The following is a 72,089-nucleotide window of genomic DNA, read 5'->3' on the forward strand; positions in this document are numbered from 1 at the left end:
TTCTGAGCGATCAGAAAGCTAGCAAAAATGACAAGCTGCCATGTGGGGAATCATAGGTGGCTCGTTTCACCTAGTTTAATCTTGTTCTTGATACCACGTCTTGTTTTGAGGCGTTTTGACTGATTTCATGTCAATGCTAATATGGCTAAAATTCACTAGCTAGCTAACCAACAACTGTAACAATGTATTTAAGAGACAACAAGTGCTCATTGTGCAAATTTACTTGTTTTCAATAAACATTTGGAGACTAAATATAGTTGACATGTCAACAATCAAATTTTGCCCTATAGTTGCGCACACGTTGGTTTTGTTGCTAAACAACCAACTCGCCTATATGTATAGTATGTTTCGTATGGCTCTGAGGCCAGGCTGAGCGCACCTGATTTTAATCTAGGTTTGAAAATAAATTGACCAGTTGGGAGTTCTCACAGAGAGGTTTGGGAAACACTGCTGTATAAATATCTCCCTGTCAATATGCAATATGTATATTGTCTGGTATCTCAGTGTGTGTAAGTGACCCAAAACTGTAAGGAATCATGGAGGCTTACAGACATATCTTACACCGTGATGATATCAATACTATTCCAGTAAATATACTATATCGGGTTTCCTACGTTTTTTTTTTAAAGAGTCAATTGGAGCAAACTTGTTTTAAAGTGTCTATCTTTGTTGTTAACACAACCTTCCAATAGTTCATAGGTCCAGGGCATGCTGCCTGTTGCGGGAGTAGGATTCATGAAAAAGACTGAAGATATCCCCTATAGAGCAGACATGTTTTTACCACAGTTATCTGGGTGTCACTGGCCTCGTATCAAATCTGTCAGCTATTAAACAATATACAGTACTTACGATGTATCTTGATACCCAAGACTATTCAACCACGACCATAGGCAATTTACATTTTACTTGATTGGTTGTCGCATTTAAATATTTAATATAAAATCCATAAATGTAGCTCATATTCGCTGAAGCGATGTGAGTTTTAACACTACTGTTGCCTTCAGCTTGTTGTTGATATAATATTATTCTGGTATATCTACATTACATCACTCTTACTGTTTACCTTGGATCCTGTTTGTTTCAGATGTCCAGTCCCCTCCCTGAACTTCTCTGAAAACCCCACAACAGAGAGCCAGCGCAACAATAGTTCTGGCAACTACAGAAAACATAGCCCCTTATAAATACACCATTCAAGTCAGGCTTGATAGCCCATTAATCCCCTAAAGCCTTGATATTTCACCTTATGGATATAGTTGTAGTTTTGCACAAAATCACTTATGCTTACTTGTTATGAGGGCCTTTCAACTTTTAAGAGTGGTCTAAGAGTCTCTCCAGTACTCTGTGTTTGGTGTGTGACCGTAGAATATTACAGTGTGAATACTTTCTCACCTGCTTTCTCCGGTGTCTCACCTGTTCCTCCTCACGACCTTGTTCACCTGGAAACTCCGTCCATCACTATGAAGTCTATACTCGTTTGACTGTTCCATAGATATTACAGCTCCATCTAGTGACAGGGCAAGTAGAGCCCTCCACACACCGAACATAGAGTTGGTTAGAGGGCGCACTTTCCACAAAACCTATGCTATCACAGAAGCAATAATGTCAAAGATAGGAGGTGGGCCCTCTTTCCAACTCTATGACAACGACACACACAACGTGGACATACCAAGGGTTATGACCTCTGATGGCGACACCCCCAGAAAAATGCTGCTTTTTAATTGGTATTTTTATTTGGTTCAGGACGCCTTAGGCGGAGCCCCTGCTCAGAAAAAAGAGAGGAACATCTTTATTGTTGATATATTAAGTCTGAACTACTGTAAGTGCTTGTGCTTTTAATAAGCAATTAGAGTTTTTTTTATACAGCATTTATATACAGCGTCTATACATACAAACATTCACACTAACATGGGCACTGAAGGCATGACAGTCCGCCTGCAGCCTCCAATTCTCTTCAGACTTAAAAAAAAGAACAAAAGAAAGGCAAAGTAAAAAAGAAGAGAAAGAAAACAGGCATTAGCATGGCATCCCAGAAACCACCACCGTGCTTCAAGTCAAAAGAAGAAAAGCATGCGTATAGATCTTTGGGCATGGCTTCTGTTTCGGAACGTATATATTGTTTATTCTACATCTTTAAGAGCTATTTTCATCTTGGTTGTATGAGCTGATGTTACATGACAGATGGGGGAATGGAATGTGAAGAAGAAGAAATAAATGCTTTATGGAAAATCTTAAATCTTTAAACTGTTGGAACATTTAGTAAAAACAACAAAATTGAAATCAACAGTGAAGCAAGCAGGAGACATGGCAATCGACTACAATGTGAAAGAAAGAAAATCGGAATTCTTTCAAATAGTACGACATATTGTAAAGGTACACTTTGAACGCTAGCTACTACACAGGTAATATACTCTAGTGCATTCTAGTATCCTAGCTGGTGTTAATGGTATTAAGACACGAGTTAACCCTTTGCTGCCCGCTCCGCAGGTCAGCTTACCTACTGTAATTGTCACAGATTTATGCACGTAAAGGCTTGTTGCACACAAAAGGTCTACACCGGTCAAATTCAGATTTTTCGGCCAATCTCAACCAGCTGACATGTGTGAGGTATTAAAGGGTTAATCGTGTACATATTTTCAAAGTGGTCATATATATTTTTTGTTGTTGTTGAAAATATTTTGTTGTCTTTCATAATGTTTCTTTCACACACAAAATAACATTTCAGTCATGCAATCTGAGGGCACACACTTCAAAACCAATGCACAGTCTTCTGTTAAAGGACAATTCCGCCACTTTTCAACCTCATATTCATTATCTCCAGCACCATATCAGTGTCTACATGTGTGAAAACGACACGTTGTTTTGTCTATGCTCTGTGGTTAAAAAGAGAAGAAGAAAGGTCCTAATAAAAGGCTTCTCTGTGACATCACAGGGTAGGCTTAAAAGTTAAAAACAAACAGTGCTTTTCAAAACCCGCAACGAGTTTCTAGCCAGAGGGATGATGGTATTTTCTTGATGATGTCATCTTTTTAACTTCATATTTGTTTTCTCCAAAACATAGAAATGTGACGTTTTCACATATGTAGACGATGGTATTGTAATGGATATAATGAAAATGAGGTTGAAAAGTGGGTGACATCCCCTTTAAGTTGAGCTTTTTGACAGGTAACTACCATTAGGTAGTGTTACAGTATTTAATGAGTTGACGGATTATTGTGTATGGAAGACCTGTTACAGGATAATGCCAGTGATTACTGTTGTAGAATATGAAATGTACAAATGGCACATGGTCTATTATAAATCAACTGTTTGCATACAGAGCTGGTTTGAGTTATTACTAAGCCATCTATGGAAGGTTTGGTACTGAGTTTTGTAACTGTTCTGTCTTTGCTCATGAGAACATTAAGTACTGTAACTGTTAAAACTGTATTGGATGTTCGCTATGGTTTTAAAATGGGGATAAAGTTGCCGATCAGTGTTGTGGGGTGGATGGGGGGCTGCGGTTCACACACACACACACACACACACACACACACACACACACACACACACACACACACACACACACACACACACACACACACACACACACACACACACACACACACACACACACACACACACACACACACACACACACACACACACACACACACACACACACTCTCTCTCTCTCTGGGGTGGACTACTTTTTCTCTACTTCTTCCTGTAGTTGCCCAGCTGGATGGCGGAGCGGTCGAACACACAGCGGAAGGTGATGGGCTGCACCTCCCAGTAAGGGACGGGGTTGGAGAACAGGCTGATGCCAGAGTACATGGCCTTCTTGGTATTGTAGCCTGGTGGGCAGAAGTCCTGGGTGCCCACCACCCCTATCTTGTTGCTGTGGAGGTAGATCACCTGGGAACATATCAACCACAATGAGTGGTTAGAGGGAGGGATGTCTGGAAATGAACATTGCGTATATAGAAAGGTCCTTTCTGTGTTAATCAACTTATTTATATTTTATTTCATCATCATCATCATGAGATTGATCTGTAATGGTTACACCCTCCTGACAAAACCCTGTGTGAGGTGGAACATTCATGGACATGAAGCCTTTACCCATTCTCCCAGGTGTGACGGGACACCTGTGTGTCCGGTGGAACCCACCTGGATGTACTTGTGGTCAGGCAGGCCTGCAGGCACGGTGGTGAGGGCATTGTTGTCCAGGTGAAGCTCTCTGAGGTGAGGAACCATGGCCAGAGAACCGTTCTCCACCTGGCTGATCTCATTGTAGCTTAGACCCAGCCTAGGAGACAAACCAGCCAATGGGGAGAGACACAGAATGTGTCAGAGCCAATGGGACAGAGACACGATGTGTAAAAGAGCCAATGAGACAGAGGTACAGAAGAAGAGCGATATAAGAGGGCATGAAGCCCTGAGCTGTCGCTACAAGTCCCAACATACAGAATGTATAAAAAGAAATGAGAGAAAGAGGAAAGAAAACATCCAATGGGAAAGACACAAACTCGTTTTCTGCCAATGAAAACCATGGGCAGAATGTAGACTAGCAAATGAGAAAGAGGTTCTACTTTTGCCAAGGGACCAACTTCGTTGACAAAATGAAATACTCGCTAGCGAACTTGTTGCCGATCCAGAAAATGTAAAATAATATTTTTAGTGAATCCTGCAGCTCTTCCAAAATAAACTGCATGAGAGTATATTTCTGTTGATTAGTCTCCCTACTTTGGCATGAGTCTTTTCCTACCCTCGAAGCAGTGATCTTATAAACCCAGCTGTTGATTTTCAGAAACATTGCTTTCATATGCATTTTGTTAAAACTCTCAAACACATAATGCCTTGATAAATCAACGCCCCCAATGTCTCAATGAGAGTCAGAGAGAGAGAGACAGAGAGAGAGTGACAGAATGAGAGAGCTCTGACAGGCACAGCCACAGGGAGTGAGAGAGAACCAGGAGTTGGGTTCTCTGAGTGAGTCTGTCTGGTTGGAGAGACAGAGAGAGACAGAGAGACACACAGAGAGACACAGAGAGAGACACACAGAGAGACACAGAGAGAGACAGAGAGAGACAGAGAGACACACAGAGAGACACCGAGAGAGACAGAGAGAGACAGAGGCACACAGAGAGACACAGAGAGAGACACAGAGAGAGAGCGAGAGAGCGAGACAGTACTAGCAGCAGAGTACCAGTGAATGGGACGATGTGGTACAAAAAACACTAGTGGCATTAATGCCAAGAAGTACCGCATCAATTCAAATACTCCTTATATAACTGAATTGGTGACTAACCCAGGATTGTTGCTGAGGTTTGAAATACATACTAGGGTGTGTGTGTGTGTGCGGGGCACTGTTGTCTAGAGATGGACCCAATATCCCACTACAGGACTACTTATGAAGTGTTGACCCACTCATCAAATACAGTGAAGAAGAATACTGTAAGCATGCTTTGTCCTCGTCAAGAGCATTTATGAAACGTTTTTGAAAAAAACGTTTTTGAAACATTGAGTAGAAGTGTTGAAACATCTTTACTTAGCCAGGTTCTTGAGGCCCTTCAGGTTGTCCGCCTGCACCTTGGTGATCTTGTTGCTGTCCAGGTGGAGCTCGGAGAGGGAGGAGGGCAGACCTGGCAACCCACAGGAGAGAGACAATGACGAGAGGACAAACAACCGGGGAAACCACAGCAGTTGTGGTGAGGGGAAGGTAAGTGGTTAATGTCTACGTACAGTATGCCAGTAGGACTCTGAATCCATACTAATTCTAATGCATCTGAAATGGCACCCTAATCCCTAGTGCACTACTTTTGACTAGGTAATAGTGCACTATAGGGAATAGGATGCCAACTCAGACGCAGCCTCTAACATCCAGAGGCCTCTCCTTCATCCCTTCTATTCGTATTAAAGCATTAGATTAGAGGATCTCTCTCTGAGTACTATTCGATCTGAACTGGTGGCCAGATTCCCACAATAGGCCAGATAACATTCATGTTACACGCCTTTGAATGAATATGCTGTTTTAGTTTTCCTCTCTTGGTTCCACACTGTAACCATTGTTCAGTGGAGCCTATCAATCCAAATGTGCATTCCTGCAGTGCAAGATGATTGATGATTTTGGCTGTGGTCGATTGAGTAAGAGATCCTCACTGTTAACTTGAATTCCTTTGTTTTAGCTGGAGCTATTGAGCTGTGAACTATTCAAACCAGGCCTGGTTGAAAATATAGATTCAGGCCCTGCACTGTAAAACAAAAAGATGTTGATTCAACGTACAATTGAAAGGCATTAAGTTGCAATTGTGAGTAGGCTCAACAAAATGTTCACACACCAACTATTGTTGTGAGTTTGCTCAACAAACATTTTCACAATCCCATTGCAGCTGGTTGCCTTTTGTTGTTGTAGTGTGGTCAAAATCCCTACAGCCATCCTTTATTGAAATGACATGTTATTTTCCATATTCTTTAGTTGGATCCTCATAGTGAAATGATCTGACATGACTGGATAGGTGAAAGTGATGGCGGTCCCGTGTGGCTCAGTTGGTAGAGCATGGCGCTTGCAACGCCAGGGTTGTGGGTTCATTCCCCACGGGGGGACCAGGATGAATATGTATGAACTTTCCAATTTGTAAGTCGCTCTGGATAAGAGCGTCTGCTAAATGACTTAAATGTAAATGTTAAATGTAATGGCTCTCTGCTCATACCTAGCCTTGTGTTAGATTTCCTATGATCCTTCAAGGGACTGGAAGGAAGGATGATTTGTGATGGGGTGACCAGAGAGGGCAGTACCTTTGGGGATCTCTGTCAGGTTGGTGTCTGCAATGCGGATGTATGAGACCTTCTTCAGGGCCCCGAACGCCCCAGCCTCAACCCCTGCACTCTTCAGGGGGTTGGAGCCGAGCTCTGGAAAGAGAAGGGAGAGAGAGACAGACAGAGAGACAGAGAGAATTAAGGGAGATAGAGTATTAAGAGACAGAGGGAGCAGAAATAAAGAGAGAGAGCAAGAGAGAGATAGACAGAGAAGAAGATAAATAGAGAGGTAGACAATCAGGGGAGGAGACAGAAAAGAAAACAGAGAGAAAAAAGGTCCATTAACCACATCCCAGTCCTGGTGTGTTACGGGAATCTCAACCTACTCATGTATAAACATGGTTTGCGGCCGGCGTGGGATATTGTCCATAAGCCCTGTCTGCCTCGTCCTTTAGCCTCGCTGGATTGGCCGATTTGTCACACTGGGGATATAATCTGAGGATCAGTGTGTTTTAGGGCCTACCGCTCCAGTCCTTCAGCTATGCTATAATGAGATACTTTACATTCTGAGAGGGAATGTAACACACACCAGAATAGAGACATTATAAATAAATGTATAAATGTGCACACACACACACACACACACACACACACACACACACACACACACACACACACACACACACACACACACACACACACACACACACACACACACACACACACACACTATCACTCTGTCTGCTGCTGGCACCCTCAAATTCCACTCTCCACTCTGTAAGCAATGAACCAACCCTTCCTCTCTGTAGGCGATTGCTAGCACTCTCTAAACACTGACACGTTGTAATTCATGGTTACACAACACTTTGCATCATCAGTCTCTGACTGTAATGTTTTAGTGTACTTTTTAGCTGAAAACTTGTTAACTTGCTCCTGTCCTATTGCTACTACACAGTCAATTAAGGAAAGATGTTCAAGTAACTGTGTGTACTGTATATGTGTGTTAAGGATTAGACTAGTTCTATCGTATGGAATTTGAGTACCGAACAAGGGATGGGTTGAGTTCATTATGCACCCAACAGAAGAAAACAGACTTGTCATTAAGGCAATCCAGGCAGACTAAAGCAAGGGCACAACATATCTGAAAGATTTCTAATAGTATTTGAAGCCAGGTCTGGTCCATACCCATGACGATGACCTGGGCCATGCCCTCGAAGGAGGCCTTCTTGATCTTAGTGATCTTGTTCTCGTGGATGCGAAGCTCCTGCAGGCTCTTGGGCATGTTGGCGGGCATTTCCTTGAGGTGGTTCTTGGAGAGGTAGAGGCGCTGCAGCTTGCCCAGGGGAATGAAGGCCTTGGGGTGGATTGTGGTGATCTGGTTGTTCACCAGGATCAGGGTCTGGGGAGATTGGAGAGAGTACAATCCCTGTTATATTTAAGCTAATGCTAATGTGTATGTTTTGCTAATGATAATTTATATGTTTATGCTAATTATAATTAGTATGTTGGTGGTAATGCTAATTACTATGTAGATATTTATGCTAATGTACAATTGGGCAACTGCTTTATCTATTTGAGATTGCTTTTGAGATAGCTTTTTCTATTTGAGATAGCTAGCTACATTATTGCAATATATCACTATTATCATGAGCAATGATGTGTTACTCTGAAATGTGTTCTGTCACTGGCTACTTTAATGTGGCTACAACTTCCCGTGGGTGTATGTGATCATTGTTTATGTGTGTAAAATGAAGTAATTGAAGGCAGACTTTTCATTATATCATAGTGAGGTTGCAAAAATTGCTTCACAAACAGACGACTATTTTAGACTATTTTGTACTAGTTGACGAGCATCTTAAACGCTTGACATCAACAAAATACGATGTTTTAGACCTATTGCAGATTGTTTGATTACATTTCACAAGTATGGACTGACTCATTTGAACGTATCCAAGGTAACTGAAATGTGAGATTGTTTTTTAACGTCTGTACAGTAATCCCAACACACCCTTGGACCTAGTCTTAAAGAGCACAGGCGCCAGGGTTGTTGTGATTGGAGGCAATTTCTGAGAAATTTCACAAGAGAAATTGCTGTGTCTGTAGTGGACCGTTCCATACTCAAGGCTGCAGACGGGGGTGGAAGAATGGAGAATGCAGAGAATGCAGCAAATTCCCCCCGGAGAGAACAACTAATGTACGGGGGTAGAAACAGTGTGGGCCATTTGACAGAGGTAGGCTATTTATTACAGGTCAGAAAGCTATACACGTGTAGAGAGGTCACACGATGGCCCAGAGGAGAATAGTTTCCATGGCACCTGGGGAACATTGGTACCTGGATTCCTGTGGTTAAAACAAATGAGTGAACGTGGTTTACAGTGCTGTTTCCTTTGGTAGACTATTTTTAGGATCTTTGATCCGAGTTAAACATGTTAGTTAAACATGTTAGTAGTTTGGAATATGATCAGGAAATCAGCTCTCCAAAAAAAGTACACACACACACACACACACACACACACACACACACACACACACACACACACACACACACACACACACACACACACACACACACACACACACACACACACACACACACACACACACACACACACACACACACACACACACACACACACACACACACACACACCTAAGATCCCTCTTGTCTCAAGAAAGTCCAGAGATAAATCAGATTTCCATTGCTTCGCTCTAGCTGATACTTTTGCATGTATAATACGCCTGTTAGGATGTCATCCAACAAAACACGGCTTCAAGTTCAGCTTCAGTGTTTTCCCTTTAGCTCTCTCCTACCCAAGACATTCAGGTTTCTACACTCACTCTGATGTATACTTTGAAGGGATGTCAATATTGCACTCCCTAGAAGAATTGATACAACATGGCGAATTGTGAATCAATGTTTTTTGGAAAATGCAAAAAATAAGGGGCCAATCAGTATTTGGTGAAAGCTGCAACAGAATGGACATCTTGACTATTTAGTGGACATATTGAGGGTTTAGTGGACATATTAAGTGTTTAGTGGACATATTGAGTGTTTAGTGGACATATTGAGTATTTAGTGGACATCTTGAGTATTTAGTGGATATACAGCATTAAGTGTTTAGTGAACATATTGAGTGTTTAGTGGACATATTAAGTGTTTAGTGGACATATTGAGTGTTTAGTGGATATATTAAGTGTTTAGTGGACATATTAAGTGTTTAGTGGACATATTGAGTGTTTAGTGGACATATTCAGTATTTAGTGGACATATTGAGTATTTAGTGGATATACAGCATTAAGTGTTTAGTGAACATATTGAGTGTTTAGTGGACATATTAAGTGTTTAGTGGACATATTGAGTGTTTAGTGGACATATTGAGTGTTTAGTGGACATACAGTATTAAGTGTTTAGTGGACATATTGAGTATTTAGTGGATATACAGTATTAAGTGTTTAGTGAACATATTAAGTGTTTAGTGGACATATTAAGTGTTTAGTGGACATATTAAGTGTTTAGTGGACATATTGAGTATTTAGTGGATATACAGTATTAAGTGTTTAGTGAACATATTAAGTGTTTAGTGGACATATTAAGTGTTTAGTGGACATATTAAGTGTTTAGTGGACATATTGAGTGTTTAGTGGACATATTGAGTGGTTAGTGGACAAATTGAGTGTTTAGTGGACATATTGAGTCTTTAGTGGATATACAGCATTAAGTGTTTTTTTTATTTTTTATTTATTTTATTTTACCGTTATTTTACCAGGTAAGTTGACTGAGAACACGTTCTCATTTGCAGCAACGACCTGGGGAATAGTTACAGGGGAGAGGAGGGGGATGAATGAGCCAATTGTAAACTGGGGATTATTAGGTGACCGTGATGGTTGAGGGCCAGATTGGGAATTTAGTGAACATATTGAGTGTTTAGTGGACATATTAAGTGTTTAGTGGACATATTGAGTGTTTAGTGGACATATTGAGTATTTAGTGGATATACAGTATTAAGTGTTTAGTGGACATACAGTATTAAGTGTTTAGTGGACATATTGAGTGTTTAGTGGACATACAGTATTAAGTGTTTAGTGGACTGTCACGTTTCTGACCTGTTTTCTCTTGTTTTGTATTTATTTAGTATGGTCAGGGCGTGAGTTGGGTGGGTTGTCTATGTGTTGTTTTCTATGTTGGGGTTTTGTGTGTTCGGCCTGGTATGATTCTCAATCAGAGGCAGCTGTCAATCGTTGTCCCTGATTGAGAATCATACTTAGGCAGCCGGGGTTTCACGTGTGTGTTTGGGGGTGTTTGTATTTCGTGTCAGTGTTCGTGCCACACGGGACTGTCTTTCGGTTTGATTCTCTTTTGTTATTTTGTTTCGTGTAGTGTTCAGTTTATTGTTAATAAATCATGGACACTTTCCACTCTGCGTTTTGGTCCGATCCCTACACCTCCTCTTCTGACGAAGAGGAGGAAATCTGCCGTAACACATATTGAGTGTTTAGTGGACATATTGAGTGTTAATCTCTTACTTGGAGTCCCTTCAGAGTCTTGAAGTCATTCTCCTTGATCTCAGTGATCTTGTTGTTCTGCAGGTCCAGCAGGGTGCTGTCTGCAGGGATCTCATCTGGAACACTCTTCAGCCCTGCAGAAGAAGAGGAAGGAGAATAGAGATACTCACAGACCGAGACAAAACAGGAAGGAGAGGAGAGATACTTCTAGGCCAGCCCGTTGAAGCTAGTTTCATAGCTCCATGTGATTTTAATTAATTAATTTACCAATTTTTTTATTTAATTGTATTTTACATTCAATTTTAGAGTTAATGATGTTGAATGAAATTAGGTTTGGCCCAACCCTGCCATAAGCATTTGTGTGCATGATGACGCATGACAAGGAGTGTGTGTGTATGTGAGAGTGTGCACGCTTGGCTGTGTGTATGGTATGTTTGTCCAGGTGACAGGAGACTTCCTGAGCTGTGCTGCAGCTGTGCCTGCTAGCTGATGGGAAATGAAGTTTGCAGTAGAGCGTGGTCGAGGGATTATGGCGCATTCACGTGCTAGTCGGAACAAGGAAAGTAGTACATTTCAGACTTGCTAACTGGTTGTAGTTATACACGTGCTAGTCGGAACAAGGAAAGTAGGACATTTCAGACTTGCTAACTGGTTGTAGTTATACACGTGCTAGTCGGAACAAGGAAAGTAGGACATGTCAGACTTGCTAACTGGTTGTAGTTATACACGTGCCGTGTTCAACCAGTTAGCAAGTCGGAAATGTCCAAATGTTTAGCATGTCAGCAGTGAATAACCCCAAAGAACCAAAGTATGATGTGTTTCATGGTAATAATCCAGACATGAGTGATACCAGATACACCATGAGTTAGCATTGAAACAATCTATGGCACACAGTGTGGAAATGGGACTCAAAATTAATTTCCGTCAATTTCCAGTGTCCACATACCTGGACACTGACCTCATTGCATGCAGTTTGGGTTGGAGAGTACATTGCATTATTTGGCACTGAGACAGTAAATGTCACCTGTCTATATGACTGGTAAACCAGAACCATATGTTCTGAGGGAGAACACTGAGGGAATTATGAGATGGGGTGAGATATACACTATGTAGATGTATTGGGTACATTTTGTATTTTTGTGTAATATGATTCTGTTCTATTCTGTTCTATTCTAACTTTTCTATTATATTCTGTTCTGTTATATTCTATTCTATTCCATTCTATTCTATTCTATTCTATTGTGTCCTATTCTATTCTACTCTATTATTTTCTATTCTATTGTGTTCTATTCCATTCCATTCTATTGTATTATATTCTGTTGTGTTCTATTCCATTCCATTATATTCTATTATTGCATATTCTACTCTGCATGCAATGAGGCATATTCTATTCTATTCTATGGGTATTGTTTTAAATAGAGGGCGAACACAGAGAGCTACCACAAGTCATCTAAACAACACTGAGGGTCAAGGTTCACATGGCTGGTTTCCATTCTAGAGGAAGGCGGTTGTCTCTAGAATAAACTGTTTAGTCATTCAGGGCTTAAATGCTGTGTCTTTTAAACTCCACATATGCAGACACACTTTGGCTTAAAAGCTTTGAGCACGCCCCACTTACACAAACCTTCTCTTCAGCTCAGTTGGCTTTTCTATCAGTTTCTCCTACCCTGCCCAAGCCCCACAATCCTCCACACAGCTGTCTGTGGTAGGCTCTCAATGTGTGGCATATCACCATTGTGCTCCCTCTCTCCATCTCCCACTCCCACTTAATATCTTACATTCTCTCACTCCTCATGTCCTCTCATATCCCTTCAGCCTACCATCACGTCTCTTGCTCATCTACTCGCTCCCCTTTTCCATCTATTGCCTTCTCTCTCTCCTCTCTCTCTCTCCAATCTGAGTTGGAAACATGTGCCATGCGGAAATGTGTTGAAACTCAGAGATAAAACAGATCCAATCTTAGCTGAACAGTAGAGCACAAGAACATGTTTGTCCAATCTTTTTGAACAGGGCAAATCTTGGCTCGAGGTTTAACTTATCTATAAGTCAATGTGTAGGGGAATCCATAATGAATACCCTGTTAGTTAAAACTCCATTGGTCTGAAAGCAGGAAACCAAATAGAGATAGCAGGAAGGAATGCTGTACTGATTTGCATAAGGGTCATTCCACAAAAATAGGGCATTTTAAAAGCCTGTTATATTAAATGAAAATTCAATAAATCAGATTTTTTATATGGATAAAGACTTGCTGAAGTGCAAACATTCTGCATTTTGACATGTCCCTCTGTGCACATAACATGTCAACCCTGTTACCCATAGATAGACATGCTAGAAATGTTACAACAATTGATTTTGTTTTATGATTGTCACTCCTTGTTGCACACGACACACTTCCATTCCCCCTGTCACAAGGAGATTTATGGCTGATTTAAGATGAAATCACACTTTTTAAAAAAAGTTACACTTCTCAAAAGGCACTGAATTGGTGGAACGACCCATATAGTCCTTAACCACTAAGCATTGATCCTGATCTCCTCAGTGTTTGGACGTTAGCCACTGCTGGAGGTACATGCAGGCAGGCACACACACGTACACATGCACACGAACACACAGAGGAATTCATATTAAAAGCAGCCTCCTGTGTGTCCTCCCATTTCTAGGTGATAATAAACATTCCTGAGACGTATTAAAACAAAGCAGAGCAGGAGGGAGGAGATACCAATCTCCTTGAAGAGGGAGATCTGTCAGTCATGTTTTTATTAAACACTATAAGACCGCTAATGAACTCCTATACTGGCACATTAGCAACAACTGTATAATACTACCTGCTGATTGGTTGGTAATATGCTAACCCAACAACGCCACATCCAATGTGGTGCTAGTAATGATCAAAACTGACATACATGTCTAGGTTAGCTTATTTCATGTGTACAGGCAAAGTACGATAAGGATTTGACACAATTGTGAGAAAAATGTGAATAAGGAAACGTTTGAAGCTTGCAAACCATGCAAACCATGCAAACCATGCCAATCAAGATCTTGATTCCGGTCCATTTAGTAGTAAGGTGCAGTAGCCTAACTGCAATGAATGCATTTCCATTCTCTAACTAATCTGTATTCTAGAGAGGCTGAGCGATGCCACGAGACCAGTAATGCATAAGGGAGCTCGTCACAGTTTGGTTGAACCTGTGCAGGCAGACTCATCCCATTAGACGTCCCACTGAGCCCCAGGCATTGGCTTTTTCATCAGTAGTTTCCTCAAAGATATCCAGGAGAGAGGAGGGGAGAGGAGAGAGGGTGGAGGTACAGCTTCACAAGCATAAAGAACTGATCTGGCGAGGCACCCATGGTGCATCTGGAGCATCCATTGTTTAGATCACAGACGGCCCTAAAAAAACATGCTTCGAAGTGCAAGTCTGTGTGTGAACCTAGAGGGCTGTGTCCACGGCACGCCACGACACGACAGAGCCGATCCTCTGCTAAACCACTTTGAAAAAACCTGCCACCGTCAGCACTTTGACTGGTCCTCTATCTGCTTGGCAATGTCTATTGGGCCAGCAAGGCCTTCTCTCTCTCTCTCTCTCTCTCTCTCTCTCTCTCTCTCTCTCTCACTCTCTCTCACTCTCTCTCTCTCTCTCTCTCTCACGCTCTCTCTCTCTCTCACGCTCTCTCTCTCTCTCTCTCTCGCGCTCTCTCTCTCGCGCTCTCTCTCTCGCGCTCTCTCTCTTGCTCTCTCTCTCTCTCTCTAATTGATGTTTTGTTTAGGTGGATCCTTTGAATGAGTTCTCAGTGCACTTCTAATGACTAATTGCAAAGGGCTTTACACTGTTTGTTGACAGCTGTATATGAAAGGCTTTGAGGGCTGAGGTGCACAATGCAAAGTGTGTGAGTGAAGGCCTTACATGGGTTCAGTCAGTGTCTAGGTATCTAGACCACACAGTGTTGTAGTTGACCCTGCTGTAGGGTAAAGTCTCCGGGAAGAAGTTGTCGGGGATCTAAGGACCATTCGATATAGTTGGTTAAATAGCTAATAGCTTTTTGCAGTTACTTTTTTGTCTCATCACATACACTGCTGCTACTGTTTATTATCTGTCAATTACATCGTACCCCTGCACATCCACTTGGTACTGGTACCTCGTGTATGTAGCCAAGTTATCCTTACTCATTGTGCATTTATTATTAATTTTATTCATACATTTGATTATTTTTCTATTATTTCTTTATTTTCTATCCCTCTGCATTGTTGGGAAGAGCCAGTAAGTAAGCATTTCACTGTTAGTCTACACCTGTTGTTTACCAAGCATGTGATTAATAACATTTGATTTGATTTGATATGCTCGTGGTTATTTTACTAGTGTATACTGCAGAGTAAAACATGTACTTGACATCGATAAGATTTATTGTTCTGGATATTGATTGATGGCTTAGGGAACTTGAATGGGCAGTATAGTGTGGTACATTACAGTGTGGTTTACCACTCAAGTTGAGTTAGTCTCATTGACGTACTGGGCAATGCCCACCAAGATGCTTTTGCACATTGGCACGTTTGTTGAACTCTCTCACCATTCGTGCCGTTCCGCTGATGCCCCCCCCAAATCACGTCAGAGCCATCTTTTTGTCTGCTTGTTACAGTAGCAAAGGCAACAGGGCCAGATACTGTTCATATGCACTCAAGCGGACCTAACCTATCAATTATTTGTCTATGAGGTGACAATTAGCGTACGTTACGTTAACTTGTGTCAATGACGTCTGACGGGGTCCATATTTGGATAGTACAGGAAGAGGGCTGTAACTAGCTGTAGTGCTAGCTGTGAGCGATGTCTTTAATGTTGCGGATGCGTAATGTGAGATGTTATTTAGTTAACAGTTCTGAGATCAGTGGTTATAAATGTGTAAAAGGAGGTGTGTCTTCTACTGTGTGCGTGTGTGCGTGTGTGTGCGTGTGTGTGTGTGTGTGTGTGTGTGTGTGTGTGTGTGTGTGTGTGTGTGTGTGTGTGTGTGTGTGCGTGCGTCTTCATTCTATGTGTGTGTGTGTGTGTGTGTGTGTGTGTATGTGTGTCTTCATTCTATGTGTGTGTGTGTGTGTGTGTCTTCATACTATGTGTGTGTGTGTGTCCTCATACTATGTGTGTGTGTGTATATGTGTGCGTCTGACTGCCTGTGTTCAATAATCGAAAGGTGGAAAGGTAGGAGCAGTCAAAAGACACCCTCTCCCTTTCATTCCTCCTCCTCCTCCTCCTCCTCCTCCTCCTCCTCCTCCTCCTCCTCCTCTCATTCTCTGTAAGGCCTGAGGGCTGTGTTTTGTCAGAGCATGTCTGATCTTTCTCTCTGAGAGGAGGGGTGGGGGTTGACACTTCCTTTCGTTGCAGCAGCCTTGTCAACCCCCCTCCCTCCCTCTCATCCCTCTCTCCTTCCCTCCCTCACCACTTTCTCAAAAAATCTGGACATACTTCTGACAAGTCTCAGGCAGGAAGCAGATTAGAGTAGAGACACCATGTAACATATCTGTCTCATTACTCATCTCTCTCTCTCTCTCTCTCTCTCTCTCTCTCTCTCTCTCTCTCTCTCTCTCTCTCTCTCTCTCTCTCTCTCTCTCTCTCTCTCTCTCTCTCTCTCTCTCTCTCTCTCTCTCTCTCTCTCTCTCTCTCTCTCTCTCTCTTTTCCACTAGCAGCGTGAGGTGAACCACATGGCGTTCTGTCAGTCAGAGCTGACGTGGTTGGTACGGTAAACAGTTTGGAGAGAGTGTGTCTACGTGTAGGAGATGGGGACAGGGATGAGAGGTCAGTTACTGAGAGTCAGGTGGCAGGAACATCTGGTTGAGATGTTTAGACTCAGGGTTTTTGTCCTCTGGAAGAATTGGAAAAGAAAGACTGAATAGCAGACAACAGACTTCTGCTATGAGCCACCTGTGTGTAATGGATGTATTTATAGTGCCTCTGGTCACACTCACTGTCCCAACCTTTAATAACAAAGGGAAAAACATTACAGACTACAAAGGGAAGCACAACTGAAAGCTGCCCAGTGACACGAGCCTACTGGACGAGCTAAACTACTTCTATGCTCGCTTCGAGGCAAATAACACTGAAACAGGCATGAGAGCACCAGCTGTACCGGAAGACTGTGTGATCATGCTCTCTGCAGCTGATGTGAGTAAGACCTTTAGACAGGTCAACATTCACAAGGCCGCAGGGCCAGACGGATTACCAGGACGTGTACTGCGAGCATGCGCTGACCAACTAGCAATTGTCTTCACTAACATTTTCAACCCCTCCCTGTCCGAGTCTGTAACACCAACATGTTTTAAGCAGACCACAATAGTGCCTGTGCCCAAGAACACTAAAGTAACCTGCCTAAATGATTACCGTAGCACTCACGTCTGTAGCCATGAAGTGCTTTGAAAGGCTGGTCAGGGCTCACATCAACACTATCATCCCAGAAACCCTAGACCCACTCGAATTTGCGTACCGCCTCAACAGATCCACAGATGATGCAGTCTCTATTGCGCTCCACACTGCCCTTTCCAACCGGGACAAAAGGAACACCTGTGTGAGAATGCTATTCATTGACTACAGCTCAGCGTTCAACACCATAGTGCCCTCAAAGCTCATCAATAAGCTAAGGACCCTGGGACTAAACACCTCCCTCTGCAACTGGATCCTGGACTTCCTGACGGGCCACCCCCAGGTGGTAAGGGTAGGTAACAACACATCCGCCACGCTGATCTTCAACACAGGGTCCCCTCAGGGGTGCGTGCTCAGCCCCCTCCTGTACTCCCTGTTCACTCATGACTGCACGGCCAGGCACGACTCCAACACTATCATTAAATTTGCCAATGATACAACAGTATCACCTTATCACCGACAACAACGAGACAGCCTATAGGGAGGAGGTCAGAGACCTGGCCGTGTGGTGCCAGGACAACAACCTCTTCCTCAACGTGATCAAGACAAAGGAGATGATTGTGGACTACAGGAAAAAGAGTACCGAGCACACACCCATTCTCATTGATGGGGCTGCAGTGGAGCAGGTTGAGAGGTTCCTTGGTGTCCACATCACCAACAAACTAACATGGTCCAAGCACACCATGACAGTCGTGAAGCGGGCACGACAAAACCTATTCCCCTCAGGAGACTGAAAAGATTTGGCATGGGTCCTCAGACCCTCAAAAGGTTCTACAGCTGCACCATCGAGAGCATCCTGACTGGTTGCATCACTGCCTGGTATGGCAACTGCTCGGCCTCCAACCGCAAGGCACTACAGAGGGTAGTGCGAACGGCCCAGTACATCACTGGGGCCAAGCTTCCTGCCATCCAGGACCTCTATACCAGGCGGTGTCAGAGGAAGGCCCTACAAATTGTCAAAGACTGCAGCCACCCTAGTCATAGACTGTTCGCTCTGCTACCACACGGCAAGTGGCACTGGAGTACCAAGTCTAGGTCCAAGAGGCTTCTAAACAGCTTCTACCCCCAAGCCATAAGACTCCTGAACATCTAGTCAAATGGCTACCCAGACTATTCACATTGCCCCCCCCCCCACCCTCCCGTCTCCATACCACTGCCACTCTCTGTTGTCATCTATGCATAGTCACTTGAATTAACTCTACCTACATGTACATTCTACCTCAACTAACCGGTGCCCCCGCACATTGACTCTGTACCGGCACCCCCCTGTGTATATTGTTATTTTTTACTGCTCCTCTTTAATTGCTTGTTACTTTTATCTCTTTTTCTTATCCATATTTCTTTCAACTGCACTGTCGGTTAGGGGCTCGTAAGTAAGCATTTCACTGTAAGGTCTACACCTGTTGTATTTGGCACATGTGACTCATACAATTTGATTTGATTTGATTTGAATCTTCCATTAAAAGTAAGAAAATCTATTAAAAAAATCTATTAAGTGAATTAGTTTGTTCAAACTCGGGAGCATTTCCATAGCAATGTCCCGGATAAAATGTCTGGTCAGATCGTCTCAGTGCTCTGCAGATGATGTTTTCATTTAAGAAAGTCGGCTTGGCTGATACATAAGTAAGTGAGAGGAACCAGAGGTTGAGATAGTACGCTCTGTTCTTGTTGAGATACTGGCACTGTAACATGACCTCTTGACAAGTGGCAGACTAGAGAAATAGGAGCTGAATGCCAACATAGTCCTTTATTGTAGCAATTTCAATAAAAGACAAATGAATGTGATACCAAGCATATGACTGCCCTCGCCTCTCGCCCTCATGCCTTCAGCACATCCAATCATTAATTGCAACGTTTATGCAATTTCCAGCCATGCAATCCTTTTTTTGGGGGGTGTACTGTAACTTTCTCTCCTTGTGAGGGGAAGGTCTGTTCAGTCATTATGTGTCTGATTGTCCCTGAGTTGAGCGTGAGTTTTCCATGACGTTGTCCATTCACAGCAGCACAGTGTAGCTACATCTGTCAGCAATACTAGTAATGACTCAGTTCAGTCAGGGCATTGGGAAAAAGAAGGGCTTCTGTCATCCACAGCACCTGTTGACACATAGGGACCCAGTAAATCAAACTCTCCTAGATAGGGTAGTTCAAGGCAACTGGGAACATTATATCCCTGTCGGATGAAGGTCTTTGACGACTGTAACATCAACCTGTTTTTAATCTAAACCTTAATGAAACCTAGCATTTTTTTATGAAGAGTCTTGTATTCATAAAACCTAATTTCCTAACTCAGAAAGAAAGGAAGCTGTTTTGATCGTACACCACCAGGGTTGGGGAGTAACGGATTAATCCCTTACACGTTGCATGTAAGGGATTACAAAAAACGTTAACTGTAATCCGTTATGTTACCAGAAAAAATATTGTAATCAGATTACAGATACTTTTGAAAAACTAGATGATTACTTTGAGGATTACTTTTTATTTCAGAAAGGATGTTTGAAAAAGTAAATATTTAACACTTCTCTCTTTTCTCAATGTCATTTAAATCAGCATTGAAAAAAGGAGCAAGTTTAAATTTGTTCCACCTGAGTGAGTCTGACCACAAGTCAGAGACCACTATGATGACACACCAAATGTGTTTGATGGATCGAGGGAAAAGAGCAGGAATAGGCTTTTGTAGGCTACAGTCCAAGCTATGTCTTCCAATGGTGCGACTGCTGTTGGCATCCAAAGATTATACAACTTGAATAAACGTTTGAAGGTAAGGATGACAGCAGTGGTGTAGTCTACGGCGATACGGATATCACTTATTATTGATATCTACATAGCGCATTGATGTGAATCACACTGGTGCTCTCTCATTTAGCTATTTGCACCTCACGGATTGTGGTTGTTGTGGATGGCTGTTCACAAATCTAAATGTGTATTTGAACCCAATAATGTTTGAATTCAAGACGTTTAAGCTGTCTATCAATCATTGTTTTTGAAACCAGTGGACAGCCAGTGAAAAATGTGTCCTTGCAACAGCTGCATAGTGCGAATCCACCCTTATGGAATAAATGTGGGGCTTTTATTGCTCAATCTAATTCATGCTGAAAAAAATTAATAAATCCATAGGCCTAATGGACACATGCTCAAACTTGCACACTTTTGATATACTTAAAGGGGCAGTCTGTTGCTCCATCCATTTTTGGACTTGTAAATTATATATACAGTATGTCCATTGATTCTTGAAGAATATAACTTAGAAATGCCTCATGAGCTTAGTTCAACTGTCGTACCCCATCAGAACTCAAAATATAAGCGTGTTTTACTCCAATGTTTGTAAACATTATAAATGTAAACAAACACTGTATAGCCTCATAACATGATTACGTTTTTTGTTGTTGTTGTATTAATCTGAGAATGGTTATATCACTCCAGGCCCATCCCTCAGCTTTTAACCAAAACAGAGGCGGGGCAGCCGTTTTGTTATTGTTTCATCTGTGGATTTGCCCTTTAAACAGCTGCATATTATTAAGATATCAAAGTGTCATCAACAAAAAGGTAAATAATAGGCCTATAACAAAAAATGCAGCATATGGCATTCATTTTTCACATATAAATAGCACTTTTCAGTAGTGCTCAAAACATGCCATTCCATGAGCGCAGCATACATTTTTTAAACTCGAATCAACGAGCCAAATTAGACCTCCATGACAACAAAATCATAAACAACAGAGTAGGGCTCGCTAATAAGTCCTTAGTTTTAGGGTCATGCTCAGGTAAAACAATTTGGCTAATCTATACTTCCAAGTCCTATTCTTAACGATCAAGGGGTATAACATTTATTGGAATGACTGGAATTCTGATAGACTTTGGTTTTTAATGTAAAGATATAATTTAATCATATTATTATATGTAGTAGAAAGCGATGGGTTACAAGAAGCCTACATAATCAACCCATAAAGTAAAATTGTATATCCATATATGGCCTGTTATGTAAACTTTAACACTGATTTATCCTGCAATAGATGTCGTTCAATTGGTAACATACATTTTTGTCTTCTTCTAATGCCTCTTAAGGGGAAAGTAATCTAAAAGTAACAGAATGTAATCAGATTACGTTACTGAGTTTGGGTAATTCAAAAGTTACATTACTGATTACAATTTTGGACAGGTAATTAGTAACTGTAACGTATTACATTTAGAAAGTAACCTACCCAACCCTGACCACCACAATGCCTGTAGAGTAATTGCCAAACGTATTTTTTAAATAAATGTATTGTAACTACGTCTGGTGAATGTCTAGACTACTAGCCTCTGCACTACTTCCTGCACATACACATTTGATAACTGTAGCACGCACCGCCAGCTGGACGCCTGCAGAAATAAGGCCTTGTGCTAACTTTTCCTTTTTCATCCAGTTTTCTAACTGTAAAAGGGGGTGACTTTGGATGGAAAGGAAACCAATCGAGCCTCCTCCGCTCCCCTCCGCTCCCCTCCCCTCCACTCCCCTCTCAGGCCTGTTTGTGTGCCAGCAGGTCTGGGGAACAGATGCAGTCTCCAGGCCAGAGGGGCCGGTCCCGGAGATGAGGATCCAACTCTGGGGCTCCTGGGAGACGTTCAACGCTAACAGTACTCAGTGAGGTAATGGAACCAGCCCTTTCCTGATCATTAGTCTCTCCATCTGTCTGTCAGAGTTGTTCTGTCTGTCTGTCTGGCTGCGTGGGTCAGTCTGTGTCTCTTCCTCCACTGGAACTCACGGTTTCCTTGATTTCCCTCCTTTCTCTGTCCCTCTCCCTTCTTCTCTTTCACAGTATCTTTCTGTCTGTTTCTTTCTTTCTTCTCTCTCTCCTCTCTGTGTATACATCCCAGTCCATCTGTATCTCTCACTCTGTCTTTGTCTGTCTCCAGTATTCCTTCCCTGCTCCTCCCTTTTAAAACAAGAGTAAAGCCCAAAAACGAACCAAACTCATAGAGAAGAGAAGAATTGCAAAGTTATACAAGCTATATAAGCTACAGCCAAACAACTGGGTCAGTGACTTCCCTTGGCTGAGCAGTAGTCCTAGAGATGAGTCAGGCCAAAGCATAAGGGCGAATGAAGCAAATAAACAGGATAATCTCGCAAACAATTAAGAGGATCAAGTAAATCATTTTAATTGTGTGGAAACAGAGCGCCAGGCTAATTCTTGGCAGAGTTCGTTTGCCTCCGGTGGGGATGGAGAAAGGAGCGATCTGACGGAGAGAAAAACAATCTTTAGAACATTGGGCTTGTTAAACCGGGGTGAGTTCGAGACTTTCCCAAGCCCCGCTAACCTTTTATATCCCTGCGTCTGCGAAAACAATTAGGAACATTAGAAAAAGGCCAAAGCCCCAGCAAAACTATGTCATCGTCGCGGAGGAGCGTGAAATTCGCAGCATCTGAGAGCGTTTAAAGTGGTCAGACTGGGGCGATATTCTTTTAGGCCAATTAACGAGCTGTTGATGGGTAGATCAAACACCAGACACTCTTTGAACATTTCTCTGAGGTCCCCAGATGGAGGGAACACCTCTTTGGGAACCAGGAAGATGTATCTTGTAAACTAAGGGACTGCCTCAGTTAAACGAGAGAGGGAGAGAAGAGCTGATGCAACAGGTTGTCTGTATTACACTGACAAATTGACCTCAGCTCATGAAAACACATTGAATGACAGAAGTACATACTGTTATGATATTAAATAGAATTTACTGGGAGAGTGTCTCACCTAAGTCGGAGCACTGCACCACACGCAGGTGGCACTGGCAACGGAAGGGGCACTTGGGTCCTTCGGGCACGGTGAGGATGTCCACCCTGGGGTCGATGGGCACCTCTGGCGAGCCAGAGCCCGCCTCATCCTCCATCATGAAGTCCAGGAAGCCCGACTGGCGGAAGGGCAGTGACCAGCACGCTGTGACCAGGAGCAGGGAGAGACAGGCTGACCTCATGGTGCCTTTGTCCGGGAGCCTACGGGGGAGGGAAAAGGTCATGGCTTAGAGGTTAGAACTTTTTGTTGTGAGGTGTGTGTAGGGGTAACAGGGTGAGAGGGCAAATGAGAGAGGGTAAAGGTCTGAGGTGGGAGGCTATAGGCTAGAAGGCCAAGCACCTGGAGTTGCTTAGGTTTGTAACAGGTCAGCAGGGGGAGAATGGCCTATTTACCTAAGAAAGTTTAAAGAGGAGATGTCAAGGCAAAGCCAAGAACATTGGGAAATGTATCAATCTGTAAAATGGGGGACCACCAAGGCTGTACCAAGTGTATGTGCACTTTCACAGGGCAGAAACAGTAAGTATGCATACATATTAACAATATATGGTAACGATTTGTGAAAAACGTCTTTTCAAACCAATGACTGATTACTGTATAATTGTACAGGAAAGTAATTTGTACTTATACTGTTTTCCTTGTTTATCTCTCTCCATTTCAAGGCCCTCTAAGACTATAGAAAACCAGCCATATACTGTGAGAAGTCTTCCAGTCTTCTTCTCTGACCGACAAGTCATGACCGCAATGGTCATCCATTCCAGTTCATTTTTGACCCACTCAAGCCTTCTGGCCAGTCCAGTCACACAAAACCCACTCTGTCCAGTCAAACTGACCCAGTAGTCCAAGCCCAGACAAACACGATTACTGTACTGTACTTTCAGTTCTCTCCAACTGGTTCAGGGTCAGTGTTATTATTCGGCTCATGATGTTTGTGGTTTCACACCGCCCCTTCAATTACTTTGGGACCAAAGAGAGAGGCGGGTCTGCTGGACCTTTGCATGACAGACAGATTGCTGGGTAGGTGACTGTGTGTGTGTGTGTGTGTGTGTGTGTGTGTGTGTGTGTGTGTGTGTGTGTGTGTGTGTGTGTGTGTGTGTGTGTGTGTGTGTGTGTGTGTGTGTGTGTGTGTGTGTGTGTGTGTGTGTGTGTGTGTGTGTGTGTGTGTGTGTGTGTGTGTGTGTGTGCGTGTGCGTCCGGTTCTTAGGGTGGCGTCAGGTCAATGGGAACAGGATCAGGCCTTACGGCGGCTCTCTCTGAACATGCAGGGTAATTATAGGTCTAACCCACAGCCATCACACAGACAGACAGAGCTACATTACAGCACTCAATGGGAACAGAGTTCCCTGAGCATACTGTATCACCATTGGGATCAATTTCATGAAAAAAATATATGAAGAAATTGATGGGTTGATGGATTGAAATGGAATGGGTTCCAACTGTGTGGCATATGCCTCTGCTCATCGTAATATGGGTGGACGAAGAAAACAAGGATTTTATTGGATTTTACTTGTTATGCTGTGACTTTGACTTCTATTTTCCATGGAGGACTGAGCCTTAGCCTATGGAAACATGTTATTAAGTAGCCTTGCACGAGCCTTGGCTTATTCGAGCTGGAACAACTCATAGGGCAGGAGCCTATCTGCTGTTTCTGTAGCGTGAGGAAGCTTGATGTAGAGGTACAACCCTGGACAGGATGCTAGTCTATCACAGGACCTTACCTCCATTCTATCTCCTAAATGCTGAGTGTCAAGCGAGACAAATCAGGTCCCGTTTTTAGTCTTTGTTATGACTCAGCCAGGGATTGAACTCACAACCTTCCAATCTGAGTTGGAAACATGTGCCATGCGGAAATGTGTTGAAACTCAGAGATAAAACAGATCCAATCTTAGCTGAACAGTAGAGCACAAGAACATGTTGGTCCAATCTTTTTGAACAGGGCAAATCTTGGCTCGAGGTTTAACTTATCTATAAGTCAATGTGTAGGGGAATCCATAATGAATACCCTGTTAGTTAAAACTCCATTGGTCTGAAAGCAGGAAACCAAATAGAGATAGCAGGAAGGAATGCTGTACTGATTTGCATAAGGGTCATTCCACAAAAATAGGGCATTTTAAAAGCCTGTTATATTAAATGAAAATTCAATAAATCAGATTTTTTATATGGATAAAGACTTGCTGAAGTGCAAACATTCTGCATTTTGACATGTCCCTCTGTGCACATAACATGTCAACCCTGTTACCCATAGATAGACATGCTAGAAATGTTACAACAATTGATTTTGTTTTATGATTGTCACTCCTTGTTGCACACGACACACTTCCATTCCCCCTGTCACAAGGAGATTTATGGCTGATTTAAGATGAAATCACACTTTTTAAAAAAAGTTACACTTCTCAAAAGGCACTGAATTGGTGGAACGACCCATATAGTCCTTAACCACTAAGCATTGATCCTGATCTCCTCAGTGTTTGGACGTTAGCCACTGCTGGAGGTACATGCAGGCAGGCACACACACGTACACATGCACACGAACACACAGAGGAATTCATATTAAAAGCAGCCTCCTGTGTGTCCTCCCATTTCTAGGTGATAATAAACATTCCTGAGACGTATTAAAACAAAGCAGAGCAGGAGGGAGGAGATACCAATCTCCTTGAAGAGGGAGATCTGTCAGTCATGTTTTTATTAAACACTATAAGACCGCTAATGAACTCCTATACTGGCACATTAGCAACAACTGTATAATACTACCTGCTGATTGGTTGGTAATATGCTAACCCAACAACGCCACATCCAATGTGGTGCTAGTAATGATCAAAACTGACATACATGTCTAGGTTAGCTTATTTCATGTGTACAGGCAAAGTACGATAAGGATTTGACACAATTGTGAGAAAAATGTGAATAAGGAAACGTTTGAAGCTTGCAAACCATGCAAACCATGCAAACCATGCCAATCAAGATCTTGATTCCGGTCCATTTAGTAGTAAGGTGCAGTAGCCTAACTGCAATGAATGCATTTCCATTCTCTAACTAATCTGTATTCTAGAGAGGCTGAGCGATGCCACGAGACCAGTAATGCATAAGGGAGCTCGTCACAGTTTGGTTGAACCTGTGCAGGCAGACTCATCCCATTAGACGTCCCACTGAGCCCCAGGCATTGGCTTTTTCATCAGTAGTTTCCTCAAAGATATCCAGGAGAGAGGAGGGGAGAGGAGAGAGGGTGGAGGTACAGCTTCACAAGCATAAAGAACTGATCTGGCGAGGCACCCATGGTGCATCTGGAGCATCCATTGTTTAGATCACAGACGGCCCTAAAAAAACATGCTTCGAAGTGCAAGTCTGTGTGTGAACCTAGAGGGCTGTGTCCACGGCACGCCACGACACGACAGAGCCGATCCTCTGCTAAACCACTTTGAAAAAACCTGCCACCGTCAGCACTTTGACTGGTCCTCTATCTGCTTGGCAATGTCTATTGGGCCAGCAAGGCCTTCTCTCTCTCTCTCTCTCTCTCTCTCTCTCTCTCTCTCTCTCTCTCTCACTCTCTCTCACTCTCTCTCTCTCTCTCTCTCTCTCTCACGCTCTCTCTCTCTCTCACGCTCTCTCTCTCTCTCTCTCTCGCGCTCTCTCTCTCGCGCTCTCTCTCTCGCGCTCTCTCTCTTGCTCTCTCTCTCTCTCTCTAATTGATGTTTTGTTTAGGTGGATCCTTTGAATGAGTTCTCAGTGCACTTCTAATGACTAATTGCAAAGGGCTTTACACTGTTTGTTGACAGCTGTATATGAAAGGCTTTGAGGGCTGAGGTGCACAATGCAAAGTGTGTGAGTGAAGGCCTTACATGGGTTCAGTCAGTGTCTAGGTATCTAGACCACACAGTGTTGTAGTTGACCCTGCTGTAGGGTAAAGTCTCCGGGAAGAAGTTGTCGGGGATCTAAGGACCATTCGATATAGTTGGTTAAATAGCTAATAGCTTTTTGCAGTTACTTTTTTGTCTCATCACATACACTGCTGCTACTGTTTATTATCTGTCAATTACATCGTACCCCTGCACATCCACTTGGTACTGGTACCTCGTGTATGTAGCCAAGTTATCCTTACTCATTGTGCATTTATTATTAATTTTATTCATACATTTGATTATTTTTCTATTATTTCTTTATTTTCTATCCCTCTGCATTGTTGGGAAGAGCCAGTAAGTAAGCATTTCACTGTTAGTCTACACCTGTTGTTTACCAAGCATGTGATTAATAACATTTGATTTGATTTGATATGCTCGTGGTTATTTTACTAGTGTATACTGCAGAGTAAAACATGTACTTGACATCGATAAGATTTATTGTTCTGGATATTGATTGATGGCTTAGGGAACTTGAATGGGCAGTATAGTGTGGTACATTACAGTGTGGTTTACCACTCAAGTTGAGTTAGTCTCATTGACGTACTGGGCAATGCCCACCAAGATGCTTTTGCACATTGGCACGTTTGTTGAACTCTCTCACCATTCGTGCCGTTCCGCTGATGCCCCCCCCAAATCACGTCAGAGCCATCTTTTTGTCTGCTTGTTACAGTAGCAAAGGCAACAGGGCCAGATACTGTTCATATGCACTCAAGCGGACCTAACCTATCAATTATTTGTCTATGAGGTGACAATTAGCGTACGTTACGTTAACTTGTGTCAATGACGTCTGACGGGGTCCATATTTGGATAGTACAGGAAGAGGGCTGTAACTAGCTGTAGTGCTAGCTGTGAGCGATGTCTTTAATGTTGCGGATGCGTAATGTGAGATGTTATTTAGTTAACAGTTCTGAGATCAGTGGTTATAAATGTGTAAAAGGAGGTGTGTCTTCTACTGTGTGCGTGTGTGCGTGTGTGTGCGTGTGTGTGTGTGTGTGTGTGTGTGTGTGTGTGTGTGTGTGTGTGTGTGTGTGTGTGTGTGTGTGTGTGTGTGTGCGTGCGTCTTCATTCTATGTGTGTGTGTGTGTGTGTGTGTGTGTGTGTGTATGTGTGTCTTCATTCTATGTGTGTGTGTGTGTGTGTGTGTGTGTGTGTGTGTCTTCATACTATGTGTGTGTGTGTGTCCTCATACTATGTGTGTGTGTGTATATGTGTGCGTCTGACTGCCTGTGTTCAATAATCGAAAGGTGGAAAGGTAGGAGCAGTCAAAAGACACCCTCTCCCTTTCATTCCTCCTCCTCCTCCTCCTCCTCCTCCTCCTCCTCCTCCTCCTCCTCCTCCTCCTCCTCCTCTCATTCTCTGTAAGGCCTGAGGGCTGTGTTTTGTCAGAGCATGTCTGATCTTTCTCTCTGAGAGGAGGGGTGGGGGTTGACACTTCCTTTCGTTGCAGCAGCCTTGTCAACCCCCCTCCCTCCCTCTCATCCCTCTCTCCTTCCCTCCCTCACCACTTTCTCAAAAAATCTGGACATACTTCTGACAAGTCTCAGGCAGGAAGCAGATTAGAGTAGAGACACCATGTAACATATCTGTCTCATTACTCATCTCTCTCTCTCTCTCTCTCTCTCTCTCTCTCTCTCTCTCTCTCTCTCTCTCTCTCTCTCTCTCTCTCTCTCTCTCTCTCTCTCTCTCTCTCTCTCTCTCTCTCTCTCTCTCTCTCTCTCTCTCTCTCTCTCTCTCTCTCTCTCTCTCTCTCCATTCAGTTGTATTCCATCCATGCCACATGTACAGTATGTAGGTCATCAACCCATACTCATACCTTTCCAAACTTGTGCAGCATTTGCGAGAGGGTGACAGAGACGGTATGTTGGACTTGTTTTGAGTGACTGACAGGAGACAGATCTCAAGACAACAATTCCAACCCTCCTACCCCCTACCACTACCTCTACCCTCCATGACTCCATTCTACTCCAACTCTCCTTGACCAGGGTCTCAGCCTTCTGTCTCCAGAGGGCCTGTCAGTAACGAATCCATGTTAGGTATTTACAAGGCTACGAGATGTCTGAAACATGTGTGCCCTCTTTAAACCCATCAACAACTCAACGTGTCAACCCCTCCCCAACCAGACGCAGATACCCAGACAGTTTGAACCATTTCCAGTCCTCAAGACCCAGTTTGTCTGTCTGCGTGATTCGTCTGCCTTTCCATATTGAAATCCTACTAACGGGTCTCCATTTGTCATTGTTTTTTCCTTAAAGACATTTCCAAAGGCATCTGAGTTCAAGAGAGTTTATCTATACGGGGAGAAAACCAGAGATCCATCCAAGAAATAACTTCTATGTCAAATGACGGACAGATTGGGCACTATAGATAATATACCAGCGCTTTGTCAACAGGAAAGGCCTGCATCACTAACCCCTTCAGTGGTCACAATAGTTCCCTAACAGAGTGATTTCCCCACGTCAAACCCAGAAACTCTCTCTGGATTTGTTACAAGACCAACGTCTGCGAGCATTGCATTTCTTTGGGAGAACTCCAAAGATATTCAGAAATTGGGTCATAAAAACACATATATCGTTGACAGACCGCAGAAAGCCCTGAAGCATCTGTGCTGTTTTGGACCATTGTAGGAGAAAGCCAGTGAATGGTTACACCGCGTTTGAACCGTTCATTGAGAAGTATTGTATGGCTGACATTTATATATCCATGCTTGTATTATCTACAGCTTGTATTATCTACAGCCTGTATTATCTATAGCCTGTATTATCTACAGCCTGTATTATCTACAGCCTGTATTATCTACAGCCTGTATTATCTACAGCCTGTATTATCTACAGCCTGTATTATCTACAGCCTGTATTATCTACAGTCTGTATTATCTACAGCCTGTATTATCTACAGCCTGTGTTATCTATAGCCTGTATTATCTACAGCCTGTATTATCTACAGCCTGTATTATCTACAGCCTGTATTATCTACAGCCTGTATTATCTATAGCCTGTATTATCTACAGCCTGTATTATCTACAGCCTGTATTATCTACAGCCTGTATTATCTACAGCCTGTATTATCTACAGCCTGTATTATCTACAGCCTGTATTATCTACAGCCTGTATTATCTACAGCCTGTATTATCTACAGTCTGTATTATCTACAGCCTGTATTATCTACAGTCTGTATTATCTACAGCCTGTATTATCTACAGCTTGTATTATCTACAGTCTGTATTATCTACAGTCTGTATTATCTACAGCCTGTATTATCTACAGCTTGTATTATCTACAGCCTGTATTATCTACAGTCTGTATTATCTACAGCCTGTATTATCTACAGCCTGTATTATCTACAGCCTGTATTATCTACATGTATTATCTACAGCCTGTATTATCTACAGTCTGTATTATCTACAGCCTGTATTATCTACAGCCTGTATTATCTACAGCTTGTATTATCTACAGTCTGTATTATCTACAGTCTGTATTATCTACAGCCTGTATTATCTACAGCTTGTATTATCTACAGCCTGTATTATCTACAGTCTGTATTATCTACAGCCTGTATTATCTACAGCCTGTATTATCTACAGCCTGTATTATCTACATGTATTATCTACAGCCTGTATTATCTACAGTCTGTATTATCTACAGCCTGTATTATCTACAGCCTGTATTATCTACAGCCTGTATTATCTACATGTATTATCTACAGTCTGTATTATCTACATGTATTATCTACAGTCTGTATTATCTACAGCCTGTATTATCTACATGTATTATCTACAGCCTGTATTATCTACAGCCTGTATTATCTACATGTATTATCTACAGCCTGTATTATCTACAGTCTGTATTATCTACAGCCTGTATTGAACATCTACTCTGCTGCCCAACCTACTATTTTTCTCTTTCTCCTTTTCTCTCTCTTTTCCCTCTCCCTTCATCTCCCATAGATTAAGACATTTTTTCTTTGACCCTTTGGCAGTACAATTTGCTTTTTGGAAAGAGCACTACTGGAGAATGGAACTTTATATTATTCCAATGAGGAAAAAAATAATTTGTGGCTAACGTCCATCTTTCAGCTTATTGTTCTCTCTCGGCCTGGACAGTTCCAGTGAGTCCAGACGGGAAAACGTGGCCCCTGGGCTCAACGCGGGGCCTCTAAAGACCCATGTTTTACTTTTCTAATACAGAGCTAACAAAACTATACAAGTTAGTCCAAACAAACAAGACTTCAACATCAACGACTCCATCAACATGCCACAACATGTTTAGGTTGAGGTTGTGGAGAGCACTAGGGGTGGACTAGGAAAACAAGTCCTGTCCATCCTCCAACTCATAATCCCTTCCTCTCCCCTCTGTACTCCAACTCCAGTTCAGCCCTGTAAAAAAAAACTCCCTCTGTGTTGGAGGATGTTGGCAGTTAGCTGGGAGTTTTGCGGTGTCTTGCAGGGAAGCCATCAGTCAGATCTCTCTGTGATAGAGGAAGCTGCACTGTTAGTGGATTAATAAGGCTTTGGGTTGCCAGGTACTGATTTTTCTTTTCCCCTTTCTTTGACTTCAAAGCAGGTCCTCCCTTTAATTTTGGTTGCTCTGGGCGATTTGGGTCTGCAGCGCTTCCATCAAAGCAGAGTGGTCATGAGGCGGTCTGAAACGGTGCGTTAACGTTGATGTGAAACAGAACAGCAGTACAACAAGTTAAATAAACCATTTCAGATCGATTTGTTTTAGTCTAAAATGCCCTGGATGGGTTCATTCTGACGAACTGCTGCAAGGGAACTGTAATGGCTTGAGGCAATACAAAGACATCCTTGTTGTTGTTGTGTTTTCATTTCACTTGCAGGATCTCCAAGTGCCAGAGGAAGAGTACAACAGAGAGAAAGCAATGCATTAAAGTGCTACAACTGAAGAAAAGGACACTGGTAAACTTAATGGGTTTTCCACCAGGGCCAGTTACTGACAAGAGAGGAGAGAAAACTCTCCAGGGACTTCACATCAAAGAAACCTCTTCTCTTTCTCTCTATTCCTCTGCCCACAACAACTCTGAATGCATGTAAAACCATAAACGAACACACTGGACAGTTTGATGGAAGGGAAAACCACATGTACAACCACAAGCCAACTAACTGACAAAACAGCTCACTTGCTCAAGTGCCTTGAGGAGTAAAAAACTAAAAACCGCTAGCCAAGGGATAAACCAATAAAGTCAAGGAAAGATAACATGGTATCCTCTTTAGGATAAATAGGGTAGGGTTTTCTAATAGATTGGCATGGGAGTGAAGAGCTAGCATCAACAGTAGCACCACACCCCCTCCCTATAGCTGGTGCTGTCTTCATCATTCTGTAGGCTATCACACCCCCTCCCTATAGCTGGTGCTGTCTTCATCATTCTGTAGGCTATCACACCCCCTCCCTATAGCTGGTGCTGTCTTCATCATTCTGTAGGCTATCACATGGTCTGGTATGGGAATGATTAGCTATGGTCTCTCCTCCCTAAGCCAGTCCTGTTGTGAGACTAAGACCTGGCCACGCATCTAGTTTAGAGGGAGCGCGCACACACACACATGCACACACACACACACACACACTAACCCTACACACACACAAAACAAATTTGCAATATCATGCACAAACGCATCACTTTCATGATATGCCTGGGATGACTCTGGTCGTACATTCTAATTGAATGTATGTGCAAAAGCATTGAAATGAACAACCGTTCATTACCAGTTCAACCACAAAATGCACACAGAGTCTGGCGATAGAGTTAAGGAATGAAGGAACATCAAAAGAGCATCCACATCACAGAACCTACCAAGCCATTAGAAAACCCCAAACCACAAGCACAGCATCACCATTTTACTAACCAAGTCTGCACGTTTGGGACCCCCGAAACACAATAACCCCAATTCCAAATCCCTTTGAACAATTCCCCTCACAATCCCCCTCTCTTCCCACACTCCCCAGGCCTATAATCCAGTCTTTCCCGAGTTTCCCCCCAATATCCATCCCCTCTATCTATCAGTGTGTTATCCTACCTGTGCTCTTCAGAAGTGTGGGAGAGAGAGCGAGAGAGTTAGAGTGCGCCGAGGTCAGATGGTCTTCCTTCCAAATATCCAGTTGGGGCTTTAGGCTGAATCACTGTGAGCCTTCTGCACTGTGCTGCAAGGGGCCGAGCGATAATTGCACTGAGAGCGCGCGCAGCCAAGACCAAGCAGGTGTGCTCTGTCTCGGCCGAAGGGGAGGAGGAAGGGGCTGAGAGAGGAAGAGAGAGAGGGAGGGAGCTCCTGTTAAATTGAGACACTTGGTGGAGAGAACTTCCCCCAGCAAAGAGAGAGAGAGCGCGCTCCAAAAACAGCTGGAAATAGAGGGAGAGAAAAGAGAGGAAAATTAAAAAATGAACAGTCACAGAGCGATGGAGAAAAGAAGAGGAGAGTGGAGGGAAGAAAGGAGAGAGAGAGAGAAATGGAGGGAGAAAGAGAGGCAGAGTTAAGGCAATAAGCAGTGACTAGGCTGGCAGGCTCCCATTCAGTACCATCTAGTAATGATAGGTCCTCCAGAGCTCAGTTCAAAAACGCCAGCTACTCTCTGCCTTTCTCTCACAAACTTTCTTTCTTCCATTTTTCTCCCTCTATCTCTCTCTCTTTCTTTACTTTGGTGAAATTCAAACTAATTTAACACAGCCGACTACCCCTCTGCCTTTGTTTAATCCCACACAAGCATTCAGTCCACCCTCCCCCTTCACCCCCAATCTCTTGATTGGGTCGGTTTACTTATTTACACGTAACCAAAAGGGACAAGGGGACCGTTCCAATTACTAGGAAGAGGAGGGGGATCTTAGTTCTTAGTTCTCCCCATCCCCTGGTTTACCCTCCATGTGTCACATCTACTTTAGGTCTATAATTCCCCCTCCGGCTGGGCTCAGGGTTGGTCTGTCTGACTAACATGTCACCCTAACCACCCTGGTGTGTGTGTTATTTTAGTCCAAAATCTAATGTGAAGGATTTAATACTCTTTAAATAGTTCAGATTACTGCTCCAGACCTCTGAGGTGCAGTTGGAGCTGAGCACTTTAGAGCTCTGTGTCGCTTGGACTGGCTCTGCCTAGTTACACTTGGGTTACACTCACAACAAAGACTGCAAGAGAGAGGGAGAGCTTTCAAGAATACTTTCTACAGTACAGAGATGAGTACACAGAGAAATATGACTAGGACATAATGAATGCATTTGAAGACATGTAGGTTGTTGTTAACAGCCTACAGCTGTTATGAATGTGTTATGGGTGTGATAGATAAGGCACTACAAATTCATAATGCTTTATGCAGCTTTGGTTCATAGAACGTTTTCACAAGCATCATTACAGAAATGATGGAACTGGATCAGTTCAAGCTAATTGGAGGAAACATTGCTTCCACCCATCCAGTCCTTTCATTGGTCGCTGTGTGGCGGGGAAAAGCTAGACGGATGCATTGAAGGAGGCATACTGGACATTTAACAAGGACTTATAACTGAATGATATGTACCTATTGATTCTTAAAGAACATAACTTAGAAATGCCCCATTGACCTCAACTGGCGTACCTCATCAGAACCCCAAATATAAGCTTGTTAACTCAAATGTTTGTAAACAAAGTCAATGTAAACAAACACTATATAGGCTTATTGTTTCAACTGTGGATTGCCCCTTTATGGCCCGGGGACAGGCAAAGCATTGCAAAGTTCATGCTAGCTACTGATCTAAAGCCATAGTGTTAATGGTATATAGAACAACGATGACCAGAGTCAATGAATTCTACTAGCTCCATAAAGCGTACATGAATGGTGACGTATCCAGACTACCACTCTAAGAACTACACTGTATCAACAGCCATGAATTATCTCAACAAGGTTGAATTATTTCAACAACACATGCTGCAGAGATCTCAGAGTGTGGGCATATGGTCGTTGATGAATGATTGTATAGAGGGTAGAAACAGAGAGCAGATCTGATGAATGATAGAACAAGGAACATCTACAAAGGACTGCTGTGCCTTCCTGTATTCAGCCTCCACCCAATGTATGCTAGCATCAGATACTCTCTCTCTCTCTAACTCTTTCTTTCTCTCTCTCTCTCTCTCTCTCTCTCTCTCTCCCACTCAGCCTATCATGCACGGCTCAGATCAAAGGGATCTGGTAAAATGGCTGAACTTTAGCTAGTAAGACTTTGTCTCTAATGGGAAGTACAGCATTCCAGCCGTATCCCATCTCAATTATCCTTCTCCAAGCTAAGGAAAGAAGGGCCACCCACATAGACATTGGTCATGACCAAGGTATCAGTACGACTGTCTTAAATCACTCAGAAACCAACCCAACAAACTGAACCATAAAAACACCCAGTCTCAAAATACAAAAGCAGGTAACATTGAAAAGGTATTTTTACTTGTTGAGTTAAACGACTTTTTAAATGGTTGTCATTTTGTACTGTCTTTGATTCAGATTCTGGTCGAGTTTCTTACTTTTTTGTAGGGTCAGGAAAGGTTCAACTGAAATACAGGGCCAGTTTTTCAAAAGTGATCTATCTGGATTTCGCCTATCGGATAGTATTAAATGCATAGAAATAGAATGAATAGAACAGATGAATCATTGACTTGAATGGGGACTCCAGTTCTATTCATTCTTTCTCTATGCATTTAATCATATCTAGGGAGGAGGGGACAAGGGAGTCAGACAGAGAAAAAGAAGGGTGGGTCATGATCTTTGGCACTGTGTGGAGGTCTTGGATGAAGCCTCGGGGTAGAGGCCCACGAATACAAACACTGAGATAATACTGTCATGAAGTTGGCCTGTGGGTAAGGTTTATGACCCCCCCCCATAAATACCTTTCTCCCTTCCCTCTCTCTTCACTCTACTGAGGGACTCTTGAATAGCCTTTGTTAAACATAGAGAGTCTGGGAACATCAAACAAGTGGAGGGAAAGGAAACATATTTCGGTAATAAAACCAGTTGAAAATATGCGACATTATGACTGATGACAGGGCAACATAAACTGTATCTGGGAAAGTCTACACATTATAGTTATCAGATTCACATGGAATTGTTGTGCAATTTAAATGAAACTATTTCTGAAAAGATTAAATGTAATTTTAGCTTCCAAATGAGAGAATTGGGTTTTCATAAGATTAGAGCTCTGCTCAATCAGTGGCCTGCCCCTGTGAAGAGACATGGGTTATAAACTATGAAACACACCCTTCTCTCCATCCACTATATAAGCCCTTGACGAAAATGTAACCTCTGGTTCCGTGTACATTAGGACGACGGTCCGATGTCAGAAGGATTCAGATAATAACTACAGAACGAAGCCAACCTCAGCGTGAGCTTTGGTTGCGAATGGTATGAACTTTGAACTCTTATTTGCTACAGAAGTGATACCTCCTAGCCGTTGAGTTAGCAGCGGCCGCTGTAAATGTGGGCTAGGAGAGGACAGACAGAGTATCCCGTCTACCACACAACGACAACACTACAACGTATCCCGTTCACCACCAGAGACACTCTTCAAAGAACAAAGGACTCTGTTGGGCAACACGGCTTTCCATCTACCACCAACCTATTGAAGCGCAGCTCAGAGTAAATAATTATTGCATTTTCCTTTTCAAAATGGGCGGTAATTTAGAATGCATAAGATTCTGTATTTATGATAGAGTAGCTGCCTACGGCCCGATAGAGGGAATAGCTTCTCCCTTTGTTTATCAGTCTTCCCGCTCTTTCACTCAAACCCAACCCCCTTTTCTTTGTGTAACCAGCTGTCAAATCTGTTCCGTCCACTAGGGACGTTTTCCTTTATGACATAATTTGTAATCAAGGTATGATTCATTCTGTGTATATGTAATTCTGTGTGATTCGTTAGGTATTTAGTAAATAAATAATTAAACCCAATTTTGTATTGCTGATTCAACTTGTTAGCCAGGGTTCGTGAAGATAACCAAGAATTTGGGGGGATGGAGGGGAAGAGAGTGAGTGTAAAGGAGAGGGGAGTGGGGATGGAAAGGAAAGGTGGAGGGGAAAGAGGAGTGGTGCATGGTGAGAGAGGGAGGAGGGGCAGAGGGATATGGGGAGAGGAAAGAAGAGGAGAGAACTGTCAACAGGTCATTATTTTTGACCTTCAGGCAGGACTTTAAAAATGAAACAGCTCAGTTCACATGGCCTCCAGGTGGTCTTAAGGACTTTAAAAATGTCTGAGTGGATCAAGGAAGGTTCTATACCTGTAATCACTAATATAGGTGTTGTACTGGGATCATCAGGGGTTGTCACAAAAGTCTCAGTTTTTTGTCAACCTACAGCTTCTCACTATCAAACCCCAGGGATAACGTTTAGTTGGACAGTAGAGACCCCTAATCTTCTGAGGCGTCAACTTCAATGTTCCATGATCTACTTTTTTCTGTGTGTGTGTGTGTGTGTGTGTGTGTGTGTGTGTGTGTGTGTGTGTGTGTGTGTGTGTGTGTGTGTGTGTGTGTGTGTGTGTGTGTGTGTGTGTGTGTGTGTGTGTCTGTGTGTGTGTGTGTGTGACCAGGCAGGTAAGGTTTTGCCTGAGGTCGGCTCGTCCTCGCTCCACAGCACACAGATAGGCCTAAACATAGCTCTAAATGGTTTGAAAAAGCACTCGGGGCTAAACGAACACAGTCTCCACCTCTCTTTCCATTACTCAGCATTCTCCCTCCATCTCTCACATTTCTCCCTCCCCCTTCCTTTTATCTTTCTGTCTCTCAATCTCTCCCTCGTTACCCTTCCCCTCCCTCCCTCCCTCCCTCCCTCCCTCCCTCCCTCCCTCCCTCCCTCCCTCCCTCCCTCCCTCCCTCCCTCCCTCCCTCCCTCCCTCCCTCCCTCCCTCCCTCCCTCCCTCCCTCCCTCCCTCCCTCCCTCCCTCCTCAGCTTCTTCCCTTCTTTGTCCCTGTCCCACCCTCTTCCCTTATAAAATCACACTGTTTCCACGCCAGCTTGCCATGACACTGTGAGGCTGTTGCCTCCGTCAAGCCCAGACTCCCTTCAGCCTCAGCCTCATCTCAGTCCTCTTGATTAGAACAGAGCAGGGCTGGAAACTGACTCACCACAACATGGCTACACTCTCTGGGTCAAATCATTTACCACAGCAGAAATATGACAAGATACTATTAAAATGATATCTATTAAAGATGATTGTGATGTCTCTTGATAGGCTACTGTCTGATGTTGGGAAACAACCTTAAGCAAGAAGGAGGTGGAGTTCAAAATGGAGGCTGGATTGGGTATCAAAAAAGGGTAGGAGGATTGGCTTTGTAAAGACTACCTGTCGAAACAGGTTCATATACCTTTTTCTCTGCAACAATTGTTTTAATTAATCGCTTTGATCTTTAAGTGAATCATTTTAGTTAATACTTGCCAATGACACCCACCATCACTCCAAACCTGACAGTAGTCTGGATCTTTGTGAATACATCTACTTTAGCCCATCAGTAAGCGTGACAGTTCCAAGATTGGTGGTTGCGTACATTAGTCCTGGATGGCATGCTTCCTGAGTCTGGCGTGTCTTCAAATCAAGTTATTAATCATTCGTTATTAATTCAGGTATGTGAAGACATGTGTGAAGCATACCAACCCAGCCTCTTTTGGGCGTCAATTAGGTAATTTAGACCCAGTTAGCTTGATATCCTGACACCTGTGTGCCCTGAAGGACCTGCTGTGAAATACAGGCCCATATCACACCTCAATAATCACTAAATGGGTGTGATATAACTGTGATAAGTGATAAATATCACACAGGAAGTAAGAGGTGTCCTCTTTCAGCAGAACTTTATAGGGTGTTTGGGGTATGATGAATGTGGATGCTGTGTTTCTCAGATGGTATGGTTACAGCACTGACAGTGCAACGATGATTAATTGACATTGCAATAATCCGTTGCACGTCTTTACAGAACAAGGGCCCTTCCAGGGATTGGCTGAGGCACTCAATCTTGGTGAGATCATTGTGTCCCTATGAAGGTGGTTTAGTGACCTCTGACATTTTGTGGTCAACTATGCAACAGGCTCTCAGTAGCAAACAGGAATGACATGACGTTTGATTCAGAGTGAACAAAAGAAACGCCTGATGTGGCTAGGTTTACACTGCCAGTAAAGAGTGGTGGTCTTTGAATGACTGCATCTGGGTGACACATTTACATTTGACATTTTAGTCATTCAGCAAAAGCTCTTATGCAGAGCGACTTACAATAGTGAGTGCATACATTTTCATACTTTTTAAAAATACAAAGACAAATGATTTCTAATGGACTCCACAGAGCAAGGGCTTCAAACGGGTTTCCAGCTTCTCTACTGGTCTCATCATTTGAAGGTGACTGGGAGCTTTTGGTTGAAAAACTCAACAGTTGATTGATTTAGGTCTTTATACATCTTTATTCATGTGAATAATCCTTATAGACACCAACAATCATCCTGTATTAGAATGGGGTGTTTGCGGTACACATGCTACAGTACTAATTGACTAACAATGGGACCCAAGCAGAGTTTTCAGAATTGCAACAGAAGCTCCTTTCAGAAATCCCATCTTGGACTTGTTAAGTGTTATAACAGGAGTAGTGCAGAGGAGCTCTGTCAGACTCATCTCTAGACCCAGAGAAAGTCTACTGTGACGGGCTAAACAGACATCAGAAACTCACCAGGGAAGAGAAGGACAAAAGACGGACTCTGCAAGCCAATGGCAGGAGCTGTAACAGCAATGACAGTCCATCGAAAAAAGAGAACAATCAAGTTCCGAGCCAAAAGTACTGTGGGAAGTGACCTTTTTTGGGCCAATCGGAGTGGCGCTGTGCGGCACAGCATTTGTATGCTAATCACTCCGGAGGAATCCCGTCCCATTGGGTTCGTAACTAGAGTAAACCTCCTGAGTCGTGTACACACACACACACACAAGCATAAGCACACACACACACACTGTCCCTGGCAGGGCACTAACTGCTGGCATCGATGGCTACTTTTCACGGAAGAGGAGGCGAGAGTGCCGAATTCAGAGTCTGATAAATCATTATGGTGAAATAAAACGCACCAGCTATGTCATTAGTGGCCTAGTGAAAGCTGCTCACTGGAATGTCTGGGTTTTGAAGGCCATGCCGTTCCCATTAAAATGCATTAATTGTCCTGGATGTTCATACACACGTAAACACAGGCCCGTAAACTTGACCCACAGAAAGTTCCATCGATGAATATCCTTGTAAAATGGATGGTGTTGTTATCTTGGTGAGAGTTGAATTGTATTGACAACTAAGTAATAATAGAGAATGGAAGACATGCTGACGTCATCTACAGTACGTCTTGAATAAACATCATTTAAATATTCTTGTATGTTCACATACATGAATATATAACGATGGACTGACCCCAAAAAAGTTTCAATAATAAATATCACTGTGAAATGGAGGCCACTGTTACCTTGACTTACTTGCCACTTAACTTCTCAAGTATAGATTCACAATCTGTATTCATAAGCAAGGAAAGCGTTTGTCAGTTGTGCATTAGGTTTTTACACAAAGGGCCTTTCAGAGAGACCAGCCTGGCATTCTGCCTCTTCTCTCTCAATCTCTGGCCCCACACAGCGTTGAAACACACAGGCAACGGAAACACTTGCTTCGAGCGAGTGCTGTTGTGGTATTAACTTGCCCATTCAATGTACGACAGAACTTCTCCTCGCCATGGCAACAGGCTTTCGAAGTGAACGAGGGGGGAACACTACTTCTCGATTGGCCAAGCTTACCTCACACCCTCTAATAACGAGGAGAAAAACGAGGAGGATAACACAGCTGCTTGGCTAGAGAGGTGCTAGCTGAGGTGTTGTTTGTGAGGGAATGAGTTTGGGGGAGTATAACTTTAAATGCACCTCTCCTTGAGCTAGCTTACAAATAGCTCATCATGCCTCAATTAAAGGTGTTGCACAGGATTTATTCGAATTTTTGCATTGTAATTTCAGAAAATGTCAATAATATATCTGGCGCTAACAGTGCAATGATAGTGTTTCACAGTATTACTTACCCACCAGTGTTGTGATTGGCTGTGATATTCGCCTGTTGATTTCTCCCGCCGAAGCTGCATCTGTTGTCAAACTGGGAAAGCCGTTCTGACTTTGTGGCTGTGTTATCTAGTGGACTGTTCGGTCAATTTGAATAGTGTAGGGAATCTTTGTAACATCTAAATCATTGTGAAATATTTTTCAATAACAAAAAATATCGTTTTTACAGCTGTTTGAAGCTGGTGGACCACCAACTTCAAACAGCAGTTTTGGTAGACCAGAGTTTGCAGAAAGATATTTCACAGCAATTTAGATGGTACAATGTCCAGTGCTTCTTTTCTCACAAAAACTGAAATTGAGCGAATAACGTAGAATTTTAGCAACCTGGAAATTAATGATTTCCACTAAATAACACAACCACAAAGTCAGAAAAGCTTTCTCAGTTTGACAACAGATGCCGCTCCGGCGGGAGAAATCAGTAGACGAATATCACAGCCAATCACAACACTGGCAGGTAAGTGATAATGTGAAACACTATCCTCCCACTATTAGCGCCAGATGTATTATGGACGTTTTCTGAAATTACAATGCTACAATTCAACAACAAAATATCCTGTGAGTAGCACCTTAAAGTTGAAGGTTCTTAAGTTTAAGGTAGCTTATAATGCCTCATCATGTCAGGGCTCCTGACTTCAACATGAACTGTCTTGACTTATTGGCAAAACACACAAACTATTTGTACACTTCTATTCATACATTTATATGACATCTGCTATGTTTCAATGGTAGGAGTTGATGATGTAGGGACAAAACACACATTAAAACTTCTTATGGCTGCAATCCCGTTAACGGGATGATATGACAACAGCCAGTGAAAGTGCAGGGCGCCAAATTCAAACAACAGAAATCTCATAGTTAAAATTCCTCAAACATACATGTATCTTATACCATTTTAAAGGTAATCTTGTTGTTAATCCCACCAAAGTGTCTGATTTCAAATAGGCTTTACAGCAAAAGCACCACAAACGATTATGTTAGGTCACCGCAAAATCACTGAAAAACACAGTCATTTTTCCAGCCAAAGACAGGGGTCACAAAAAGCAGAAATAGAGATAAAATGAATCACTAACCTTTGATGATCTTCATCAGATGACACTCATAGGACTTCATGTTACACAATACATATATGTTTTGTTCGATAAAGCTCATATTTATATCCAAAAACCTCAGTTTACATTGGCGCCATGTTCAGAAATGCCTTAAAAATATGCAGAGAGCCACGTCAAATAACATAAATACTCATCATAAACTTTGATGAAAGATACATGTTTTACATAGAATTAAAGATACACTTGTTCTTAATGCAACCGCTGTGTCAGATTTCAAAAAGCTTTACGGCAAAAGCACAATATTCAATAATCTGAGAACAGCGTTCAGCCACAAAAGGAAGCCATACAGTTACCCGCCAAATTGTGCAGTCAACAAAACTCCTAAAAAGCATTAGAAATCTTCACTTACCTTTGCTGATCTTCGTCGGAATGCACTCCCAGGACTCCCACAAGAAATGTTCATTTTGTTCGGTAATGTCCATCATTTATGTCCAAATAGCTATTTTTGTTAGCGTGTTTGGTGAACAAATCCAAAGTCAGAAAGCGCGTTCACTAAAAGCTGACGAAATGTCAAAAAGTTCCATAACAGTCAGTAGAAACTGAATCAATCTTTTGAATGTTTTTAACATAAATCTTCAGTAACGTTCCAACCGGAGAATTACATTGACTTCAGATGTGCGATGGAATAGAGCTCCCTCTCATGTGAACGCGCATGGTCAGAGCATGGACCTGACTATTTCCTGTCTCCTTCGGCCCCACTTCACAGTAGAGGCATCAGACAAGGTTCTACAGACTGTTGACATCTAGTGGAAGCCGTAGGAAGTGCAAACTCATCCATATCCCACTGTTTGTTCAATAGGGGCTGTGTTGAAAATCTACCAACCTCAGAATTCCCACTTCCTGTTTGGATTTTTCTCAGGTTTTTGCCTGCCATATGAGTTCTGTTATACTCACAGACATCGTTCAAACAGTTTTAGAAACTTCAGAGTGTTTTCTGTCCAATACGAATAATAATATGCATATATTAGCAACTGGTACTGAGGAGCAGGCAGTTTACTATGGGCACCTCTGTGCACCTTTCATCCAAGCTACTCAATACTGCCCCTGCAGCCATAAGAAGTTAAAACTCACAATGGATCTGATTAAAGCACTCGCTCAAAGAAACATTTCAGAAGAAAGCAATCAATCAATTCCCGGATCTCTCAGCTCCGCACAAACCTCTTGGGACATACTACTGGCAACTTCCGACCACTGTAAACTAGTTTGTTTTCTAATCAGCCTTTCTTTTACAGGCAATCTGTCAAAAAAAATCATGGGCATTAATATGGAGTTGGTCCCCCTTTGCTGCTATAACAGCCTTCACTCTTCTGGGAAGGCTTTCCACTAGATGTTGGAACATTGCTGCGGGGACTTGCTTCCATTCAGCCACTAGAGCATTAGTGAGGTCGCACACGGATGTTGGGTGATTAGTCCTGGCTCGCAGTCTGCATTCCAATTCATCCCAAAGGTGTTCGATGGGGTTGACGTCAGGGCTTTGTGCAGGCCAGTCAAGTTCTTCCACACCGATCTCATCAAACCATTTCTGGATGGACCTTGCTTTGTGCACAGGGGCATGGGCCTTCCCCTAACTGTTGCCTCAAAGTTGGAAGCACAGAATCGTCTAGAATGTCATTGTATGCCGTAGCATTAAGATTTCCCTTCACTGGAACTAAGAGCCTAGGCCAAACCATGAAAAACAGCCCCAGACCATTATTTCTCCTACACCAAACTTTCAAGTTGGCACTATGCATTCGGGCAGGTAGCGTTCTCCTGGCATCTGCCAAGCTCAGATTTGTCCGTCGGACTGCCAGAGGGTGAAGCGTGATTCATCACTCCAGAGAAGGTTTTTCCACTGCTAGGTAGTGAGTGTTGCACCTGAGGACAGACAATTTTTACGCGCTTCACGCTTCAGCACTCGGCGGTCCCGTTCTGTGAGCTTGTGTGGCCTACCACTTTGCGGCTGAGCAGTTGTTGCTCCTGGACGTTTCCACTTCATAATAACAGCACTTGCAGTTGACCGGGGAAGCTCTAGCAGGGCAGACATTTTGACAAACTGACTTGTTGGCATCCTATGACGGTGCCACGTTGAAAGTCACTGAGCTCTTCAGTAAGGCCATTCTACTGCCAATGTTTGTCTATGGAGATTGCAGGTAATTAGCTTTAAAACAGATTTTTTTTCTCTCATCCATCAGCCCCATGACATAATGTGTTGAATTGCAGGAAAATAGCTTTAAAACTGTCAAATGTTCTCTCCGCCCCATGGCAAAATGTGTAGAATTGCAGGAAATTTCTTTAAAACATCAACATTTTGTCTCTGCGGCCAATAGGACGGCGTCTAAAAGTGTTGATCGGAGATGGAGCTGTTGGCCATTCCCTCTACCAATGACCCCCCCCACGCTAACTTTCTATGGGAAACACTGCTAAGCTCCCAGTCTTGCAGATATTACACAGGCCTTGTACCTCTCTAACTGTATTGGGATAACATATGTAATAACAGATTAATAAGCCAGTAAGTACAGTAAGCCTTTTTGGATATCTTGTTGCTTTATGCTTGGAAAGCAGCATTAACACTTGTTAGTACTGTAACTGTGTATATGTGTGACTGATACGTGTGTATATGTGTCACTTCACTTTGTCTCGAAACACGGTACACTATATGACAAATAAAAATGTGCTTTCTTCTCATCTTAAGTAGTCATTACTCTGTAACACTCCTTTACTATAGTATGAGTACAAATGTGTTGGGTGCACAATCTGCTCTCTAGTCGAGTCTGTTTTTGATTTGCTGGGTCGAAACAGAGCCAGTAGCCAGACAGCAGTCTTTCTGCCAGAGGCAGACTCAACATTCCCAGAACCATTTGGAATTATAAAATTAGTTTATAGTATCGCCAGAGCTTCAGAGTGCCAAACTCTGTAACAAAAAGAGCTTTCAGACATATCGATATTTTCCCTGTGTCTCATAATGAGATGTCATGGTTACCAAAATGAAGTCTTAAGTTCACACAATGGGCGAGTTACAAAAAGAAACATGACCTGCATCAATGTTTGCTCAACCTATAGCCTACAGCATGTGATCATGACCTTACACTATAGATCTACAGAAGAACACATTTCTGCCTGTTATCCAGTTACAGTAGTCATTACTGGTCCTCATCACATTTGACCAATAAAAGGCCAAAAAACAGATAGGAGACTGGAATGAATAGAAGACCTCACCTCCCAGACCGTGCTTGACAGTAACAAGCATCACTGTGGTCGACGGTCCAACAACAAGACATTAATCAGTGGCCTATTTCCTCTTCAGGATGGATAGGAAGAGGAATGCGGGGTGTTTTGAGGGATTCACAACATCTGGGTTGGAGGTAGTAGGAAAGGTTTAACCATGGGAGGACGGATTCGGTGAACCAGAGAGACAAGAGAGTGCTTTGGCGCTGTACAGCGAAGCGTCCTGCGGGCTTTTGGGAACTCGGGCCACGTGTGATAAATATTAGTTTGTGCTCCTACTACAGAACATCGGTTGGCCATGTTTTATGCATTCCTCCTGGCTAGTCCTCCAGAGGCCATTGCTCTGCAAGGACAGCACACTGTTTGATTACATTGAATCACGTTCAAGGAATGCCTGCGTTTTTATTAACCCAACTTGTGTTCTATCTAATCATGTTGTTTGAAAGAGAATCCACATTTTAAGTCAATCGTTTTGCTTTTCCACTTATTGCGTTTTGCATTTTACAATGATTTCTAACATACATTTGTTCTTAAACCTCGCTAATACATTTTGTATCGTGAAGACACCAGAGACATATTCCACAGTTATACTTATTTGTTACGTCTACATTCATTCTGCCTATTGAACTAGTGATTTCCCCAATGTCAGCAGAAACCAGACTCGGAACAGACGGCATCATTCATATGTGAGTTGCATTAATCCATTATGAAGCTGTACGTGCTGTGAGATGCTGTGACCCATAGTCAGCACTTTCTGGGGGGTGTGGAATCTGCCTGGGCTGCTCTAATCATGACTAGGCTTGATGAGCTGGCAAGGAGGAAGGCTGTGAGCCATGTCAGTCAAAATGTGCTTAAATGGAATGCAATGCACAAGCTAGCCCACAACCCCATGCACTGAGCTAAAGGAGCATCTGTTTTACATCTGTTCATTGATGATATCAGGTACCGAGCCTATATCATCAATCTGGTATCTGATATTAAATGCTCGTAGATAAGGGGTCCAATATGGTACAACACTGGCTTGGTGTCGCAAGCATTTCGCTAAACCCACAATACCATCTGCTAAATATGTGTATGCGACCAACACATTTGATTTGAGATGTAGGCTTGGTTGGGGATTGGATGCCCATTTCCAGAGGCCGCTAAATACAACATGCTAATTCAGACTGGGTTAGGGGGAAAGGGTTTGGCAATGTATTCCCAGGTGTGTCTTCAGAACTAGTGGTCCTAGTGGTTCAGTAGGGGGGGTGAAGTATCAGGGGTGTGGATAGAGAAGGGTTCTTTGGACCAGTCTTTAAACACCCAGCCATCAGAACACACGGGATGGGTAAATAAAAAAACAGGTTACATCTATGCAGTGGATTCAATAGTTGTAATTTAAGTCATGTAAATACAGAAACAGGTGACATCTATGCAGTGGGTTCAGTAGTTGTAATTTAAGTCATGTAAATACAGAAACAGGTGACATCTATGCAGTGGATTCAATAGTTGTAATTTAAGTCATGTAAATACAGAAACAGGTGACATCTATGCAGTGGGTTCAGTAGTGGTAGTTTTAGTCATGTAGTGGTAAATAAACTGGACATAATGGACAAGGAGCTGAAACTACTGGAGTCACTGTTAATTCCATATCATGGCCATTGAGTTTATTCCCGTCAGAGTATTTCCAAGAATCTGTAATATTGTTTAACAGTGCTCAAGTTAGCCTTCAACAAGTGGTAAGCCAGGTATTTCCTCAATGGTGGTCGGTCCTATGTAAGATGCAAAGAGTCACTTGCCACATCATCATGAAGTGACACTTCTTGAAAGTCCAATATCTTGAAAACTTGACTGCTGACATGCAAAACATTTTGGGATTATATTAACAGTGGACAAAATATAAATATATATATATACACTACCGTTCAAAAGTTTGGGGTCACTTAGAAATGTCCTTGTTTTTTAAAGGAAAGCTAATTTTTTGTCCATTAAAATAACATCAAATTGATCAGAAATACAGTATAGACATTGTTAATGTTGTAAATGACTATTGTAGCTGGAAACGGTAGATTTTTTATGGAATATCTACATAGGCGTACAGAGAACCAATATCAGCAACCATCACTCCTGTGTTCCAACGGTACGTTGTGTTAGCTAATTCAAGTTTATCATAAAAGGCTAATTGATAATTAGAAAACCCTTTCTGCAATTATGTTAGCACAGCTGAAAACTGTTGTTCTGATTAAAGAAGCAATAAAACTGGCCTTCTTTAGGCTAGTTGAGTATCTGGAGCATCAGTATTTGTGGGTTCGATTACATGCTCAAAAATGGCCAGAAACAAAGAACTTTCTTCTGAAACTCGTCAGTCTATTCTTGTTCTGAGAAATTACGGTTATCCATGCGAGAAATTGCTAAGAAACTGAAGATCTCGTACAACGCTGTGTACTACTCCTTTCACAGAACAGCACAAACTGGCTCTAACCAGAATAGAAATAGGAGTGGGAGGCCCCGGTGCACAACTGAGCAAGAAGACAAGTACATTAGAGTGTCTAGTTTGAGAAACAGACGCCTCATAAGTCCTCAACTGGCAGGGTCATTAAATAGTACCCGCAAACACCAGTCTCAACGTCAACAGTGAAAAGGTGACTCCGGGATGCTGGCCTTCTAGGCAGAGTTGCAAATAAAAAGCCATATCTCAGACTGGCCAATAAAAATAAAAGATTAATATGGGCAAAAGAACACAGACACTGGACAGAGGAAGATTGGAAAAAAGTGTTATGGACAGACTAAGTTTGAGGTGTTCGGATCACAAAGAGGAATATTTTTTAAGATGCTGGAGGAGTGCTTGACGCCATCTGTCAAGCATGGTGGAGGCAATGTGATGGTCTGGGGGTGCTTTGGTGGTGGTAAAGTGGGAGATTTGTACAGGGTAAAAGGGATCTTGAAGAAGGAAGGCTATCACTCCATTTTGCAACGCCGTGCCATACCCTGTGGACGGCGCATAATTGGAGCCAATTTCATCCTACAACAGGACAATGACCCAAAGCACAGCTCCAAACTATGCAAGAACTATTTAGGGAAAAAGCAGTCAGCTGGTATCCTGTCTATAATGGAGAGGCCAGCACAGTCACCGGATATCAACCCTATTGAGCTGTTGTGGGAGCAGCTTGACCGTATGGTACGTAAAAAGTGCCCATCAAGCCAATCCAACTTGTGGGAGGTGCTTCAGGGAGCATGGGGTGAAATCTCTTCAGATTACCTCAACAAATTGACAACTAGAATGCCAAAGGTCTGAAAGGCTGTAATTGCTGCAAATGGAGGATTCTTTGACGAAAGCAAAGATTGAAGGACACAATTATTATTTCAATTAAAAATCATTATTTATAACCTTGTCAACGTCTTGACTATATTTCCAATTCATTTTGCAACTCATTTCATGCATGTTTTCATGGAAAACAAGGACATTTCTAAGTGACCCCAAACTTTTGAATGGTATTGTATATCATTTATATACACAGTACGAGTCAAAAGTTTGGGCACACCTACACATTCAAGGTTTTTCTTTATTGGTTACTATTTTCTACATTATTAAATAACACATATGGAATCACGTAATAACCAAAAAAGGGTTAAACAAACATCTTCAAAGTAGCCACCCTTTGCCTTGATGACAGCTTTGTAAAATCTTGACATTCTCTCAACCAGCTTCATGAGGAATGTTTCTCCAACAGTCTTGAAGGAGTTCCCACATATGCTGAGCACTTGTTGGCTGCTTTTCCTTCAGTCTGCGGTCCAACTCATCCCAAACCATCTCAATTAGGTTGAGGTGGGGTGATTCTGTCCTGTTGAAAAACAAATGATAGTTCCACTAAGCGCAAACCAGATGGGATGACGTATCACTGCAGAATGCTTTGGTAGCCGTGCTGATTAAGTGTGCCTTGAATTCGAAGTAAATCTCTGACAGTGTCACCAGCAAAGCACCCCCACACCTCCTCCTCCATTCTTCACTGTGGGAACCACACATGCGGAGATCATCCGTTCACCTACTCTGCATCTCACAAAGTCACAAATTTGGACTCATCAGACCAAAGGACAGATTTCCACCGGTCTAATGTCCATTGCTCGTGTTTCTTGGCCCAAGCAAGTCTATTCTTCTTATTGGTATCCTTTAGTTGTGGTTTCTTTGAAGCAATTCGACCATGAAGGCCTGATTCACGCAGTCTCCTCTAAACAGTTGATGTTGAGATGTGTCTGTTACTTGAACTCTGTGAAGCATTTATTTGGGCTGCAAATCTGAGGTGCACTCTAATGAACTTATCCTTTGCAGCAGAGGTAACTCTGGGTCTTACTTTCCTGTGGTGGTTTCATCATAGCGCTTGATGGTTTTTGCGACTGCACTTGAAGAAACTTTCAAAGTTCTTGAAATGTTCATGTCTTAAAGCAATGATGGACTGTCATTTCTCTTTGCTTATTTGAGCTGTTCTTGACATAATATGGTATTTTACCAAATAGGGCTACATTCTGAATACCACCCCTTCCTTGTCACAAAACAACTGTTTGGCTCAAATGCATTAAGAAGGAAAGAAATCCATAAATTAACTTTTAACAAGGCACACCTGTTAATTGAAATGCATTCCAGGTGACTTCCTCATGAAGCTCGTTGAGAGAATGCCAAAGGTGTGCAAAGCTGTCATCAAGGCAAAGGGTGGTTACGAATATAAAATATATTTTGATTTGTTTAACACTTTTTTGGTTACTACATGATTCCATATTTGTTATTTCATAGTTTTGATGTCTTCACTATTATTCTACAATGTAGAAAATAGTAAAAAATAAAGTGTCCAAACTTTTGGCTGGTACTGTATATAGTTTGAGTGGATTTTTCCTTTAAGTGTTAACGAAAACTCCCAGGTCTCTCCCAGGAGGGATGGGGTAACTACAAAATAACCCAGTCTCTACTCACCTTGGCTCCCTAATCAACCACAGCTGTGCTTTGTTAGTTTCACCAATAACACCAGGTGCTCTATTCCCACCACAACACAAAATGGCCGCCCACCATCCTCCATTTAGAATCCCTCACAGGAGTTAGGGAGGGTGAAAATGGGACAATAACACAAGTGATTGATAGTGGTACTGTAGGTTTGAGGTCAGTTACCAAACTAAGGTATTTGTTTCTCCCAGTCACAATATCTCCCCTTGAACTGATCGGAGACTCTTTGTCATTGTGCTTTTATGCAACTTCATGATATTCTCACCAAAGAGAGTTGATGAAGTATGGAAAGAAAAGGGATACAAAGACAACCAATATATTCTGAGAATTTGGATTGTACTATCCTCCAAACTAAACAACGGTGAAATGTATTTCAATATAATGATTCCACAGAAATACGACAGAGAATAACATTACTTGGAGAGCGCTACTAAATTCCTGACAGTGCCAGAAGAAGTCTTCAGGAAGAATATAAATTCTAGCAAATCACCACGGAAAGGCTCATGTTACAATTTCAGTCAACCGTGTTAAAAAAAAGCATACCGATATTTATTTAACCATTTAACTACAGTGAGTACAGATTCATATTGATGGAAATAAGAGGGAAAGAGAATAGTTATTTGGTGGAAAAAACAGGCAGACAGTTAAAGTGTGATGTCTTTAGCAGGCCATCCAGGCTCTCGGGTGGCTTTTGGTATGTCTGGGGCGGAATGTGTGTGAAAGACATTAATGGTGGAGAGCCCCACCATGCCATCAGCTATAGTCCTGGAGAGGAGGCTGCCCTGGCAAGGTCACTCATCACTAACAAGAAGTGGTGTGTGTGTGTGTGTGTGTGTGTGTGTGTGTGTGTGTGTGTGTGTGTGTGTGTGTGTGTGTGTGTGTGTGTGTGTGTGTGTGTGTGTGTGTGTGTGTGTGTGTGTGTGTGTGTGAGTGAGTGAGTGAGTGAGTGAGTGAGTGAGTGAGTGAGTGAGTGAGTGAGTGAGTGAGTGAGTGAGAAAGAGTGTGTCAATAAGTTTTAATAAATGCGCATATGCGAGAGAGTGAGAGATATAAAGAAAGAGAGAGATAAAGAGAGAGATATATAAAGAGAGAGAGAGAGAGATAGAGAGACAGTGAGTAAGTGTACATATTTGTGTTTACAATGTGTCTGAGTCAGTGTCAGTGACATTGAGTGCTCCACATGGAATCTTTAGATTTTTCTGTTTCTGAATGAGGTGAGAATAACAGAAGCGTACTAGAGGAAGACCCCTTAGCCCCGTAATGGCAGTGAGTCGTAGTGAGACAGCACTGTTTCTTTACAGGAAAGACTAACCTAAATAACAAGATAAACAGATGTCCCCTCTACACACACATATCCTATTACAGAACAGTTGAGTATTGTAAACACACACACACGCACACGCACACACACACACACACACACACACACACACACACACACACACACACACACACACACACACACACACACACACACACACACACACACACACACACACACACACACACACACACACACACACACACACACACACACACACACACACACACGTCTCAGGCCCACTCCCACCACCACACACATACACATGCCAAAAAAATCTCACTCTCCCGCAAGACACACAACCCAGATGAGGAAATGCATTAGGCAACGTCTGAGGAATGCACCAATCCAGAGGAGAGATAAACTCTGGCTGGTCATTTGAGGGACAGAGAGGGGGAGACAACAGCAGTAAGAAACGCTATGGGACTTTGGTCTTAGTTCTATCTTGTAATTTATCATAGCGCAGAGATCTCACATAAATAATCACAGCTTGTTAGAGAGGCGAGGACAATGTGTACACAGGAAGTCACGAGTGCCAGAGCAAATGTTGTTAATACAACAGCACATCCTCTCCATTCACGACATTTTCTAATTGTTTGGAGAAGGATCTCTGTGTAATGAAGCCTAGTACGACAGGGATCAGACTGGAGTTGAGTCTAAAGTCTTTATTCTACATGTTTGACATTCAAAGTAATCCATGTTTGTAGTAATATCCCTAGTCCTATATACATTTTTGTAGTAAATATCCCTAGTCCTAAATACATTTTTGTAGTAAATATCCCTAGTCCTATATACATGTTTGTAGTAAATATCCCTAGTCCTAAATACATTTTTGTAGTAAATATCCCTAGTCCTAAATACATTTTTGTAGTAAATATCCCTAGTCCTATATACATGTTTGTAGTAAATATCCCTAATCCTATATACATTTTTGTAGTAAATATCCCTAGTCCTATATACATGTTTGTAGTAAATATTCCTAGTCCTATATACATGTTTGTAGTAAATATCCCTAGTCCTATATACATGTTTGTAGTAAATATCCCTAGTCCTATATATATGTTTGTAGTAAATATCCCTAGTCCTATATACATTTTTGTCCAGGCTCCATCGCAGATGATCTCTGTCTCCGTGGCGATAGCATTTCCTGTTCACTGAGGTCCTTGGCCTCGGCTGTCTTCTGTTTGTGCCACGTATCTGCATTCCGGTCTGCTTATTGCTACCAGAACACTGTGACGCTATCGATTTTATCACTGACTTGGCTGGATTCTTGCCTCTTAGGTCTGAAATCTCGGCTATCCCTGGAAAAAAATGAAGCACTTCAGCAAACATCTTGCACCGTTTGACTATGATGCTCAAACCCAACCTGCTTGTGCTTTTTTCAAAGATATGTCTTATCATTCAGTTGGAGTTCAAGCTATCTTTATTTTCCCAATTGTGAAATGTGTTGTGCAGTCAGGGTTCATCAATAAAAACAACATTAAAAACATTGGCAACCATACAACAGATATACACATAAGATAAATAATAAATAATGAGATCGGTTCACATGCCAACCATGTGGCTTTGCTACAATTCTCTATGAAACTGTACTGCTCAGCTGTTGCAATGATATCCATCTATGCTATTGTAAGTAGCTTTCATTGATCTTTTTTTTGATTGTTTAGGGAGAATCATATGTTGGTTGCTTAGGGAGAATCATTTTTGGGTTGTTTAGGGAAAATATTTTTGGGGTTATTTAGGTAGAACCATTTTTGGGTTGTTTAGGGAGAACCATATTTGGGTTGTTTAGGGAGAACCATATTTGGGTTGTTTAGGTAGAACCATTTTTGGGTTGTTTAGGGAGAACCATTTTTGGGTTGTTTAGGGAGAACCATATTTGGGTTGTTTAGGGAGAATCATATTTGGGTTGTTTAGGGAGAATCATTTTTGGGTTGTTTAGGGAGAATCATATTTGGGTTGTTTAGGGAGAATCACCGGTTTATCTCTTTCCTCTGTACTCTCTGGCTGGATCCCATTGTCTCTTAAACAGACTGCTTTTCTTAACACTTCTCCTTGATGACTAGTGATCTGCAATTACATGTGGGATAAAAACAACCAATTCCTTTCAGATTGAAGGGCATTCAAGTAATTCATGTAGGATTATTATTACATAGCCTCTGTCTCTTGTTGAGGCATGTCAATTTTGTGAGTTGAAGGGACGAGGGGAAGCTGCTGATCATTCCGTCGGTAACCTAATGTAGCAGGTGTAAAAAGACGCCCGAGTAGAGTCCCCACATCCATTTTTAAGGGGAAACGGAAGTTAGGTTGAAAATACTGTATCCCTGAAAACAGTGTTCAATCAGGGGCCGAGATAACCTGCTCCTCCTGCTCATCATTAGCTTGTCTTAGCATAGCTCAGGTGTCAGTGGCTGTAATGAATAGAAGGTCAGCCATCACTCTTCACCTTGCATTGAGACAAGCCCAGTCTTGAGCTCCAATGGGTGCCCTGATTGAGCCCAGAGTGGCTGGTAATTCGCACAGCCAGACAAAACACTTCCCTTTGTGTATGTTAGGGCCAGGCGCCAGACAGACAGCGATGGGGACTGTTTTTGTCTTCTTCCTCTGAGAGGTTTATTAGTCTCCTGTTCCGTCCACATCCATCATTGTGACTGCCAATGGGATTGCTCCAACTTCCCTTTTTAGCCCCTAGACTTGGTATGTTTCTTTAGAGAGTTAGTGCGGTACAGTACGGTGCAGTTATGACGTTTGTAACAGAACGTTGTGTGACTGACCAGTACGGGAACAGGAACCAAATCAAAACACCCTCGAGGGGATTCCATTTAGTTGTCGTTCCTCCCCGTCTTTGCCATATCGCAGATTAATCAAAGAGTAGAAAGGTTCACGCTGCACGCTTCATCCCATCCCGTTCCACAGAGAGTATAAGATAATGTTTCTGTGTTTTGATATAAGCCCAAGGATTTTCCATTTGCCATTTTATTATCTAATATGTCATGCTCATTTTTTATGCCTGTTTAATTCCTCAATGACGTCCACCATAACTATTGTAGCATATCGGATCTCCCCCCAGTGCTTGGAGTGCAGCCATGTGGTAGGAACTCCAGAAGGCAACGGGGAAAAGACCTGGGGATGGAGATGGGATTAGAACCACCATGCTGCTGGCTGTAGGAACACTTTGAGCAGGACCACAATAAGTACAGCGGTCGAAAGAGAGAACACTTCTCGGCTTGTAAACCAGACCACAGAGAGAAAAACCATCTAACAACAACTTGAAAATCTAACACACTGTTCCCTTTTGCATACTGAAGAGACAGAGAAACAGTTATTAATGGTAGGAGAGAGGGAGCGAGAGAGGGAGTGAGCGAAAGAAGGAAAGAGAGAAAGAGAGTTTGTGTTGAGCAAGAGCATAGGCGTTGTTCACATCTTTTCAATCTTTATAATGGTTCTGTGGTTAATGACAACCCTGGAACTATTCAAAAATGGTTTATTAACCATTCACTGCCTTTCTTGTTCAACAGTCCAAAAAGGCAAAAACGTTTTAGGGCTCTCTGCGGTCTTTTCAATGAAATCTAAGTCTTGGTGAAAATAAGTGAATTATTCTTTGTGATTAACTGTAAAGAATAGCATTGGTCACAGAGAGACCAAAGCTGTGTCAGAATACTCATACTAACTGCACTAACCATACTATTTGTGACGTGAATTGAGTATATAGTATGTTTATTGGTCATAGTATGGATATAGTTAGTATGACGTACAAAATTCGTCAAAATATGAAGTATACATGCAGCGGACACTGTTTCCGTCCTTTTAGGGCCCATAATGCAATTCTTCAGAAAATGGGTGTAGCTTCATAACTCTTCAGATTTGAAGAAAATGTTGGAAAATATGCAGGCGAAGTCTGACGAGAGTGGATACAAATTCATTGCTTTAACTAACTATGACAAATGTAAAAAAAAGAAAAGAAAAAAAAAGGAAAAATGTAATACAGTAATGCTTTTTCAAATAAGCTACGTTACACGCTATGTTGGCTGACAATTTGTTAGCCCACGCTACACCTAACGAACCACATAGCATTTCCGCAGTATGTACCAGTATGTTAGCTAGTTGCTTAGCATTGGCTACTAATACATTGAACTTGCCAGGCAGTATATGAACTATCTGCTATCTAACTAACTACCCAACATTTATTGACTTGATTAATTACATAATTCTTAGCTAAGTGTTGTAGTCTTGCATTTCAATGGCTATCTACTCTGATTTCAGAGCACTCTTGTACAGAATAGCTGATGAATTTACGAATGCTCAACACCCGTTGAATATGGTTGGTGTCAGTAAATGTCGGCAAAGAAAAGTGTAATTAAATTGTTGCCAGCAGCACAGTTACAGTCACCAACGCTCTAGATAACATGAAAACAGCCTAACCAGCTCTGCTAGGGCCAGTAAAATGGTCAGAGTGAGGTGTTCTCCCATTTGTGTCTGGAAGTAACTAGCCAATGTTAGCCAGTTAGCTTGGGTGCTTGACTGCTGTTGAACGCTTGGATCAACCCTACTCCTCGCCAGAGCGTCCAGTGTGCGCTCTGAATGCTCCAAGAGCGAAATTCCCTGAATTTGCGAAAGGACAATCTGACAACACTCTGGATTTACAAACGCCCAGAGCACACCCTGGCACTCCAGATTGAATTTACGAAAACACCGAAATCGTAAAATGTTTAGCTAGTCATTTGTTATGCTAGCAAGAGGTTGGATAGCAACAGCATCAACTTCCGGTAAACAGGCGAAGCTCTAGTAAGCCCAACTGAAACGATACCATTCGTTTACAGTATAGTAAAACAAACTAATAGTATAGAGTATGCAGTATATACTCATTAAGTATGTAGTATACAGTATGTTAGTATGGGTATTCAAACACAGCTCAAGTCTTTCTCAAAGCACAGAGATCAACCCGGAACTGTATGACAGTCCTAACCTAAAGCTCTGTTGTCCTGCCCACCCGTCTCTCCGTGCTAGATACTTGTCTTCACAAGAGAGACTGGCGGGCCAGGGAAACCAGTCTGTTTCTTTTGGAGCCGTCTCAGTTTACCCAAGAGTCGCCTCTAATTCTTTCCACATATTTCACATTTTCATATCCAGGATCCTGTGAAGTTGTGAGAAGGTCCTCTATGAACAAACAGAGGGTGGGAAAGATGACCAGACATAACTGGACAGATGGATGGTCAGTGTGGTCACCTCATCACCTCTGTTGTGGCCATCAAAATTCCAATATTACTGACAGAAACTGACCAACACCTCATAGACTGACCACTAGGCATTGTGGTTGAACCAACGTTGTCTTGTTGAATCAATGAAATTACTTTGAACCAACATGGAATGGACGTTGAATTGACGTCAGACATTTGCCGTACAGGTGAAAACCTCAACTGTTTGACCGTGTCAAACTCATCGGTGTGGAAGACAAAAAGATCGCTGGCATAACATTCAGATGGTTGTGTTGCATGAGTAAACCTACTAGCAAGGTTGTGACCTATTGTGGCTCCTCATCCAATTCACTTCCATAGTGATGTTATACTGAAGCTTTACAGCCTCACACTAGCAAAGGGTAGGTCCCCTCACAGCAGTAGCCCAGTTAGAACTTGTTAGCGGTAGTGCTAACTCCTCTGAAGTTAGCCCCAGCTCAGGGACTGTACAGTTTTAAAGGCCCTTGACCACAGAGGGAACTGGAGAGCTAATGAGCAGTAATAGAGGCCAGGGATATCATAGCGCTGACTCAGAGAACATCTTGGTTTCATTGGAGCTCAAAGAACACAGGAAGGGAACAGTGAGCGGTTACACAGAGAGACACGTACGGAGGAGGAGGGGAGGGGAGGACAGGACAGTAAAAAAAAAGAGAGCGAGAGATTTAAAGAGGAGGGAGATGCAACAGAACAGAAAAGAGAGCGGAAAAGACCCACAAAAAGTAAGTAAGACCAACATGTAAGTAAGACCAACAAGTAAGACGGATTGGAGTGAACAAGGAGAGAGGGCTTACATCTTCAACCTTCTCCTGATCTAAGTCAGAGTTTCCAGAGCAAAGAGAGCAAGCAGGCAGAGGCCCAGAGGCTGATACAGCAACAGGAGACCTAGCCAACACATACCACAGCAGCTACACTGCTGCCCTGCTTCTCATGGTACTGTTACAGTGCTACACCATTGAAGATAGGCCAGTAAACCTTAGCACAGGATTAGGCTATGTGTCCTACATTCAATCAATGTCCCTGGAGTTAGACTACAAACCATTCTGCTTGAGCTGGGAGAATGTACTGTACATTTGGATATTTAGTTGATTAAATCATGATAACTGAGCTGGGGGAAAAGCAAATTAACTTATCTCAGGGGAAGAGTCTGTAAGATATTTTGACTGGATGGTGTCCAAGAACACACTCCAACTCCCACACACTCACCCATGTGAGGCCTACTGCAGGGGAGACTTAGAGAGAACCCAGCTGGAGCTCAGGCCTGGTGTGCTGTGGACCTCTGGACTACAGTGAAGGTCAATGATTCAGTGGCTAATAAGCCACTATATACAGGCACAAAAGACAAGTTGTCCAGGTTTTGGCCTCCATGTTCCGGCGCGCAATAGGGATGAGATGGCTGATTAAAAACACATTTGAGAGCTGAGAGATTCCTTGATTCCCCTCATTCCTGTAAGATATTAGTCAAGGTTTTCTCCTTAGCCAGCTTTTAAAGTCATAACCTGTAATTGCATTGTATCTCAGTTCATGAGCGAAGCGGCTCAGCAATTTAATGGTAGTCTTCTAACTAGCCAATTGACTGTTAGCCTTGAATGCTAATACTAAGTGATTTACAGTAATGCTAGAGTAGATAGGGGAGAGGTGGAAGGTGAGGAACATGTTCACTCATTGCTGTGGTGACAGTGTGATACTTATCTAAACAGCATGGCTCCCTGCCCTCTAAAACTTCTCTCCAGCTTGGCAGAGAATCTAAGCAAGAAGCTTTTAAAATATTTTTGTTACTATGCCTCACACATCTGACATCTGCAGTCAGTCTTCTTTTTTGGTGATTAAGAAAATCTCTCTTCATCTATCGAAGACAGACATGTCGTTGCACAACTTAAGTGAATGTGCTGATGACAGCCATAGGCTGTGATTGGTGGAGAGGTGTGATATATACAGTACCAGTCAAAAGTACCAGTCAAAAGTTTGGACACACCCACTCATTCAAGGGTTTTTCTTAATTTTAACTATTTTCTACATTGTATAATAATAGTGAAGACATCAAAACTATGAAATAACAAATATGGAATCATGTAGTAACCAAAAAAGTGTTAAACAAATCAAAATATATTTTAGATTTTTCAAAGTAGCCACCCATTGCCTTGATGACAGCTTTGTACACTCTTGGCATTCTCAAAATCAAATCAAATCAAATTGTATTTGTCACATACACATGGTTAGCAGATGCTAATGCGAGTGTAGCGAAATGCTTGTGCTTCTAGTTCCGACCGTGCAGTAATATCTAACAAGAAATCTAACAATTTCACAACTACCGTATACACACAAGTGTAAAGGAATGAATAAGAATATGTACATATACATTTATGGATGAGCGATGGCCGAACAGCATAGGCAAGATTAAGTAGATGGTATAGAGTACAGTATATACATATGAGATGAGTAATGTAGGGTATGTAAACATTATATAAAGTGGCAAGTTAAAGTGACTAGTGATACATTTATTACATCCAATTTTTAATTATTAAAGTGGCTAGAGATTTGAGTCAGTATGTTGGCAGCAGCCACTCAATGTTAGTGATGGCTGTTTAACAGTCTGATGGCCTTGAGATAGAAGCTGTTTTCAATCTCTCGGTCCCAGCTTTGATGCACCTGTACTGACCTCACCTTCTGGATGATACCGGGGTGAACAGGCAGTGGCTCGGGTGGTTGTTGTCCTTGATGATCTTTTTGGTTTTCCTGTGACATCGGGTGGTGTAGGTGTCCTGGAGAGCAGCTAGTTTGCCCCGGGTGATGCGTTGTGCAGACCTCACTACCCTCTGGAGAGCCTTACGGTTGTGGGCGGAGCAGTTGACGAACCAGGCGGTGATACAGCCCGACAGGATGCTCTCGATTGTGCATCTGTAAAAGTTTGTGAATGTTTTTGGTGACATGCCAAATTTCTTCAGCCTCCTGAGGTTGAAGAGGCGCTGTTGCGCCTTCTTCACCATGCTGTCTGTGTGGGTGGACTATTTCAGATTGTCTGTGATGTGTACACCAAGGAACTTAAAACTTTCCACCTTCTCCACTACTGACCCGTCGATGTGGATAGGGGGGTGCTCCCTCTGCTGTTTCCTGAAGTCCACGATCATCTCCTTTGTTTTGTTGACGTTGAGTGTGAGGTTATTTTCCTGACACCACCCTCCGAGGGCCCTCACCTCCTCCCTGCAGGCCGTCTCGTTGTTGTTGGTAATCAAGCCTACCACTGTAGTGTCGTCTGCAAACTTGATGATTGAGTTGGAGGCGTGCATGGCCATGCAGTCATGGGTGAACAGGGAGTACAGGAGAGGGCTGAGAACGCACCCTTGTGGGGCCCCAGTGTTGAGGATCAGCGGGGTGGAGATGTTGTTTCCTACCCTCACCACCTGGGGGCGGCCCGTCAGAAAGTCCAGGACCCAGTTGCACAGGGCGGGGTCGAGACCCAGGGTCTCGAGCTTAATGACGAGTTTGGAGGGTACTATGGTGTTAAATGCTGAGCTGTAGTCGATGAACAGCATTCTTACATAGGTATTCCTCTTGTCCAGTTGGGTTAGGGCAGTGTGCAGTGTGATGGCAATTGCGTCGTCTGTGGACCTATTTGGACGGTAAGCAAATTGGAGTGGGTGTAGGTTGTCAGGTAGGGTGGAGGTGATATGATCCTTGACTAGTCTCTCAAAGCACTTCCCATGCGATAGTCGTTTAGCGATAGTCGTTTAGCTCAGTTACCTTAGCTTTCTTGTGAACAGGAGCAATGGTGGCCCTCTTGAAGCATGTGGGAACAGCAGACTGGGATAGGGATTGATTGAATATGTCCGTAAACACACAGGCCAGCTGGTCTGCGCATGCTCTGAGGACGTGGCTAGGGATGCCGTCTGGGCAGGCAGCCTTGCGAGGGTTAACACGTTTAAATGTTTTACTCACGTTGGCTGCAGTGAAGGAGAGCCCGCAGGTTTGGTAGCGGGCCGTGTCAGTGGCACTGTATTGTCCTCAAAGCGAGCAAAGAAGTTGTTTAGTTTGTCTGGGAGCAAGATGTCGGTGTCCGCGATGGGGCTGGTTTTCTTTTTGTGATCCGTGATTGACTGTAGACCCTGCCACATACGTCTCGTGTCTGAGCCGTTGAATTGCAACTTTCTTTTGTCTCTATACCAGCGTTGAACAAACCTGAGCAGGGGCCTTTCCTGTTTTAGTTTCTGTCTATAGGCTGGGAGCAACAAAATGGAGTCATGGTCAGATTTGCTGAAAGGAGGGCGAGAGATGGCTTTGTATGCATGTCGGAAGTTAGAGTAGTAATGATCCAGAATTTTGCCAGCCCGGGTCGCGCATTCCATATGCTGATACAATTTAGGGAGCCTTGTTTTCAGATTAGCCTTGTTAAAATCCCCAGCTACAATAAATGCAGCCTCAGGATATGTGGTTTCCAGGTTACATAGAGTCCAATGAAGTTCTTTCAGGGCCGTCGAGGTGTCTGCTTGGGGGGGATATACACGGCTGTGATTATAATCGAAGAGAATTCTCTTGGTAGATAATGCGGTCGGCATTTGATTGTAAGAAATTCTATGTCAGGTGAACAAAAGGACTTGAGTTCCTGTATGTTGTTATGATCACACCACGACTCCTTAATCATAAGGCATACACCCCCGCCATTCTTCTTACCAGAGAGATGTTTGTTTCTGTCGGCGCGATGCGTGAAGAAACCGGGTGGCTGTACCGACTCTGATAGCGTATCCCGAGTGAGCCATGTTTCGTGAAACAGAGAATGTTACAATCTCTGATGTGTCTCTGGAAGGCAACCCTTGCTCGAATTTCGTCTACCTGGTTGTCAAGAGACTGGACATTGGCGAGTAGTATACTCGAGAGCGGTGTGCGATGTGCCAGTCTACGGAGCCTGACCAGAAGACCACTCCATCTGCCACTTCTGCGGCGCCGTTGTTTTGGGTCACCCACTGGGATCCAATTCATTGTCCTGGGTGGTGGTCCAAACAGAGGATCCGCTTCGTGAAAGTCGTATTCCTGGTCGTAATGTTGGTAAGTTAACGTTGCTCTTATATCCAATAGTTCTTCCCGGCTGTATGTAATATGACTTAAGATTTCCTGGGGTAACAGTGTAAGAAATAATACATTAAAAAAACGAAATACTACATAGTTTGTCGGCGCAATCTCTCAACCAGCTTCATCTCTCAATCAGCTTGAAGGAGTGCCAACTTGTTGGCTGCTTTTCCTTCACACTGCGGTCCAACTCATCCCAAACCATCTCAATTGGGTTGAGGTCAAGTGATTGTGGAGGCCAGGTCATCTGATGCAGCACTCCATCAGTCACCTTCTTGGTCAAATAGCCTTTACACAGCCTGGAGGTGTGTTTTGGATCATTGTCCTGTTGAAAAACAAATGATAGTCCCACTAAGCACAAAAGGTATGGGATGGCGTATTGCTGCAGAATGCTGTGGTAGCCATGCTGGTTAAGTGTGCCTTGAATTCTAAATAAATCACAGACAGAGTCACCAGCAAAGCCCCCCCACACATCACACCTCCTCCTCCATGCTTCACGGTGTGAACCACATATGCGAAGAACATCCGTTCACCTACTCTGTGTCTCACAAAGACACAGCGGTTGGAACCAAAAATCTAAAATTTGGACTCATCAGACCAAAGGACAGATTTCCACTGGTCTAATGTCCATTGCTCGGCTTTCTTGGTCCAAGCAAGTCTCTTCTTCTTATTGTTGTACTTTAGTAGTTGGTCCTTTGCAGCAATTCAACCCTGAAGGCCTGATTCACACAGTCTACTCTGAACAGTTGATGTTGAGATGTGTCTGTTACTTGAACTCTGTGAAGCATTTATTTGGGTTACAATCTGAGGTGCAGTTAATTGACAATCTCTGAGGCTGGAAACTCTAATGCAGCAGAGGTAACTCTGGGTCTTTCTTTCCTGTGGCAGTTCCTCATGAGAGCCAGTTTCATCATAGCGCTTGATGGTTTTTGCAACTGCACTTGAAGAAACTTTCAACGTTCCTGATTGACTGACCTTCATATCTTAAAGTAACGATGGACTGTCATTTCACTTTGCTCATTTGAGCTGTTCTTGCCATAATATGGACTTGGTCTTTTAACCAAATAGGGCTATCTTCTGTATACCAACCCTACCTTGTCACAACCTGACTGATTGGCTCAAATGCATTAAGAAGGAAATTAATTAATTAATTGAAATGCATTCCAGGTGACTACTTCATGAAGCTGGTTGAGAGAATGCCAGGAGTGTGCAAAGCTGTCATCAAGGCAAAGGGTGGCTACTTTGAAGAATCTCAAATATAAAATATATTTTGATTTGGTTACTACATGATTCCATATGTGTAGTTGCATAGTTTTGATGTCTTCATTCTACAATGTAGAACATTCGTACAACCCTGGAATGAGTAGATGTGTCCAAACCTTTGACTGGACCTGTATATTCAATGATAAATCATACCAGAAGAGTACAAGTACGTCATTCGACTATCGCCATAGATGGTAAAAGAGTGGATTGGCATAACCAATAGTAGAGCGATGCTACTTTGGTGGATGGGGGTAGTGATGTAGTAGTGTTGTTCCTGCTCTGCATCAGCATTCTAAATGACAGATTCTACAGTAGAGACCAGCGGACACACCCCACACTGGACAGCTTGTTTACACACACATCATAAACTGGCCTAGCTCCTCACTCCATGCACTCTCTCACACACACACACACACACACACACACACACACACACACACACACACACACACACACACACACACACACACACACACACACACACACACACACACACACACACACACACACACACACACACACACACACACACACACACACACACACACACACACACACGTCCATGTGGTTTCTCTCTGTCTAGACTTGCTCTCTTCTTTCTCTTTAAAGGAACACACCCACCTTCTTAATCCCTCCATCCTCCTCAGTGTTTAGCACCACTCACATTAAGGATTAAACACCTTTAATTTACCCCCCCCCCCTTCAGCACTATAGCTACTTATCCCATAGTAATGTTTATGGGAATCAAATTATAGAGACAAAGCAGGAAGTGGATGCTGTGCCCCGTTTTGGCACAACATCAAGACCCGGGTCCTATTCACTAAGGATTCACTAAGACACCCAAAGGAGGGACTACATGAACTTGTCCAATGAGAAGCGTTAGTTTTTGTTTTGCGTTGCAAAACGTTTCCCTGGGTTCACATGTGAGGCAAACAGAGAGTTGAATATCTTTCTTATGTGTAATAAGAATGATTGCAGTGACGGAAGGGAACTTCTTAGAGGCCTCAATGTAACTCAATAAAATATCATTATTGCTCTTAATGACTCAATTGGCTCGTCGATCCGAGTTTCTGTTCATTGACATTCAAAGCAGACACCAGTAAAAGTGGGAGCGGGGATGACTGCCTAGTGCTTAGGTAATGTCTGCTCTGAGTGGAAAATCCCATGTTCTAGACCAGTACTCCCCATCCCCTGGAGACACCACCAGTGACCAGCGTTTTAATTATCCATCTCTCTACCTCTCCCTCTCTCTCTTCATCCTTCCGGACCCAAACAGACACGCGCTGGTCCGTACCCGAGAGACCCGTTCGGATCCGAGTGTAGAAAGCGAGAAATAAACCTCAGGACAGGCGCTGCCAGCTCCATCAATAAACTAGTGATATTCACCAAAGGATCCAGTTACTTACGTGTGAATAAAAACTGCCTATAATAAATGACAAAAAAACAATGCTGTGTTTTGATGTGTAGCATATTCAAATATTCAAAACCTTAGTTTGTTTTGTTTTACATTTTTTAAAACTTTCCTAAAACAATAATTGTCCATGTCACGGTTGGGCTGTCAGAGATTTGAACGCTAAATGCATCAGGTCATTGCATGTATATTGGCCTATAGGCTTAGGCATCCACTGTATGTTATGAATAGTTAAACCATTTACATAAAGGAAGAGAAGGTTAGGCCTAGCCCTAGAGAGACCGAGAGAAAGATAGAGACATACCGGCTCCATGTTCCCACACCAACATGCATTCTTTAACCTTGTCAGATAGGCTACTATTATACAGATAGGCATGCAGCAGGAAGCTAATTCATACATTTTCGATCAGAATATTTATTATTATATAAGCATTATATTGTTAGATTAAAGGAGTAACTCTGGTAGGCCTAAAACATTCTTCCTCACCTGAAGTTCAACTGTGGGAGAGAGTTGGAGTGCCAGTGACCACTGCCTTCATAGGCCTGCAGTAATTAAACCTAATAATAGCCATACCATACCAAACCAAAGGTTTCTTAACTTTATTAGGGTAATAACAAAAGTAAGTCAAGTTATTGTTTGAAGGGAAAATATGAACAGGATATTATATTGCAGCATTAAATTACAATTTGCATCTCTTTGGCTTTTCCTTTTCATGGTTTGAGTGCGAGTAGGCCTATATCGGCCTACCAGTAATGTAATGCTTCTCGTGGCCTGAAGGAAGAGTGGACCAAGGTGCAGCGTTTAAAGTGTTCATGATTTAATCCAAAAAAACAAATCGAAAAAAACAACAAACAGGAGAACGAAAGCGAAACAGTTCTGTCTGGTGCAGACACAAAAACAGAAAACAACTACCCACAAAACCAACATGGAAAATGGCAACCTAAATAGGCTCCCCAATCAGAGACAACGAGAAACAGCTGTCTCTGATTGGGAACCAATTCAGGCCACCATAAACCTACAAACCCCTAGACCATACAAAATCCCCATAGATAAACAAAAACCCTAAACAAGAAAAACCCATAGACAATACAAAAACTAAACAAACCACCCGTGTCACACCCTGACCTAACCAAAAAATAAAGAAAACAAATATAACTAAAGTCAGGGCGTGACAGTACCCCCCCCCCCCCAAAGGTGCGGACTCCGGCCGCAAAACCTAAAGATATAGGGGAGGGTCTGGGTGGGCATCTATCCGCGGTGGCGGCTCTGGCGTGGGACGTGGACCCCGCTCCACCTTAGTCTTGGCCCACTTCGGTGGCGCCTCTGGAGCGGGGACCCTCACCGCCGACCCCGGACTGGGGACCCTTGCAGCGGGCCCCGGACAGGAGGGAGACTCTGGCGGCTCCGGACAGGAGGGAGACTCTGGCGGCTCCGGACAGGAGGGAGACCCTGGCGGCTCCGGACAGGAGGGAGACCCTGGCGGCTCCGGACAGGAGGGAGACTCTGGCGGCTCCGGACAGGAGGGAGACTCTGGCGGCTCCGGACAGGAGGGAGACTCTGGCGGCTCCGGACTGAAGGGCGTCGCTGGAGGCGAGGAGGGAGACTCTGGCGGCTCCGGACAGGAGGGAGACTCTGGCGGCTCCGGACAGGAAGGAGACTCTGGAGGCTCCGGACTGAAGGGCGTCGCTGGAGGCTCCGGACTGAAGGGCGTCGCTGGTGGCTCCGGACTGACGGCCTTCGTTGGAGGCCTCGTGCCATGACTCCTCACTGGAGGCTTCGTGCCATGGATCATCACTGGAGGCCTCCTGCCATGGATCAACACTGGACGCTTCGTGCCATGGATCATCACTGGAGGCTTCGTGCCATGGATCATCACTGGAGGCTTCGTGCCATGGATCATCACTGGAGGCTTCGTGCCATGGATCATCACTGGAGGCTTCGTGCCATGGATCATCACTGGAGGCTTCTTGCCATGGATCATCACTGGAGGCTTCGTGCCATGGATCATCACTGGAGGCTTCGTGCCATGGATCATCACTGGAGGCTTCGTGCCATGGTTCAACACTGGAGTAGAGAGACACACAGGAGGCCTGGCTCTGGGAGCAGGCACAGGACTCACCAGGCTGGGGAGACAAGCACGAGGGTTAGTTCTTAGCACAGGCACAGGACTCACCAGGCTGGGGAGACATGCAGGAGGCCTCTTCCTTGGCCGAGGCACCGGATACACTGGGCCGTGGAGGCGCACTGGCGGTCTCGAGCACAGAGCTAGCACAACTCGTCCTGGCTGGATCCCCCCTGTAGCCCGGCAAGTGCGGGGAGCTGGAACAGGCCGCACAGGGCTGTGCTGGCAAACCGGGTACACCGTGCGTAGGGCTGGCGCAGGATAACCCGGGCCGAGGAGACACACTGGAGGCCTGGAGAGCAGGGCTGGCACACTCCGTCCTGGCTCGATGCCCACTCTAGCCCGGCCGATGCGAGTAGCTGGGATATAGCGCACCGGGCTATGAGTGCACACTGAGGACACCGTGCGCATCACCCCATAGCATGGGGCTTAGCACGGGGCTCGCCACGGTAAGCACGGGGAGTTGGCTCAGGTCTCCTACCTGACTCCGCTAATCTCCTCGTGTGCCCCCGCCAATCTCCTCGTGTGCCCCCCCCAAAAGAATTCTGGGGCTGCCTCTCGTGCACGTTTCCTCGAGCCAACTCCTCGTAGCTTCGCCGCTCCGCTCTAGCTGCCTCCAGCTCCTCTTTAGGACGGCGATACTCTCCCGGCTGTGCCCAGGGTCCCTTGTCGTCCAAGATTTCCTCCCATGTCCAGGAGTCCATTCCACCACACTGCTTGGTCCTTTGGTGGTGGGTAGTTCTGTAACGATCGTGCTGGAAAGAAGGTGACCAAAACACAGCGTTGTAAGTGTTCATTATAATTTAATAAATAACCTGAACACTGAAACAACCAAAAACAACAAAGAGAGAGAACAAAACGAAACAGTTCTGTCTGGTGCAACAACACAAAACAGAAAACAACTACCCACAACAAACAGGTGGAAAAAGGCTACCTAAATATGGTTCTCAATCAGAGACAACGATAGACAGCTGCCTCTGATTGAGAACCACACCCGGCCAAACACACAGAAAAAGAAAACATAGAACACCAGACATAGAATGCCCACCCCAACTCATGCCCTGACCAAACCAAAATAGAGACATAAAAAGGATCTCTAAGGTCAGGGCGTAACAAACTGCTTTAAACCACAAAAGTTTAAGTTTAAAAAGGCTTATATTGCAGCAATTACCAACAAAGGCTACCATAGGCCTACCCAACAAATGACAGCAATAGGCTAATGATATTTATTTTACAACATGCCTATTTTTTTTACTGATCTTAAACGAAATATGGAGCACACAATGTAAAAGACAGTTCCATCTTAGTTTAGCCAATGAAAATGTCTCAACAAAATAAAACAAAACACTTTTTGCATATTTAAAGAATTGGTTTAGATTCTTAAATAGGCCTACAATAATAGTAATGATATACAATAATAACGATAAAACTAATAATAAATACTAAAATAAATAAATACAATTTGAAAATTGCATCAAACCTGAATAGTGATTTGTCCACCCACAGAGGACATTCCGCTTGTGGGCTTCACTATACACTTTCTCCTCTAACTCTCATTTTACTTCAAGGAAAAAGGCCTCCATTCACTTGCTCTCGTGCTCTCTCCTCAGCAGCAGCAGCAAGCAGCTTTAGCTGGACATAAGCTATAGGTTTTATTGAGTTGTAATTGGCTGACACAGATAACAAGCTTGCGGTTCTCATCACTTCACACATTAAATTAACAGAGGACAGGTCCAATTGGGTCCAGTCGGTAAATCGATTTTAATTGCACGTACCCGAGACGCATGACAATGATATCAGACCCGCTTGGGTCCCGGGTTGGATCTCAAAATTTCAGGTCTGTTGGACCCGTGAAGACCTCTAATACACAGTTTATGTTAAAGGAAACAACATGCAAAGCTACATAAGACCACTTACCCTAATTGGCAACAGTAGCATTCCGCTAGGTTGAAGATACCCAGGTTAGGACAAGAGGATTCTAATATCGCATAACTTTTGCATGAATGTGGAAGAATTCTAAACAATGGGACCAGCGCCGGAGTGAAAATTACTGGATGTGAATGTTAGCATTCCAGAAGGTTTGCCATCAAAGTCGAAAATAAAACAGTCGTAGGGAATTTCCGCTTACTACTCGGAAAACGCATAACATATCGGTTTTACTGTCATTCTATTCATTTAAAGGTTTTTCAAATGATGACGTTGTCATAGTAACATATGTCCTTCAATCTAAATATCTTCATAAATAGGACCCTGAGGTTTTCCTGGTCGGGATACATAACTCCTGCAAAAAAATTTATATTGTTTTGGAATCTTTTGTGAGGTAATATTAAGCAATACATTAATAATGCATGGAAAGTTAATGTTCCTCTCCATTATTAGTAGTAAACTTCAACAGGTTTTCCTGTCTATAGATTATACTACACCTTATAACATGTCTGAAAAGTGAGAGATAGAATGCCTGTAAAGTCTGTCTGAGGTTTCAACTTGTTTTCATTCATATTACGGTGGCCACCTGATGGATTAACGAGGTTTCAGGCCCTTTTTCATTAGTGATGACACAGAGGCAGGAATTTACAAGAAGTCAAACAAGAGAATTGATCTATGACCCCTTTGATTTATCAGGGGAACCAATCAGATGACCTCTTTCCTCAGACTGCAACGAAGAAACAGAATGTGTAAAATATGCAACAACATTCCGAATTGTAAAATCAACATTCTTTGCAAAACTCCCACTGATGTCAATGCATGATTTACATGCCTAAGTTAAGTTGAGATCCTTTCCCATCCTTATTGAAAGCAAACATTCCCCTTAAATGTAGCGTTTTGGTGATTGCCATTCTAGGCCCTTCTATTTCTATGCCATTAGACCAGGGGTGTCAAACTCAATCCATGAAGGGCCTAATGTCTGCGGGTTTTAGACAACCAGATGAGGGGAGTTCCTTACTAATCAGTCACCATAATGTATTAATCAAGTACAAGGGAGGAGCCAAAACCTGCAGATACTCTGCCCACCGTGGAAGTAGTTTGACACGCGCCTTAGACACTGTGTTGAGCGATAAGCCTAGTGTCTGTGTGTGGGGATTCAGTAGAGTCTCTCACTCTCTCTCTCTGTTACTGCTGGCTTTTCTTTGACAACGCCAACCACATGTAGACAAGCCCACACACCGATGTGGTAATTAAGGCAGCAATGTGGACTCTTCTTCTATGACTGGCAGGTATTGTTATTGTAGTTTACCCCGTCGATGGCGTAACCACCACGACGTTACCTCGGCTTTAATGATTAAAGACTATTAACCTAAAGTAGCAGGAGTTCCCACTTCCATTTTTCAGGGGAAATGTAAGTTAGATTGAAAATACCGTATCCCTGAAACTGGATGTTAGCGTTTTCTGGCGACTCCACACAGGCTAAACACCATAGACAGAGACCATAGACAGAGACCATAGGATAAAGACCATAGACAGAGACCATAGACAGAGACCATAGATAGAGACCATAGACAGAGACCATAGACAGAGACCATAGACAGAGACCATAGGATAACGACCATAGAGAGAGACCATAGATAAAGACCATAGACAGAGACCATAGACAGAGACCATAGACAGAGACCATAGGATAAAGACCATAGACAGAGACCATAGGATAAAGACCATAGACAGAGACCATAGACAGAGTTCATAGACAGAGACCATTGGATAAAGACCATAGACAGAGACCATAGACAGAGACCATATGATAAAGACCATAGACAGAGACCATATGATAAAGACCATAGAGAGAGACCACAGGATAAAGACCATAGACAGAGACCATAGACAGAGACCATATGATAAAGACCATAGACAGAGAACATATGATAAAGACCATAGAGAGAGACCATATGATAAAGACCATAGAGAGAGACCACAGGATAAAGACCATAGGATAAAGACCATAGACAGAGACCACAGGATAAAGACCATAGACAGAGAACATATGATAAAGACCATAGACAGAGACCATATGATAAAGACCATAGACAGAGACCATTGGATAAAGACCATAGACAGAGACCATAGACAGAGACCATATGATAAAGACCATAGAGAGAGAACATATGATAAAGACCATAGAGAGAGACCATAGACAGAGACCATAGACAGAGACCATAGGATAAAGACCATAGGATAAAGACCATAGACAGAGAACATATGATAAAGACCATAGAGAGAGACCATAGACAGAGACCATAGACAGAGACCATAGGATAAAGACCATAGACAGAGACCACAGACAGAGACCATAGGATAAAGACCATAGACAGAGACCATAGGATAAAGACCATAGACAGAGACCACAGACAGAGACCATAGGATAAAGACCATAGACAGAGACCATAGGATAAAGACCATAGACAGAGACCACAGACAGAGACCATAGGATAAAGACCATAGACAGAGACCACAGACAGAGACCATAGGATAAAGACCATAGACAGAGACCACAGACAGAGACCATAGGATAAAGACCATAGACAGAGACCATAGGATAAAGACCATAGACAGAGACCATAGACAGAGACCATAGACAGAGACCATAGACAGAGACCACAGGATAAAGACCATAGACAGAGACCATAGACAGAGACCATAGAGAGAGACCATAGACAGAGACCACAGGATAAAGACCATAGACAGAGACCATAGAGAGAGACCATAGACAGAGACCATTGGATAAAGACCATAGACAGAGACCATAGACAGAGACCATAGAGAGAGACCATAGACAGAGACCACAGGATAAAGACCATAGACAGAGACCATAGAGAGAGACCATAGACAGAGACCATTGGATAAAGACCATAGACAGAGACCATAGACAGAGACCATAGGATAAAGACCATAGGATAAAGACCATAGAGAGAGACACTGGTTGGAGAGGTAAAGGAAAACACACCCTTCTATATCTCTCTTTCAGTCTTTCTCTATTTATTTCTCTCATTCACTCTGTCCCTCTCTCTCTTGCTCTCTCTCTCCCTCTCTCTCTCTGTAACTCCTCTAGTTTGC

The 72,089-nt window shown here is 43.0% G+C and overlaps 1 protein-coding gene across 1 annotated transcript; it reads right to left on the bottom strand.

Moving 5' to 3' along the window:
• Window positions 1-1,817: 1,817 nt before the first annotated feature.
• LOC139566037 (decorin-like) lies at window positions 1,818-33,683 on the bottom strand. The gene is made up of 8 exons (XM_071386874.1): window positions 33,324-33,683; window positions 23,364-23,602; window positions 11,260-11,372; window positions 7,921-8,134; window positions 6,775-6,888; window positions 5,528-5,621; window positions 4,147-4,285; window positions 1,818-3,894 (listed from the first exon to the last, which is right to left on the bottom strand). Exons 2-8 carry the CDS (start codon window positions 23,581-23,583, stop codon window positions 3,694-3,696), a joined length of 1,095 nt encoding a protein of 364 aa, XP_071242975.1. The 5' UTR covers window positions 23,584-23,602; window positions 33,324-33,683; the 3' UTR covers window positions 1,818-3,693.
• Window positions 33,684-72,089: the final 38,406 nt, after the last annotated feature.

This window comes from Salvelinus alpinus, chromosome 37, assembly GCF_045679555.1.
Source record: "Salvelinus alpinus chromosome 37, SLU_Salpinus.1, whole genome shotgun sequence".
In the NCBI taxonomy this organism is placed as follows: Eukaryota; Metazoa; Chordata; class Actinopteri; order Salmoniformes; family Salmonidae; genus Salvelinus; species Salvelinus alpinus.

Bases quoted from the DNA above. Each gene is read 5' to 3' on its own strand.
- LOC139566037 (XM_071386874.1), bottom strand. From the start codon at position 23,583: ATGAGGTCAGCCTGTCTCTCCCTGCTCCTGGTCACAGCGTGCTGGTCA. The intron at 5,622-6,774 runs GTACTGCCCTCT...GTGGGTTGCCAG, and splicing joins CCTGACAGAGATCCCCAAAG to GTCTGCCCTCCTCCCTCTCC. The intron at 3,895-4,146 runs GTGGGTTCCACC...ATATGTTCCCAG, and splicing joins CTGACCACAAGTACATCCAG to GTGATCTACCTCCACAGCAA.